At 42.6% G+C, this 72089-nt stretch overlaps 1 pseudogene; it reads right to left on the bottom strand.

Annotated features, from left to right (window-relative positions):
- Nucleotides 1-17946: 17946 nt before the first annotated feature.
- Nucleotides 17947-33674, bottom strand: LOC142433276 (mitochondrial glutathione transporter SLC25A39 pseudogene; annotated as a pseudogene).
- Between the last annotated feature and the right edge of the window lie 38415 nt (nucleotides 33675-72089).

Raw genomic sequence — 72089 nt, 5'->3', positions numbered from 1 at the left:
ATATATATATATATATATATATATATATATATATATATATTGCATGATGCCTTATACCTGGTCCTTTTGGCACCTCGTGATCGCACAGGCTGGTGTGCTTCTTCCATGTGGGCTTTGTTGCTTCTGTGCTAGATGGCCGCTTGTTCACCTTCAAGCCTTTAAGACCCCAGACACTATCTCTTTTGATAGTTGGGCACCATCAGTTTTCTTCACCACATTTTCTTATGCACCCGTTTGTCTTTGGCGATCGTATCATGGAGCTGTGCAGCCAATGATATGATGTTTTGTTCTTTGATGCCTGATAACTGATCCCTTCGGGACCACTCGATCACACAGCCTGGTGTGTTCTTCCATGTGGGCTTTGTTGCTTCTGAGCTAGATGGCCGCGTGTTTCTTAATTCCTAAAGCCAACAGTTTTCTTTAATTAATTTCCACATTCTTTGTCATTAGTGCAGTCAATTCTCTTTTGTGTATTTACTGTACCTTATAGAGAAAAGAGAAGTTGTTAATTATGGCAAACATTTTTCTACTTTGCTCACAGTTCCGGCATCCTTCATAACCTCTCTCTCTCTCTTTATATCCAGACAACAGATATGTACTTGTTGCATGATAACAAGGGGCTACCTCAACCATGTGCATGCCAAAATTGATACAACTCACCAAATGTCTAAGGGAAGGCCACTCATAGGCACAATTTTATTTGTAAAAATGCTAAACTCACAAGGGAAGGGACGTCTCCTGACATCAGGGATGCTTACCTGATGTTGAATTAAAAACATACCTCCCCCAATTTGTCTTGGTCCTAAGAAGAATAAAAATGGTCTAAAATAGAATAAAAATATTGTCATAATTGTTCAATCTTTGTCAATGATTTTAAGAAATATTATTTTTCATTTTTATTGAACTATAATTAATATCATACAATTCAATAGAGTTCAATCGTATGAAGAAGGGTTATGAAATCATCACCATAACCAGTGTTGGAACCTTTTCTTCCTTCTTGTACTTGTTGACATTGACTCCCTCTTTCCCTCCCCCTACCCTTCCATGCTCCCAGGAAGTCATCAATGCAACTATGAGAGATGCCAATTTCATTGTAATAAGTCTTCTATGCTTTCTTGTCTTTTTGAACCATGGACTATAATTAAATCTATGCATTCTCAGAATAGACCATAGCTAATTTCTCAGTTATGTGTATGTTTTAACATGAATTTTGGTTGCACATATCAGGGTTTGTTCATTTTTAAAATAGAGAAGTAAATGTGTAGAAAATTAAAAATTGATTTGAATATTATTTCCCATAACAGTGTTTTAAATAAAGCTCAACTTCTCACAATGCCGTTGCTTGTGAAAATTTAAAAATATGAATGATTAAATCAGGTATCAGGCATCATCAGAACAAAAAAATCTTACCATGTGAATGAGGGGGGCAGTTCAGAGTGGAGACCCAAAGCCCATTTGTAGGCCACTGGAGATCCCCTTATAGAAGGGTCTCGGGGAGGAGACAAGCCAGTCAGGGTGCGATGTATTAATGATGAAAAATACTGCTTTCCTCTAGTTCCTAAATGCTCCCCCACCCCCACCCACTATCTTGATCCCTATTCTACCTTGCAAGTCTGGCTAAACCAGAGAATGTACACTGGTGCAGATAGGAACTGGAAACACAGGGAATCCAGGTTAGATGATCTCTTCAGGACCAGTGGTAAGAGTGGCAATATTGGGAGGGTAGAGGGAGGGTGTGTTGGAAAGGGGGAACCAATTACAAGGATCTACATGTGACCTCCTCCCTGGGGAATGGACAGCAGAAAAGTGGGTGAAGGGAGACGTCAGACTGGGCAAGGTATGACAAAATAATAATTTATAAATTATCAAGGGTTCCTGAGGGAGCAGGTGAGCAGGGAGGGAGGGAAAAAATGAGGAGCTGATGTCAGGGGCTTAAGTGGAGAACAAATGTATTGAGAATGATGTAGGCAATGAATGTACAAATGTGCTTTACATAATTTATGTATGTATGGATAGTGATAAGAGTTGTATGAGGCCCTAATAGAATGATTAAAAATAATAAAATAAAATGTGAAGCCCTTTCAAAAAAAAGACTGAATGTTTCATCATTTCCTAAATCTAGTACTTGGAATATTGTGTGGTATGTGATAAGTGAGTCAGATCCATGCACAATGTGTACGTTGCAGTATACTCCTTTGCGGATATCTTTCAATGATATAGCTATATGTAGACATGATCCGAGGGAAAGTTCATTTTGCTGGTTATCTGATCCTTGGGGAGTAAGTCATTAACAGAAGAAAAGGAAAGCATATTCCTTGGGATAAGTCACAGAGGTGAAAAATAGTAATCAGCTCTCAAGCAGCTTTAAGGCATTTTGACACATAACAACTGGCTCTACTACAAATCATTTTTGTGGTCTGGAGCAGGTAGCTTAACCTTTGTGTGTCCTGTTTGCTCCTGTGCAAAATGAAGGCGCTGTGCACCAGGGCAAAGGTTGGCAAGCTATGGCCCAGAGAACAAATTTAACACTTTTAAATGATTTAAAAATTCTAAAGTAAAATATTACTGTGTGACACATTAACATTACATAAAGTTCTGATTTCAGTGTCCATAAATAGAGGCTCAGAGGAATACAGTCATTCACGTATTTCTTGTTTATGTTTACATTCATGAGAAGCCTTGGTGGTAGAAAGTGTTAGGCATTGAGCTGATAAGAACAGGGTGGTGGTTCAGACCCACCAGCTGCTCTGCAGGAGAAAGATGAGATTACCTCATCCCATAAAGATTTACAGTTTCAGACACCCTATATAGGATTACTGTGAGTCGGAATCTATTGATGACTGTAATTTTGTGCGAAGGGGAGGTGGGGTGGGGACTAGCCCTGGTGGGGCAGTGGTTACTGGGAATATTGGTGGTTAAACACACCAGTCACTCTTCTGGAGAAAGGTGTGGCAGTCTGCTTCTATAAAGATATTGTAGTCTTAGAACTCCTTGGGATCAATTCTGTTATCCTACGGGGTCACTAGGCATTAGAATCAACTCAGTGGCAGTAGCTTTTCGTACTAGATCTTTAGGATGCACTGTGGATGGATGGTAACTTATTGACATGGGGTAAAGCAGAATCACGGGAAAACATCTGTGGGGGCTAAATAGCAATTTTGAACTTGATTAAGGTGGAGGAAAATGGAGGCCCACATGCCTCCAATTTGCGTTCTGTGGACTGGACAAGAGCTCACATTGTGTCACTGTCAACAAGCCCTTCTTGTTCTCTGGATTCCTGTAAAGGGTTCTTCAGTAACAGCGAAATAGCATTATCGGTTTGTCCTGTCTTCTACTGCCTTGTGTATGAATGTGAATAGGAAATAAGAAATGAATTACATAACTGAGCATATTCCTCATAATGCTTTCATATTCATAAAACTTCTCAAATTCCTTAAGGCAATAAAATCACCCATTGCCATAAATATACTAAGGGATCTAATTGCTTTTAGATTTGGGTGTTTATGGTAATGCATACTAATTAAATAATGTCAAACCTTTTTAGAGTCTACTGAGAATCACAATGGAGATTGTTCAATAATTTAAAATAAAGTGTCCAGAATGGAATGCACTTGGATTTGGAATTTTGGTCATAAAAGAGAGTAATATAAAAATCATGGAGTGGAGGTGTGCTATTAACTCAAATTGCAAAGTGTGAATATTTTAAAAATTCATAAATGTGTGATGATAGATTGCCATGTTTACAAATTCAGCTGGAGCATTACATTCTTAGGAAGGGGTATTTGTAATTTGAAATGCCAGTGTGAACTTATTTTTACCCAAAGGAAAGCAGAGAAAGGGAGACAGTTGAGGTAGACAAAACTCGTTAAAGAATAAAATCCTGTGCCCATGAAAGAATAATAAAACATTGCTTAAATCTGATTCAGAGTCACAGGAAGTCACCCTGCCCATTTCCCGTGGTTGCTATGCTTCCCAAATGGAAGCAGGGATATAATCCTCATGGATTGGATTTTATAGTTACCTGGGAAATTTTTCTTAAATATTGATACCCAGGTCTCACTTTTAACTATTCTGATTTCATTGTTCTGGGTCAAGTCCAGTCATAGGGATTGAGAAAGTTCTCTGGGAAAACCTCTTTGTTAACCCCACTAAAGCTGTAAGGGTTGATGGGAAATCAATCAGGATTTGGACTGACACTGCAATGGGCTAAAGAGAAGTTAGACTAAGAACTTGGGTGGGAAAAAAGGACTAAGGACTCGGAGAAGTATTGGATGGAAGAGTGGGAGCACAGGAAGTTAAGGTGACTTATATCACAGACAAAGAGCCCTTAAGGTTCCTCTCATTCTTAAATCAGGGACTACTTGGAGTTAAAGAGCGAAGAAGATTGGTTCAAATTTACCTCCAGTATCTTTAGGTGACTGTAGGCTGGTTACATGCAAATGATCAGTTAGGAGGTAGATATATTTATCTGCACCTCAGAATATGGGTTTGATTTTGAGATACATTTTGTGACTCATTGGAGAAATGTTTTCAGAAAAAACAAAGCTATGAGTGAGAATGCAGAGAGAAAGTTTACCAAAGTAGAGGCTCGCAAACTCTACTTTATCTGAGGTGATTACTAAAAATGCAAATGTATAGGCTCACTCTCCTTCATTCTGATTCTGTACATTTGAGGCTAGGTACATGAATCAACACCTGAACTGCAGATGATTCCAAGAATCCCTTTTCAGACTGAGCAACCCGGGGGGCATTGATATAATTCTCAACTCAAATATTAGAAGAGTATAGAACAGAGAAAATAAGAGGCAGTGGTGTAAGCTGAGAAGAAACTGGTTAGTAAAGAAAACCTAAGCTAGATCCTACTGCTGAAATTAGGTACTAGTCAGGGCCCTGTCTCCAATGACCGTATAAAACAGGGTAGAACTGTCCCAGTGGTTTCTGGGACTAAATCTTTATGGGAGGAGAAAGCCTCATCTTTCTCCCTCAGAACACCTGCTGCTTTCAAGTTCCTTACCTTGTGATTAGCCATTCAATGCATAGCACATTATGCCACTAGAGTGCTCACATTAGCTATTAGAGAGTGATACAAAGAAAAACTGCAATTAGATGACATTCACCCCCACAAAAAATACCATGATTTTTTAAAACAATGGAAGACAACTACTGCTGGTGAAATGGGGGAGGGGAGCGGTTGGAATTATTTTTACATGGCTGGTGATAATGAAAAAATATTACAACCCTTATGCAAAACAGTATGATGCTTCTTCAAAAAGTTAGACATAGAAATACCCTAGGGCCCAGCAGTTTTACTCATGAGTGCATACCCTGGAGACATAATAGCAGTGGCATGGATAAACATGCATGCCTAAGCTCATTGCACCATTGCTCACGTATGAAAAAGATGAACACCCTTGAAATGGCCATCAACTGAGTAATGCACACACAAAGTATGAAGTACTGTGCAAGTACAAAGAATAACGAGGAGTCTGTGAAACATTTTACAACATGGATGAGTCTCAATGACATTGTGATCTGTGAAATAAGACAATCACATATGGGAACATATTGTATGGCCTTACTTTTAGGTGAAGTCAAGAATACTTATACATAGAAAGTAAAAAGCTCTGCTGGCTACCGGAAATGCGAGGGAGAAGGTGGGGTCCCACTTCCTAGAGAGCAGATAGCTGTTAGAGCTGTCGTAGGAAAGCGATCCTCAATCTGGATTCGATCTGTAAAGTCGATTCAAGGTCAATGAAAGCTAAAAAGTACTCACTCAGAATAAAGGGTAATCTTATTATATACTATGACCCATGATTTTTAAAAAATAACGAAACCAATAAAATACTTTTTTTAATAACATAGGTAGACAGAAATGCATACATGTCTGGAGTGTATTAGAACTTCTATTCTGAGCACTCGAATTGGAGAAAACTACTATTTGCACTGAGTTCCCTAAATTCATCTTGAGTGGGCCCATAAACTCAGCCTTCATTGAGTTCTTTTTGACCACGGATTAGCCTGCAGCAAGCTTGTCCACAGGCACAGTACATGTGAAAGTAGATTGTTGTGACGTCCATCGTCAGCCCAGGGAGGGGAAGTCTTGCCCTTAGGGACTCATCTTGGCATGGCTTCGATGGAAATTGGGGTACCTTAGCCTCATGGTCATGAATCATTCCACAACCAATAAGGTCAGAAGGTCTCAGAACCAACCTTTTACACTTTTCTAATCTGCAGCATTGTACATATCTCAATCATATTCCCTTTCCCACTTCATTTGTTCTGCCCTAGATTATGATGATGAATTAGGAGATCACAGCTGGTGGATACAGAGACAGATGAATTCAAGATTAGCAGGTCAGATGACAGTATCTCATAGTTCCCATGGTGGGCAGGCCATATGGTAGGCCATTGGCTGAAGTCCAAAGAGCAGGAAGTCAATGATCCAGATGGAAGATCCAGAGAAACAAGAAGTTATGATAGCACCGTTCAAAATAGGAAGAATCTGGAAGTAGTTCCAAAACTCACAGTGGAAGAATGGATAAAGAAACTATAGTACATACATGAAAAACAGTGATGAAAACATGAAATAACATGTGGCATGGAAGGACCTGGAAACCACTATGCTGAGTGATTTCATCAATTTCAAATGGACAAATGATGCATGAGTCCACTACTGTAAGGAGAAACACCAATTACACAAATCTTAAGGACCAACTCCTGAACAAAAAGGTAGAAGGCTATCTACTAGCCATGAACCTTAGATCACTCCCTTATGATCACTTCACAAAAATAACCTTGAAGGAGGAACCCTCATATTGACTGGGGTCACCCCTTCAAGAAAGGGGGCAAATGGAGAAGACCATCTGCTTGGTGCTATACAATTATGAGGCAAGGCTGTGAAAAATCAATGGGACCTCCACAGAAATGTTAGGAGAACTTTTCTGGAAAATCAAATGGAGACCAGAGGAGGGGAGCACCTACATTTTGGAGAAGACACTGATATTTCTATTGGTGAGTATACTGGCTGAATGGGGAGGAGCAACTTCACACTGGGAAAGGATGTTAAACAATGGTGGTAGTGAACCTAGAGGGACAATAGACCAGAATTTATGTTTCTGGGTAGACAGTACTAATATGTTACCACCCAGCCCTTGGTGAGCCATGCCACGGACTAAGCACCATGATGACCTTGGATACTGGCCTTGCAGGCATCGTGGGATGCCCCAGGTGATTCACCAGAAGGACTCATCATAAAGGTTGACTGAATGAATTGAGCCTGCCTCGAGCTGCCTGCACCCTTGGACTGAGGACTTGGATATTCTGATGGGAGAGAAAGCAGAGAGTGGCTGCTCCAGGATTATGGAAATGGCATTGTGGAAATTTGGGTGGGACACTTGGCTTGGTGGGTATCCAATGGAAAGAGACCTAGAATCACCATGTATTTAATACCTCAATAGTCTCCTTGGATTGATATGACAGGTTTTGATCTGGTGTGCTTGAGACCTGCACTTTTAAGAACTGATGCAGGAAATTTACAGCTGGCACCAATCCCCATGCTCGGTGTAAACAGCTCAAACCTTTGGGAGATTGATATGTTCAGGGCAACAACTCATGGGTTTGGCTTGTGGGTAAACTGTGCTTGCATAGACTCCTCATATTAGCAGTATCTTGAATTCTGTGTCATTGGAAAATTGTTGCTGTTATCAATGCAATTGCCTGATTGACAGTGTTTTCCCTTTTTGTTTCTATGAGTTTTTGTCTGCTTTTACTTTGTTTGGGTTTTGTTGGTAGTGCTGGTGGTCTTGTGAGTTTTTGCTTTTGTCATAATACAACCACCAAAGTAAACCAGAGCTGTTCATAACCTTAACTCCAACCCCAATCCAAGAAGAGTTAAATTTGCTAACATGGCCCTGCTCATACTTGCCTTCATGAAATGATCACTGAAGATAAGGGCACTACAGCAAAGTATGGCGAAGAAAGCAGATGGTGCCCTGCTATCAATTGGCATACTGTTTGTGGTCTTAAAGGGTGATATTCAAACAATCGGTCATCCAATTGAGAAATCAAATAAGTCCACACAGAAGAAGCACTCCAGCCTGTGCGATCCAAAAATGACAATAACAAAATCCAAAATTGACAAAGGGAAAGATATTAGAGCTTAAATTTAAAACACCCAATTTGTAGAAGGCTATGGAGAACAGTTGGAGACCAAAATCCATCTGCACACTATCTAGTCATATTAAGCCTTTGGCAGACACCTTCTAGCCACAGGCAAGGGCCTCAAACAGCTTTACTATCTTGATTATGATGGAACAAACATGATATAATTTGGTATGTGGACAGTTGACCTCCTCCTTGACCCAACCTGAATTTGTTCTAGGAGCAAGTATTTCCTGCTTGTTCCACGACAAAAATTTCTTCCTTGGCTTTTTAAATATCGATGAAGGTCTTTTCTTTCTTACTCTTTATTTGTATTTTTAACTTTATATTATTATTATTATTTTCTTCTTGCCATTTTATTGTTTTTATTGTTCCTGTTGGGTTTCCCAGTGTGTGAAGCATAGAAGGAGAAGATGCATAGAGATAATACCTGATGCAATGGTTTATTGGGGTTGCAAAGGGGAGGTCGAAGGTGGGCAAGGTCAGGGGATTTGGGGAGTAAACAATGAATGGAGCAGGGGACAGAAAGCACTGGAATTGATTGTGCTGGTGTATAGACAACTCTTTTTAAAAGTGATTTAGCCATGGAAGTGTATGATATGTGAATACTATATCAAGGAAACTACTATAAGAAGGGGAAAAGGAAAGAATGAAAGAAACCAAATTGGACCTATGGTTACCATGGGAGAAGGGGAAAGAGTTGTTGCTTAGAGTACAATGACTCTATGTAAATTGTGTTAGAATAACTTGGAAAAGGATATCAATAATGATTGTACAACATGAAGAGCATAATCAATGCCACTGAATTATACAAGTAGAAGTTGTGGAATTGGAGAGTGTTTTGTTGTGTATATTTTTGTAACAATGAAAAAAATATAATAACCAGAATAATAATGAGTACAAGGAAGAAGAAAATATTCTAGAATTGAATATGGTGACAATTATACACCTATTCATTTTTTTAATGTAATAGTTGCTACATTTTATTGTCTTTGTGTCCTCTTGACTCAGTTAAAATCATTTATAAAAATTGGGTGGTAAATTGGAAAAAAATGCAACCCTACATTTGCAATATATAATGTAGAATGAAACTTTAAATTTTTTGGTAACTACAAGCAGGTTTGAAAAGTTTATGAAAAAATGTAAATAAAAGATAATTGAACTTTTCAACAGAGTTTTTAAAATCATTTTATTAGGGGCTCATATAACTCTTCTCACAATCCATACATACATCAATTGTATAAAGCACATCTGCACATTCATTGCCCGCATCATTCTCAAAACATTTGCTCTCCACCTAAGCCCCTGGCATCAGTTCCTCATTTTCCCCCTCCCTGCCCGCTCCCCCCTCCATCATGAACCCTTGATAATTCATAAATTATTATTTTGTCATATTTTTCCCTGTCTGATGTCTCCCTTAACCCACTTTTCTGTTGTCCGTCCCTCAGAGAGGAGGTCACATGTAGACCTTGTAATCGGTTGCCCCTTTCCAACCCACCCTCCCTCTACATTCCCAGTATCACCACTCACACCACTGGTCCCAAGGGTTCATCTGCCCTGGATTCCCTGTGTTTTCAGTTCCTATCTGTACCAGTGTACATCCTCTGGTCTAGCTATATTTGTAAGGTTAGAATTGGGGTCATGATAGTGGGGGAGGAGGAAGCATTTAGGACCTAGAGGAAAGTTGTATGTTTCATCATTGCTACATCGCACCCTGACTGGCTCATCTCCTCCCTAAAACCCTTCTGTAAGGGGATGTTCAGTAACCTACAAATGGGCTTTTCGTCTCCACTCCGCATTTCCCACCTCATTCACTATGATATGATTTTTTGTTCTGATGATGCCTGATACCTGATTCCTTTGATACCTTGTGATCGCACAGGCTGGTGTGCTTCTTCCATGTGGGCTTTATTGCTCCTGTGCTAGATGGCCACTTGTTTAGCGTCAAGCTTTTGAGACCCCAGAAGTTATATCTTTTGATAGCCGGGCACCATCAGCTTTCTTCACCACATTTACTTATTCACTCGTTTTGTCTTCAGCGGTTGTGTCGGGAAGGTGAGCATCATAGAATGCCAATTTAATAGAAGAAAGTATTCTTGCATTGAGGGAATACTTGAGTGAACGCCCAATAGGTTTACTATGACATAAACCTATAAATATATGCACATAGATCTATGTCCCCAACCTCATATATAAATATATTTGCATATGTACATGCATTTATCTAGACCTCTATAAATTCCCGTTGCCTCCTAGCTCTTTCCTCTATTTCCTTTGGCTTTCCTCTTGTCCCACTATCATGCTCAGCCTTCATTTGGGTTTCCGTAATTCCTCTTGGTTACATTAACCTTGACCATGCCCTACCAGGCCACTACACCCACCTTACCACCAATTTGGATCATTTTTTGTTCCCTTGTCCCTGGGTTTGTTAACACCACTAACTTAACCCCCACCTCCTCCTTTCCCATGTCCCCCTGGAACTGTCGGCCCTGTTGTTTTCTCCTCCAGATTGTTCATCCAGCCTATCTTATTTAGACAAACCTGTAGAGATAATAACATGCACAAAAACAAGACAGAACAAAACCAAGCAACAATATAAAACAAAACAACAAACCATTGACAAAACAAAACACAACAAGAAAGAAAAGCTTGCAGTTAGTTCAGGGACTGTTTGTTGGCCTTTAGGAGTATTTTCCAGTCCAGTCTATTGGGGCACCATGCCATGGCCCCCAAATCCACCTTGGGCATTCCCTGGGGACCTCGCCGCTCTGTTCCCTTGCTGTTCTGTTGCACCCTCTTAGTGTTTTGCCTCAGTGTGGCGGGATCAGATCAGGCTAAATTCCCACACTGTCTCAGGTGCTGTCCTATGTATGGCCATGGGTCAGTGAAGAATGTCGTGTCTCATACTGGGGCTGGCCATGTAGTCCTCACTGTGGGCTGGCTGCTTTAATCGGGAATATTGTCCTCAAGGTCTGGTGGGCCAGGATGTTCTCCACTCTCTTCTCCTCCCCCTTCATCTGCTCCCGTGTGCTCCAGTCAGATATTTCCCTCTCCCGGAGTTGCAGATTCAGTGCTGTCCTTTGAAATAAATTCTTATGAGGGGAAGGGCAGGTGTGCACGTAGTAGTTGGGATTGGGACCGGCCCCTTAGATCTCTCCACTGGTTCCCTACTCCACGCCAGGATGTTGCATTCACATCTTGGAGCACTGAGTTGAAGTCTGCTCCCTCTTTCTCTGTGGAGACATAAACAATACACACCATTTGCGTGGGTTAGTGCCCTGTGGCCCCGCTACTCATTTCTTTTTTAGAACACATGAATTACCATTGAAGAGTGTGTTAGTCTGGGTAAACCAGGGAAACAAATCCATATAAACTCATATGTATAAGAGAGAGTTTTAGAAAAAGAGTGAGAGTACATTAAGAAAGCATCCCAACCCAGTGCTCTCCAAGCCCATAAGTCCAACATTAGCCTATATGTCCAACACCAATCTACAAAATCCTCCTCAATCAAACAAAGCACAAGCAATGATGCCAACTGCAGGAGGAAAGTCAAATCAGTGAGCGTGTAAGCATCTCAGCGCTGGCAGGAGTCTCCACATGGCTGCACACAGGGCTGCATCAGGGTAGGTTCAGGTGGCTTCTCCTCAGGGATGTCTTGCAGGAAGTGAGCCTTGCCAGCTGAAGCAGGGCAGGGGCTAAGTTAGCTAGCTGCACCCTGGTCCGACCATCAGAATTTAAGAGACCTGAGGATCACCGAGCCATTTCTCTTTCTGTCCTTCAATTAACCTTCAATTGAAATGTGTTTATCAGCCCGGTTGGCACATTAAACCTTAACTATCTCAAAGAGATAACTACTGAAGTTGGGATCTCACATGATTTAACATTTTCAATTTTAAGGGGCTATCTTGCCATGAACAAACTTTCTGCTCAATGCGTAACAAAAGTGTTGAACCAGCCATCCTTCTATCAGTCTTTTAAACAATACTGAAGCCAAAGAAAATGTTATGGAACAAATTGTAAGCAGAGTATAGTCTTAGATTTACCAATAGTATCGAGAAAGTGAGACATAATCAAAACAATGTCTTCCAAAGGAATCATCTAGATCAGTTTAATTCAAAGCAGAGAGGTCAGCTCAGAAGGTTATGGTGACTGTTTGGGGGTACGCTGAAGGTTTAATCTTATAGATTTTCTTAAAGGACACAGGATGATTAGGGGGACTTACAAAAAAATAAGTTAAATTGAGCAAAAGGCCAGGGAAGTTCCAATGAGGAATATTTCTCCACCATGTAATGTGTTTGCTCTTTCTTCCAGGGTGGCAAGGGCTGTACTATGATAATTTCATTGTGCAACCTTATCTCATTCAACATACAACCCTGATTTTGCCACTGTAGACTTCCTTTAGTTCCTAAAACTCAGCTAACATTGAAAAGGAACACGATTTGAGTCCCTTCCAAAACTGCCATTTTTGACATAGTGTCAATCAAACCAAGCAAAACTCACTGCCATTGAGTCCATGACAACACACAGCAACCCTACAGGACAGGATCTAACTGTCCCTGTGAAATTCCAAGATAGTAACTCTTTATAGAGAGGCTGACAAGACACATAGCGTTATGCCCTGGGAGATGGAGAAGCCTCACAGAGACCCCTGTCAGTGCTGAGATGCTTACAACGCCATGGGATCCACAGACTTTCTAGCCATTGGCCTGTGCTCATATTGTATTCAGCATCATTGCATGTGTTTCATGAGTCTGAAGAGGACTTTATTGATTGGTATCAAACATATGGGCTAATATCGGACTTATGGGCTTGGACTGAACTGAGTTGGGATGCTTTCTTAAATGAACAATTACCTTTTATATAAAACTCTCTTATACCCAAATGAATTCCTATGAATTTGTTTCTCTAATCTAGCCCAACTAACATATTTATAGAACATGTTCAGTGTGGGGAGGAGGGTTAAGAGAAGTGTCATACTATGTTTTGTGCAAGAAAGGGGAGGTAGAATTGGATGATGCATATCAATTTGCATACATAAATTGCCTGTAGACGGATGAAGGATAAAGCACAATGACAAGATGGAGGCAAGATTTTAGACTCTCTTCTGCTACATAGCAATTTATATTGAAAATGTGGAAGCATTTTACTTATTGCAAATTAACCAAACAAAGAGATAAAACTTATCTCTAAACTTTAGGGAGACAATGAAACAAAGAAATCAAATCAATGAGGCAACATAACTGACCCCACAGGAAAAGAAATTACTTCAGGTCCCTTTAAAACACAGCACTTTGATGACCTCACTAGCAGAAATTATTCAAGCTGCAAAAAGAAGAGGAAATCTTAAATTGAATTCAGTAGTCTGAAGAATCAAGTTGTTAGGTACCACTGAGTCAGTTCCAACTCATAGCAACCCTATGTCAATCTTCAGCACACTTTGCACTACCAACCATATTTTCAGTGATCTCATGAGACCCCCTCTTCCCTGGAAATCTGAATTTGGAATATCAGCTTGAACTCGTAAATTTTCTTCCTTCAAAATAAATGTTGATTTCCTAAATCTTCCACTACAAAGAATACCCATGACAACTTAATAAAACTGAGCACAGCCAGAGGAATTGGAATTCCTTACAGAGAGGGTTTATTCTACATTTGGGTTTGGAATTGTAGGTGATGAGTCTGAAACATCTGGTTAAGTGAGAAATCAAGGGAGATGTCATGACAAATAGGTTTCTGAAAAGAGGATGCTCCTTAGAAGCAAAGATGGCCAGATCACCTCACAAACCTTGGTTGTAGATCACCTCACACACTTTGGTTATCAGGAGAGACGAGTCCCTAGAGAAAAGTATCAAACTTCAAAGATCCTCACCAAGATAAACCGACACAGTGTTTGCAACCAGAATTTCAAGCAGAAATTAGATTGTGACAATGGTGCAGGGCTGGGTAGTGTTTTGTTCTGTTGCACACAGCACCCTATGATCAGAACGGACTCAACAGCACCTAACAACAACACCATGATAGGGTCAATCCTAGGTGATACAAAGGATCAATGTCATCCGTTGCTAATTGAAAGGTTGGAGGTCTGAGTCCATCCAGGTGTGCCTCAGGAGAAAGGACAGGGATTCAAGTTCCAAAAAACAACCACGTAAAACTCTATGGAGCAGAGCTCTACTCTGACATAGGGACTCATGAGTCAGAGCCCACCCAATGGGAACTCATAACAATCACTGAACGCTTACTGTTCCTTACACGAGGTCTGCTCACCCTCACAACCCACTTGGGAGACAAGTTCTCAGATTGAGTTCTTCATTTCACAGAGATCACAGAGCTTCTTATTGTCAGAGCTTGAATTTGCAGTCAGGCAGCCTGACCCTCAGGCACAGGCGATCACCCACTCAGCTCTACTGGGTGTCACGGCCTGAAGTGGACTAAGATTGCCCCCTACATGCACCTCACATGCAGGAGGCAGAGGCCCCCCGCTGACTGCTACACAGTGGACTAGAGAGCATTGCAGACCTGCCCCAGAGCAGTTTGTCTCATTTCAGAGAGACAGGGCTGGGGCAGTAAAGGACAATGATTCAAGTCAGCTTCAGGTCTCCTCTGGAACTCCAGGGTCTGCCAATCCCCACTCCAGAGTAACGGAGATGCAAGCAAGCCCATGCCTAGGACTACCTTCACCAGACTGCTTGCAAGGCTTACAGTTTATTTCTGGATTCTCATGTCATTTTTCTCAGAGAAAAAATCCTTCCCAACCAAGATAGCTCTGAATCGGGACATTTTCCCCCAGAAGATTAAGTATTTTCCTCCAATTCAAGTCACATATGTTTCCCAGATAGCCTCTGGTGTTTATGCCATTCTCACTTTTTCAGTTATCCAAACAAGAATGCTAAAACATCACATTTTCTGCATACATATTGAGCCTGATCCCCTTGTCCCACGTTTTTCCCCTTCCCACCACAGCCAAGCCAAAGTTCCTAAAGCAATTATTGAAGGGGAACCAGGATGTACAGGAGCTTATTGTGATTTGGTGTCATCGAATGGCTTATGACCACTGTGACCTTATGCACAACAGAACAAAATATTGCCCTGTCCTATGTCATACTCAAAATGTATCATCCCTATGCTTGAGCATGATGTTGCAGCTCCTGTATCAATTCAGCTCCTTGGGAGCCTGCCTCTTTTTTGTTGCCTCTCTCCTTTAACAAATATGATGTCCTTCTCCAGGGACTCGTCTCTCCTCACATGTCCAAAGTATGTCGGACAGAGTCTCGACATCTTTGTCTCTCAGAAACACTTTGGATGTACTTTTCCCAAGACACATCAGTTTGTCCTCATAGCAGTAGATCTGCTGTAATTTTTGCCAGATTTACCCCTCAGGGTCTCACATTTTCTGATGCTTTTTGAAATTGTAGTGCTTTTACTTTCAATTTTCCATTTTTATTGCTAAAACATGAATGTACAATTGGTTTTTGCATATTGATTGTGTATCATACAGCCTTGCTAAATCCAATGATTACTTTTAGACACTATTTTCAACATAGACTTTAATGTAGTCTATAAATAAAGATAGTTTCACTTAATCTTTCCAATATAAATGTTTGCTTGTGTGTTTGGTTCCACAGATTACAATTGAGAGAACGAACTTTAGATGCATTCCTTTCATTGGTAGTAGTTCTTTTCATGTAAACAGTGAGCACAACATCTGGAAAGTACATGTGCACTACTTTTGTCCTACTCTGGTAAAATCCACCCCAGAATACTTCTTCTACATTATACCTAACAGATTAAAAATGACACTTGAATAAATGCATCAAATGCATTCACTGAACTCCTGGGAGCTTTGTCAGCCTGGGTTACTGAAAAGAGTTGGACATGGGGAAAAGGCAGTAGTAGGAAGGGAATGTGAATTGTCTTTCAGGAATGTGAAGGAAAAATTTCAGAGGGGATGGTAATGATTCATATTTCCACAGAAACTTAAAGAAGGCCATATCCACTTGGGAATATTTTAAGTATGTACACCTCAGTATTGTTTCCTAGCAAAAAAATATGTGGTAGTATTTAGGAGACATCCAAAACACTGGCCAATAGTGGAGGCTGAAAGAAAACAGAATGGACCATTGAATGGGGGGGCCTGTGGGACCCAGACACAGGAAACACCCTAGCCCTATCATGACCAGTAGTAGAATTGAAATAGGAAGATGAGGAAGGGTGACAGATCAAGTTGGGAAGGCTCTGGAAGAGGTGTTAAGGAAGGATCCCTTTCTCAAACTAGAATATGTTGGTCTTCTTGCATTCTTGAGGTAGATAATTTATTGTGCCAATCTGGCCGATAAACATTTGTGGGGTTAATTGAAGGGTACAAGGATAAATGGTTCCCTGAGCCTCTCCTTTCTAGTTCTCAGGTCTCTTGCATTGTGATGATGGGACCAGGGTGCAGCTTGCCTTAGCCAGTTCCCTGCTTCAGCCGGCATGGCTCACTTCCTGGAAGACACCCCCAAGGAGAAGCTATCTGGCCCTACCTTGATGCAGTCCTGGGTGCTGGAGCAGCCATGTGTAGACCCCTGCCAGACTGAGATGCTTACACCTTCACCGATTCAGCTTTCCTCCTGCATTCGTCAGTATTGTGTGTGTGTTGAGAGATGGAGGAGGACTGTGCAGATTGGTGTCAGGCATATGGGCTAACGCTGGACTTGAGGGCTTGGGCAGCACTGGATTGGGATGTTTTCTTGATGTGCACTTAACCTTTATGTAAAACTCTCTCTTATACATGAGTTTCTGTGGATTTGTTTCTCTAAAGTACCCAGAATAACACAATTCTCTCCTGACAGAGGTGTCCATTAACTGCTCTCTAATGTCAAAACCCTTATAGACACTATTGGCTGAGGGAAAATGTCATGTTGAAAATGCAACAAAATGTCATGTTGACCAAACAAACCTGAGGGGTGTGGCTCTCCATTGTTCAAGGGCGGGGCTTAGGTATAAAGCTCTAGAGCCCTGGGGAGACCCCTCAGAGGCTTAAGGGTAGCTGAGGAGACCGGCTCAGCTATGGAGCAGACAAGCACAAGTTCTCATCCATCAGAACACTCCACCGCACAAAAGATGAACGAGAAGAGGGACTGTTGTCAACAGAAGTGCAGGAAGAGGGAGCAGGTAAGACGGTAGATCCAGTATCCTTCACTCTTCCCACCAAGACTCCCTCTGTTCTTTTCTGGCCCATCTCTCCCTCTCACCGAACACCCCTCCTCCTGAAACCTCCCTTGCTCATCCACCCTATCACTTCTTTTCTCTAAATTAATGTCCTTCGGGGTCACTGTGTTTGCCAAACAGGTGCGGAGTTTAGAGAGGGAGGTGAGAGGTAACATTAGAAAGACCTCAAGAAAAAAGTCCTCTCAAAGGGATGGATCGAAGAAGGGAAGAAAGCGGCCCATCCGTGTGACTGGTTACAAGAGACAGAAGAGGATTCCAATCAAGACAGGAAAAGACACTAAGCTGGAAGTAAACTCTTCCGCATCTGGCAATGGCCAGGGCGGGAAGTAATTCCAGAATAAATCAGAGCTCAGCTTTGGCCACTGAAAAATGGTCACGTTTATGTCTGTGTGGGTATGTGTGTATTTTCTGATGGTGTGTGGGGAGGGAAGAAATGAGGAAGGGGGCGTGTGGAGACAGGGAGGTGGGATCCCTGCAGGGCTTCCTTCTTCTTCCCTCAGTGCTGAGGAAAAGGCACTTGGCTCAGTCTCCTCCAGCACACAGCCCATCCATGGAGATGGAGCCCCCCTTTGCCTTTCAAGGGCCTGGCAGCTGTTGCTGGTTGAGCTGCTCTAGAGAGGTTTTTGCCAAACTCATATAAGTGCTGATAGATAATAATGGCACAGGTGGAGCCCCCTTCATGATCCCAGTCGGGACTCCTGCAAAGAGCCCCTTGGTGCCAGACTCCTCCAGGATTCTCCTCCTCCTCTTCTTCTGCAGCAGCTGCCAGGTGGTGTCCACCCGTGGTGGCTTCATTCCCAGAGCCTCCATTATGCCCAGGGTGACAGACCAGCCCCTGAATCTTCACCACATTGAAGGGCAGGGCCTACGTTGCTGCCATCATTCCAGAGAGGCCACCAGCCACAAAGCCTATGTCCACAGGTGGATGTCTGTTCCTTTGGCCTGGGCCCACTCAACTACATCTTTATCACCTCATAGTTGAACCAATACAGGTTCTGAGAAGGGCAGGTACAGCAGGGCCACGGGCCCCAAGTCCAGCCACAGAGGGAGTGCCAGCCACTACGAACCACTGGGGCCTGCACAGAAGTGCCCAACCTGCTGCACCTGTAATTCGTCCTCACCAGCTCCAAGATGTTGCACACTGTCAGCGTGCCCAAGCATGCCAGAGTGTCAGCCTCCATGGAGGCATCGAGGTCAGAGCTCAGGGCTCAGCCACAGAGGGAGGTTTTGAGTTGGTCATAATTGGTGAAGTCAATGTCAGTGGTTGGCACCATCATCACCAGGGTGGCTGGAAGGCCCATCACAGGGTACTGGTGACTTTGGGCATCCATGGTGTCCCTCAAAATCACGTGGGATCCTGAAACTAGGGGACACACCACACACCATGTGGGCACCGGGCCTGGGCTCCCAGGGTACCATTGAAGTACAGGAGACACATGGGAAATTTGGTGTAGAAGACGCTCCAGAGTCTAAAGGGTGTTTTTAGTTCAGTGACTACTGAGGGGCCCTGGGATTGCAAACACACCTTCACAATGTCCAGGGGCATCTTGAAGGGAGAGTTGACCACTGCTCCAGCGCCCGAGACCACCATTTGTTGAAGAGGGCTAATGTCCCCCAGGTTCTGGATAGCAATCCTATAGTCTCCATCCTGACTCTAGGCTGGTGCTTGTGGTGCTCGCCATCCAGAATAGGGCAGGCCAATAAGGTCTCCAAAGCTGGCTGGTGCAGGCAGATCCATGTGCTCAATGTTCTATTGTTTGTTTGATCCTCTGTCCCAAACCCAACTCACTGCCATTGATTTGATGCCAGCTCAGAGCAACTAACACAGGACAGGGTAGACCATTCCTTGTGAATGTAGCTCTTTAGAGGCGTAGACAGCCTGGTCTCTCTCCTGATAGAGAGAGATCTTCACAAAGCAAAATTCACAAGGCAGATGATCTTTTCAAGTTAAGGAAAGCTATTGCTTGGTTTTAAAACTTCATGGCATATTTTGTTTAAATATTTAAATATTATATTGAGGAAATCATTTCAGAGGTTCATTCAGGCTCCATGGCTTCAGAAATTGTGAATTTCATGAGATTTTGAAACTTCATTCTTTAATTTCCTTCTTTTGATCAGAATATTCAGTAAAGGCAGGCAAGCCCTGTGCAACTGTTCTGGTTTCATGGTCAAGAAGGCAGCTGCTCACGAGGCAATTAGGCACACATTCAAACTTCCTGGCCTTTGTTGTCTTATTTAACAAACAACATTGATCATTGAACAATTTTTGTATATTTTTCTTATATACCCTTAATTGTGCATGTTGTTTGTGGATAATTTCCTCCTTGGGTACCCAATCTTTTCATTCTCTCTGCAGAGTTCTTTCCAATACAAAATTTTTCATCTTTATCCAATTAAATTAATCAATTTTGCATGTGTGTGAATTAGGCTTTGTTGTCAAGTCTAGAAACTGTTTGCCAACAATTTTACTCCTTGTCATTTTCTAAGAGTTATGTAGAAATTCATTGTGATCTGATTTCAATTAATTTACCCATTGACTTAGTTGAGGTTGATGTTAATTTTTTTCCCTATGGATGTCCAATTATTACATTACCATTTGTTGAAAAGGATGTTCTTCCCATGGACTGCTATGTCTCCCATGTTGAAAAAAGGTGAACATATTTGCATTGGTCAAATTATGAGACCTTTATTCTGTTCTATATTGGTATATGTACATAGCCAACGTAAACATTGGCCAGAGAGATTCCTCCATGTTTTTCTATTGCAAAATTGTGCCAGCCATTGTAAACCTTGTCAGTTTTCACATACATTTCAGTATAAGCGTGTCCATATCTATAAAAATTACTTGCTGAGATTTTGACAAACATTGCTTTAAAGCATTAGATTTTTTTTTAAGGGGCGGTGACTTGACATCTTTGCTATGCTGAGTGAGATAGTTAGTTTAGTGTGCCAACCTGGCAAATAAACACAGGTGGGGTTAATTGAAGGGCATGGCAATAAATGGCTCGGTGAGCCTTGTCTTTCTAGTTCTCAGTCTATTGCGTTCTGATTGTTGGACCAGCGTGCAGCTGCCTTAGCCAGTTCCCTGCTTCAGCCAGCAAGGGTCACTTCCTGCAGTACATTCCTGAGGAGAAGCCACCTGGACCTACCCTGATGTAGCCCTGGGTGCTGGAGCAGCCATATGGCAACCCCTGCCAGCCCTGAGATGCTTACATGTTCTCTGATTCCGCTTTCCTCTTGTAGTCGGCAGTATTGTGTGAGTGTTGTGAGAGGGAGGAGGATTGTGTAGATTGATGTCAGACATAGAGGCTAATGTTGGACTTGTGGTCTTGGGCAGCACTGCTTTGGGATGTTTCCTTGATGTGCACTTAACCTTTACATACAGCTCTCTCTTATACATGAGTTTCTGTGGGTTTGTTTCTCTAAAGTATCCAGACTAACACACTGAGTGTTTTAATCCATTAGAATGGCATGTTTCTCCATTCATTTAGGACATAAACTTCTTCATGTAGGATTCTTTTTTTACATTAGCATATAATAATATATATCCTATTCATGTTTTGCCAAGTTTATAGCTGATTCATTTTCTTTGGAACAATTGGAAATTATATTGTGCTTTCAATTTCCACATATTTGTTGTTTTTTGAATCCTGCAGCTTGGCCAAAACCACTTATTAATTCTAGCTTTATTTTCAGATCTCTTGGAATTTTCTATGTAGACAATCATTTTGCTCATGAATAGGGGTAGTTTAATAAGAGGACTTAAAAATGTTCATGGAAAATAGAATTAAAATGTCAGGAATTTTCCCACCACCTTGTATTGTATTTATTTTTAGTAATCTGTTTATAGGAATCTCTTACATATCGCATAACATTCTATAGTTCAATCACATAAATCAATATTGTACAGCTGCTGTCACAATCATTTTCAAAACATTTGCTTTCTTCTTGAGCTCCTTGATATCAGCTCTCCTTTATTCCCTCCCTCCCACACCCTACTCCTCAGGACACATTATAGATATAATATATTTGTGGTATCTTACCTTATCCAGTACATCCTTTCACATAAATTCTGTTGTTTTCTCCCCTTGAGTGGGTTTATACAGTCACCACTGCTATCAGCTCCCCCTCCCTCCCTTCCTCCACCTCCTCATCCCTACCCTCAGGGAATCACTACTCCTGTTACTGTTTCTGGTGGGTTATCTGTGTTGCCTTTCATGCACTAAATAATCTTAATTACACAAATAAACATATGCAGATCTAACAAGATTAATGGGGTAAAACAAAGACCACAATAGTAAGAGGTGGAAATAGTAAAGATCTAGACATTAGTTATGTATTTCATCAGTGGTGCACATCACCTGGGATGTATCATCACTTCCATTTTGCTCTTCTGTGAGGGACTGTCCAATGATCTTACAGGTGGGTTTTTTCCATGCTCCTACATGTTAATTTGACTGCTTATTTGTGAACTTCTGATACCTATTCCTGTTGACACCCCAGGATCACACAGGCTGGTGATTTTCATCCATGTGGGCTTTATTGAATCCTTGCTAGATGTTCACTTGCTTAACTTCAAGTCTTTATGGCTCCAGACAATATAATTTTTAATAGCTGATCACCATCAGCTTTCTTCATCACATTTGTTTTTACACCCATTTTGTCTCCACCAATTGCGTTGGGAAGGTAAATATACAATGCCACATTATTAGAAGAAACTGTTGTTGAACTTGGGTAAGTCTTAAGTAGAGGGGCAAAGATTATCTGATTCCTTGTTGTATTTTCATATATATATTTATATTTATATATACATATAAACGAGTACACTATATTTATATATTTAAATATATACTACCTACATATATCTCTATTTTTCTTCCTTTTCTTTTTTCTTTCCTCCTGTCCTACTATTATGTTTAGCCTTCATTCAACTCTCAGTAATTCCTTACATATAAATCGATAGATCAAAGACAACCAAAAAAAGCTACACACCCTTTACCATCATTTTTAGAACCCTTATTATTCCCTTGTCATAATTATTGGCTAACCATTCACCTACCCTCATCTCCTCCACTCCAATGTCCCCCCATTACCATTGGTCCTGTCACTGTCTCTTTGGAATTGCCTATCTTGCCTATTTTCTATAGATAAACACCAAAGCAAAGAAATTGGAAAGACCATCCAATAGTCTCAAGTCTAAGAAGGAACCTGACTTAGAATTGATGGATATATCTCTGTTAATTAGTTTGAAGGCCATGCTACAATCCACAGCATGCATTTTTAGTCCAGTCCTTGTTACTTTCAGCTTTCAGGGTTATATATCCCAGGACCCACTTACATAACAACACACATACCCTTTCAGTTTTCAACATCTGCGTCTGAAATCTGCACATCCTAAAGTTCCCGATCGGTAATCCTGTATTCAGAGGTTCAGTGGTCTAGGGCACTGGGTCTCAACCTTACCAATAATGCCTCGACCCTTTAATACAGTTCCTTATGTTGTGGTGACCTCCAACCATAAAATTAGTATTGTTTCTACTTTATAAGTGTAATTTTGCTACTGTTATGATTGGGTTACCCTTGTGAAAGGGTCATTTGACCCCCAATAGGGTGGTGTCCCACAGGTTGAGAACCGCTGGTCTAGAGCCTCATTCCATCACTCCTTGTGAGTAACCCCAACCCGTCCAAATGAGCTGTCAAGTGCTGCCCACAAGTCAAAAGACTACAACCGGGATTCCTTAGATACTTGTGGACCACCTCCAAGGAGAAAGAGAAAAGGATCCCAGACCCTCATGAGTAGGCCTTGACCACAAGGAGGCAAACTCAGGTTGTGACCTGACTGACAGGTTAAACTCCACCCCCTCACTTGTAATACCCTCAAGTTGGCATGAGATGATATAAATGACACAATATATAAGTTATGTATCATACAATTCATTGGTTTAAATATATTAATAAGTATTGTGCAATCATCACCACAATCAAATTTAGAACATGTTCCTTATCTTTGTCCACATTATTAGCTCCCCGTTTTCCCCAAAGCTCCCTAGACAAAGCGCAAAAAAACTGACAGGCAGGGTCTAGAGGAATTGTAAAGTAAGCATCTTTTAGGTCAAGTACGGTAAAGTGGGTGGTATTAGGAGGAACATGGGACAGAAGAGTTTAAGGGTTAGGGACTATGGGGTGGATGGGAACTAAGGCTTCATTGATGAGGCCCTAAGTTCTGCACTAGGTGGTAGGACCCTTCTGCCTTCTTGATGGGCAAGGTAGGGGTTGTTGCATGGGGAGTGTGCAAGCGTAATGAGTTGGTTGGTTAGGAGGCACTGGATGATAGGTTTCAGGCCTGTGCAGTGAGTGGGGGCGATTGGAAACTGGGGACATGAAGGGAAGGTTTTAAAGGCAGATAGAAACAGGCTGGCGATGTTCTGGGACAACCGGTCAGGAAGTGTTCCACACTTCTGGGTTTATGTAGTGGAGGAGGGTGCGGGTGGAAATTTAGTGGCCGAAAGCGTTAGCAAAACAGATATGGGGAGGAAGAAGTGAGCAGCTAGGGGATCCACTGAAGACTAACTCCTAGTTTGGAAATGAGATCCCTACCGAATATGGGCGCAGGACAGAAAGCATTATTAAGAAGGAGTGAGAAAGAGGGGAGTGCTCTATATCTAGGAACAAAGGAGGGGTCGCTAATGTCTTTGAGGGCTTGCCATCTCTACCACGACTGTGACGGGGAAGGGGAAGTAGGTCCCAAGAAGGAAGGAAGCACGAAGAAGGCAGCTCCCACGTCCACTAAAAAAGGAGACTGCTTCGCCCGCTACCGCGATTGTCACCCGTGGCTCAGCGAGGGTTCTTGGGATCGTTGAGCCTGGGTGTCCAATCATCGTCGGAGGTCAGGTTCTGAGGGACAGTCCCCCCACGGCTAGGCGCCGAGGGCCAGTCACTTCTCCAGTGACCCTGCTGACCACAAGGCTTGCTGGGTGGTTGCTGCTGCAGGCAGTGTTTAGCTCAGTGCCCTTCCTGGCCACATTTAAAGCATGGTCCAGGTGGTGGACGGTTAAAGGCACAGTCGTTGTTGTTGCTTCCTGCTGCCTTTGGAACCCTCCCTCCAGCTGCCTTTCAAGCGGCAACCAAAGCATGAGTGTGCCAGTTAGCCTGTTGGCGGGCTTGGGACTTACATGCCTCCTCAGCCTGTTCCTCTCAGGCGTTAAAAACCTTAAATGTCATATTTACCAGGTCACGAATGGGAGTCTGAGGGCCCTCCTCAGCTTTCTTAATTTCCTTTTAGCATCAGTGGCTTACTGTGTTTTGAAGTGAGTGGCTCCCGCTGGCGAGGTGGGGTTTAGTGTACTGGGTTGAGGCTTCCATCCAGTGGGAGAGGAAAGCTGCAGGGTTTATACTCAGCTGTTGAGTAATTTCTCGCAGCTTGTCAAAATTAACTGCCTTGTGGGAGGTGGCTTGCAAGCCAGCCAGCAAACATCTTATCACGTGTTTTCGGCTAGCTCTGCCTTCCCGTCCAGCTTGGGTATCTGTCTGATAAATCCAATCCAGCTCTGCCCTGGGAACTGCCTAGGGGCCTACGGGCATGGGGGTATCCGTGAGATGGCCCTGGTCTGCGTGCTGTTGGGCGGCTGTGAAAACCCGCTCCCGCTCATCAGGGGTGAGGGGAGAAGAGAGGACTATATGGAGATATTGCCAAGTTACGTCATAGGCTTGGGTGAGGCATCAGAACTCTTTGATATAAGTCGTGGGATCATTAGAAAAGGTCCCCAAACGTTTTTCTATTTGGGGGGATCTGTGAGGGAGAAGGGCTCATGGACCCTGATGGGGCCTTCCACCTCAGCCATTTCATGGAGTGAGCAAACGTGGTGCAACCTGCTGTGGAAAGCAACAGGGGAGAATAGGGGGACATGAGAGGGTTGAGAAAGCTGATGTTGAGGGAGCTGAGGTCAAGGTTGATGAGTTGGGGTAGTGAGCGGGCTGGGGCCAAGGGAGTTGTGAAGACTGTGCAGGGGCTGGAGTAGGCTCTGGGTTTACAGGAGACTGTAGGGAGTAGGGTGAAGGACTGGTAGGAGGGAACCACAACACCTCCAGGGAGTCAGAAGGGGCCAGGTTGGTTTGTGCAGCGGCGGCAGAGCTAACAGGAGTCTGGAAGAGGTGACTGAGCCAGAAGGACTTGGGCTGGGTGGCAGGAGGCACACAAAGAAGGACTAGAGCGGAGGAAGAACACCTGAACGTACGAACCTCAGACCATTTTTGGGTTTTTTGACAGAAGTTGTCAAAGTCGCAGAGAATATTGAAATCGAAAGTACTGTTTTCTGGCCAGCGCGACCCATTGTCCAATTTGTATTGTGGCTACACTTGGTTACAGAAAAAGTGCAGACACTTGGGGCGAATGTCTGGAGCCAGGGCCAGTGTAGGGAGATTGGCTAGCAGGCATCTGAGGGGGCTGTCCCTGGGAGACCTAAAAAGGGTGCTTCCCATGGGGTCTTAAACTGCATGGGGTATGGGCAAAGGAGAAGGATGTCTCCCGTCAGTCAGGAGGTGGCCAGGTAACCCTGAGAGGCATCCAGGTCAGACCTAGGGGCCCAGGGGGAGAGTCCTGGACTCTTGTACAGGAAGGTTTCCTGGGGCAGGCCTGAGGCTTTAACTGGCAGACAGGGACCTCAGATCAGTGAAGACACCATGGGGAGCTGAGGAGGGGAGGCACCTGGCTTTGCGGCTGATGAATTTAGGGCAGTCTGAGGCCTTTTGTTCAGGGTCAGGAAAGGAGAGTGGAATATTTTAGGGAAAACACTGAAGACCTGCAAATACCAGTCGTACAAACAAGTAAGCGAAGCTCAAACTCACCCGCTGCACTCTGGTCCAGTTGAAAGGTGCGGTGACCGCCAGGCCCAGTGCCAACAGTCCAGACAAGTGCTTGCATAGACAGGCCTTAGAGGTCTGTGGAGTCGTAGGTCGGGTCTGTGCACCGGCCAGAGAGAGGTCCGGGGCAGCACAGAGGCCTCTCCTGCAGGTCCCGGGTCTTTCTGCACCAAGATGAGAGACTGGAGACGGAGGCACAGAAGGAGATGAGGCTTAGGAATAAGAAGTATAGCGAGGCTTTATTAATGCGAGGGAAACTCCACAACCTAATCAGTTAGGTCAGGGAAGCCACAGTTGGTTGGTGAGGCGGTGAGAGTTATATAGGGTCTGAGCTAAGGAAGTATATGTTAACAGAAGGGAGAATCTTTATTACTTTATTGTTTGCAGATGCAGGAACTTAAGGGAGGTCATCTTGTTGTTTGCAGATCTGCTCTTCGAAGTGTTGGGGGAAGGAGCTATGCAGAACTTCCTGGGAAGGTAAATAGCTTGCTGGGGCAGGAGTTGCATAGTTCAATAGATCATCCATCTTCCCGAGAGGCTGAGAATTGGGGCTGTGAAGTTTCATCTTCCTCAGGAGCCAGAGAGGAGGTGGGGGCTGCCCGACTGAGACCCGGCCCAAACAATATATAATTTCTAGACATTAATGGAATCACACTTACACCTAACATCATATGTCTATCATACATATAAATGAAAACACAAAGAATCTAATTTTTCTGGTACATCATACATGAACAAAGGACAGATATTCAATAAGCACATATAAAGAAGATAAACTATCACAAACGCCGCTTTTGCAACTGATCATGTGGTTGTAACTGATAAGTAGAACTACCCTCTTCTACTACCCATTCTGTATTACCTTAGGCCTTGGCCAGCACTTCAGCTGGCCATGGTTGTTTTCCTGGTTGAGTGACCCAGACTTTCATTCCTGAGGGGTGTGGGTCATTAGCTATCCTGTCGGGATTGGGTGGCTGTAGTTTACCATTTGCTTTAATCACAGGGCATGGTATTACTAAGAGATGGCCTACGGGATCTCCTAGATTCCAGACATACTCCTCTTTACCTCCAGTATGTAGCACCAGTGCAATTTCTCCTTGGGAAACAGGATAAATCACACCACATAATACAGTGAAATGCTTTCTGATGTGTTGATCTACAGGTATAAGAAGACCAAAGTGCCCAGGGGGCATTCTCAGCTGCCAGTTCAGTGGAATCAGTGCTGTGTTTCCAGGTGGGGGAGTTCCTTCCTTTGGGACAAGGACCTCCAAACATGAAGAGCATAGATAGGGTTACTGGGACAGGAAGAAGAAATGCTGCCAGTGGGTCACTAGGAGTAATAGTGAGTGGTACCATGCCAGCTTCCATGCTTTGGTTCCTGGACCCATGAATCCTGGCTATGGGAGACACAGCACCATATAATGGCCACCGGTTTAGAGGGTATAAAAACTCCTGGAGAACATTGCCCCATCCCCGTGAGTTGTTGCCACCTAGGGGGCAACTCCATCGTTATATCAAGCCAGATGCTTCAGGATGATGAAAAATATGATATGACCAGTGGATTCTATTGGCATGAGCTCATTGCTACATTCATTTGCTGTGAAGTGGCCTCCTTGATATGAAGCAATGCTTTGTGGGATGCAATGCTTGTAGATAAGGTATTCTCTAAATCAATGAATGGTAGTTTTGGCAGAAGAATTGCGTGCAGAGAAGGGAAATCCATGTCCAGAGTAGGTGCCTATTCCAGGAGGAACAAAATGCGGCCCCCTCCATGATGGAAGTGGTCCTATGCAATCAACATGTGACCAAGTTGCCAGTTGTACTCCTCGAAGAATGGTCGAATATCTTGGACAAAATATTGGCTTCTGCTGCTGGCTAATGGGACACTCAGCAGTGGCAGTGGCCAAACAGCCTTGGTGAGTGGGAGTCCATGTTGCTACACCCATGTATAAGCTCCATCCCTGCTACCATGTCCACTTTGTTTATGTCCTCATTGGGCAATGACAGGAGTGGTGGAGGAAGAGGAGGATTAGTCTCCACAGTGTGTGTCATCTTCCCTACTTGATTGTTAAAGTTCTCCTCTCCAGAGGTAACACTTTGGTAAGCAAACACATGAGACACAATTGTCTTTACTTCCTTAGCACATTCAGAGAGGTTTACTCACTTACCTATTTTCTATTCCTCCTTGTCACCAATTTTCCAATTATGTTACTTGCAATTTCCTGACCATCCAGCCAAGCCATTCACCTAAGCAATGCCCCTTTCTCCTTCCAGGGAATCCAAACGGCCAGGTGCCCAGCTCGAGCTTCTGCCCATTGGGAGAACTTCCCTTCACCACTGTCCTTGAGGGAGATCACAGAAAGGGGCCGTTGTGATGCTGCTATCCTCTTATGAGTAGCACCAACATATCGTGCATTGCTATCAGTAAACCAAGCATGAATTTTCTGTTCTTCAGTGAACATACCATCAGGAACTCCCAGGGTGCAGTATAGTACCAATGATACATACAATACTCCTCTGGTTCCTTGAGGCTTCCTCACCAGCCACCCATCACAACCACCACCACTATCAAAACTCCAGTCCTGCCTTCAACTTTGCAGTAGGCCAGAGCATGGACACTAATACAGAAAAGAGCTCATGACACATGGAATCCAGGTCACATAAACCTCTCAAGAACAGAAATAGGAGGAGCGTTACCAGGAGGGTAACGGGAAGGTGGGGAGACAAGGGGAGGGAGGGGGAACCGAGTGCAATGAATGAAATATAACTGTGTTATTCCAGGTAGACTAGAGAAACAAATTCACGCAGACACTTATAGTTCTATAAGAAAGAGGTTTATGTACAAGAACAGTTGAATATTAAGAAAACATCACAGCACACTCCAGATCAAGTCCATAGTCTGCTGTTAGCACATAAGACTAATATCAATCTATAATACCTCTACAGACTCAGGAAACACATGTAATGACACCAAGTGCAGGAAAATCACAGGCCAGTGGGTAGAGTCTTGTGGATCCAGTGGCAGGAGAAGCTTTTTGGTGCTGGCAGGTGTGTTCACGTGACTGATCCAGTTCCCAGAGCACAGGGTCTGTCAGCATAGTGCCCTCTGTCTTGTCATTAGAGTGTCTCTCAGGAAGTGAGCAGAGAGAGTGATTCCCCCATCTGCAAGGAAGAAATACTGGAATTCCCAAAATTCTCCGGAGAAGGCACTGTCCACACAGAGGCATCATTTGCTATGACCAATTGACAGACTAGACTTCACCCCTTAAATCTTAAATCTCTCAAACCCCATTTTGACACAGGATACTTAATTACCCCAAACACCACCACCCCTGGGAATAAGCAAGAGAAATTGTGAGGGAAGGGAGAGAGAGAGCTGTTGATGGTGTTAAGATACGAAAACAGTATTTGACAATTTATCAAGATATCATGAATGTCAGGGTGTTTTGGAAGGGGAGCAAATGCTAAGGAATCAAATTGAAAGTAAATGTTTATAAAATTACATTGACAACAAATGTACAAATATGCTTCATACAATTGATGTATGGATTGTTATAAGAGCTATAAATGCCCACAGTATAAAGATCTTAACAAAATAAAAAAAGAAAGAAAGCATCCCACTGCAGTCCACACGCAGAAAAAGAGGTTGCTGTGTCCATGGCATCCTATTGTATCTTTCAGGATTTGGAGGGCAGCTGGAGTATGTAGGAGTAGCTGTCTTTATAAAATTATGCTCTAAAGGAATACTAGAAATCACAAGATAGAAGAAAGAAGAGGAAGGAAGGTGCAAAAGGGTGATGGCTAAAGAGAGAGAGGGGAAATTTTAAAGAAAGAGAGCAGAAACGGGGAAATTAGAATTTTTACAAAAGATGGGAAGAGAAGACGATCATTTTAAAAAGCGACGAAAAACAGAAAAAACAAGGGAAAGGATTTGTTTAGATAGAGTCTTCTGTGGTCTCAGGAGCACAGACCTGGGCAGGGTCTGGCTGTGGTATTGAACCAATGAGGCCTGGGTCTAGTGCTAAGATGTGTGCGCACTCTCTTGGGCCTGGTTGGGGCATGACTCTAGACAGGATGGGCTGACAGTGTTGAATAAGTTCTGAGTGCCCTTCAAGTGGGCATGCTCCATTCTTCTGTTTCCTTCCTTGCTCTTGCACTCTCTCGGGTATGGAGGGTTCAATTCAATTAGTTTCCAAGCCAATTTCTGAGATCAGAAGTCACCTGGTCTTTTCTCAGACCAATTTTATCCTGATTATTGCAGAGGAGTGAGATAATTGGCAGCCATATCTGACTTCACTTGACTTCCTTATATGCTATGAGGTAGGAATCTGACATGCCTCCATGCTCCATCCTTCTTACCAATTCTGTCACCAACTTTTCCTCCCACAGCACTCGTGGGTCTATGCTGGGCTCAATATTTCTGTGTGATGTCCACAGAGAACTCACAGATATTATATACAATGGAGGGGTTTTTTAATTATGTTACCAATGAACTACAAGCAGGCATCAGCAAACAGTATGGACAGCCATTGGTCCACAGCAACACGTCTTCTCAGCCAGAAGCCAAGTCTCTCTCTGGTCCTCAGCCTGTCAGCTACATGGTCCCTTGGCTTTTGCCTCTATGGATCATTAGCCAGCCCACCTGACACTCCATGTCACAGTCCCTTAGCCTCTCACCAGATGAGGAGAAGGTAAGTCAGTCTCAGCTTGCTCCTCTGAGTCTCAGTGCTACTTAGTGCACCCAGTCTCAGTGGCCTCCTCCATTTAAGACAGACAGACAGACAGACATCATGGGCTTTCTCTTTCAACGGTCCTCAGATTTCTATGTTTCCCACATGGTTCTTATGCACTGAGGATGAAGGAATGCTTTTTGTCTTTTTCCTGACTGTACTTCCAAGGGAAATGGAAGACTGGATCTCAAGTCAGACCCTCTAGTAAAGTGGTCTTAAAGATGTCCCCAAGGAAACAAATGGTGTAACTTGATTCATATCCTCTACTAAAATCAGGATTTCCTTATTCCTGAAACAGAGAACTCCTTCCAACATGTGATCATAATCACAGGAACACAGTTCAGCATTATAATACATCATATAAGAATTATGGCTAAACTGGTCATATTAATTGACTACAGCATACAGAGACTTGCCTGTGTATTTTTAAAATTTATATAATTTTATTGAGGGCTTGCCGAACTCTAATCACTATCCATATATACATCCATTGTGTCAGCACATTTGTACATTTGTTGCCATCATCATTCTCAAAACATTTGTGTTCTACTTGAGCCCTTGGTATCAGCTCCAAATTTGTTTACCTCCCTCCCCGTCACCCCTTCCTCATGATTCCTTGATGATTTATAAATTAGTATTATTATTATATCACATCTTACACTACCACTACCTGATATCTCCCTTCACCCACTTTTCTTTAGTCCATCCCCCAGGGAAGATGTTATATGTAGAAATATAGAGAGCACCTCACCTGGTAACAACAAAGTATACATTTTTTCCACAACACTTAATACATAGCCTAAAAAACATTGCAAGCAAGGCAACAAAGTAAGCCTTACCCAATGCTATCACATGTAGATACTATCATTCATTTTCCCAGACCACAATTTTATAAAACTGAAAATCAACAATAGAAAGAAGGAACAAGAACATAAAGACAAACACATAGAGCCAGAATAACACACTATTTAAAAAAAAATGAGTAATAGACCAAATAAGGGATGAAATTAAGAAAGTCTGTGAAACAAACAAGGGTAATAGCACAATGTGCCCAAAGCTTTAGGAAACAGAAAAAGAAGTTATTAAAGGGCAATTTAGAGCAATCAGTGGATGATACAATTTTGCAAGAGCAAAGACTTCTCCATCGCAAATCCCTTTTTTCAACAACATAAACTCAGTTTCACAAGCAATGCTCTTGGAAGCAGTAGTTAAAAGATCAAAAGATCCTTCATTCGCATTGGGTACATCTGCTACAGCAAGACCTCTGTAGAGTATTGAAAAGCAAGGAGGTTATTTTGAAGACTAATGTGTGCCTGACGTAAGCCATGGTATTTTAAATCGCCTCACAGGCACGTGAAAGTGGATCATTGAATAATGAACAGCAAAGAAGAATCGCTTTAGTGGTGAAGAAGAACGCAGCAAGTTCCATGGATTGCTGAAAGAACAACCAAATCTGTCTTGGAAGATCCTTCCAGAGTGCTCCTTAGAGGCAAGGGCAGTGAACCTGCATCTCACATGCTTTGGCCATGTTATCAGGCAAGTCCCTGGAGAAGGACATCATTCTTGGAAAATTGGAGGGGCAGTGAAAGAGAGGAAGGCTCTCAACAAGATGGATTGACACAGTGGCTGCAACAATGGTCTCAAGCATAAAAAGAGTTGTGAAGATGGCACAAGACTGGGTAGAGCGTCGCTCTGTTGTAAATACAGCAGCTTCTCCTTGGAATCAATATGATGGCACCCAACAAGATCAATAGCAGCTGCTTTTGAAATAGAGGGTGTAAATAAATAAACTGGGAGAATTAGGAAGATGGTGGACCAGGTGAGCCGCACACTCTGAGGGCTCTTTTGAACAAGGTGGGTTCAGTGTCCAGGTAGGCGAGCAGAAGGAGTCTGGTGAGTGAAAGACCTCCCTGGGACAGCACTCCATCCCACCCCACACATTTGTCCTGATCCACACCACCTATTTTCCAGATGCAGTGATCCAGAATCTGATTCTTGGGAATTCTTGGCTCATCAGGTGGAGCGACCCCAGCACATGCTGCCAGTGCTGCCGCAATCAGTGATACCGCACTCCACTCCCAGATCAGGCCCCGCACGTGGCGTTGCTTGGCTGCTCTGCGGAGACATGCGCAGCTATGGCGCGACTCCCTACAGCAGCTGCCCCAACTCGTGGGATCCGACTAGGAGAGAAGATGCCCTTTGACGCAGTTCTCCTCTCCCCTCGTGACAGCAATCCGCCCTTGAGCTCTGGTCCCTCCCTGCATTCACACAGAGCCCCCATAACTGACCTGCAATCTACTGGTGGCTGGCTGGGCGACCTGCATGGTGGACGCTATACCCTCTTTGTTGCCACCAACTCTCCACTGTCAACCCTTTTGCTGCCCACTCCTGGCAGCTTCGCAATCTTGGGGCTGGGTCCCATCCTGCTTTACCCTCCACCCTGAGTTTCACCTGGGACCACTTCGGGCTGTACGCGCAGCCAAGACCAGTAAGGCAGCCTGCCCCTGGGGCGTTCCTCCCAGTGCAGTGTGTGCTGACACAACCTAGGCCCTGAGTCACTGACAGCGCAGGTGGCCCTAAGAGTGAGCCGTCCTGCCTACTAAGAAGGCGAATGACACGGCTTTCTGTTTCCAGCTGGAGCCGGCTTTGTCCACTCTGGTGCATTGCTGGGTATCCAGGGCCAGCAGCTCTGAGCACTAAGGCTGCCTGCCCCATCGGCATTCCTCCCGGTGCGGAGGGCTGGAGCTTTTGCCCTCTCTTTGCCGCTAGACCTGCTGCTGTTCATTTCAGACTTGAGCCCAAGTCATTTCAGAGCCCTGCAACATTCACAGGGCCAGTGGCTCAAAAGATAAGCGTCCTCGCTGATAAGGGATACTGTGAAGGTAGTTATCAGAGGAGCTTGCTATCATTAAATGCATACATGAAAAAAGGAGAGAGGCTTTTGACAGCCACATTAACACAAAAACTCCAACAACCGAACAGAGCAGAACAACAACCCCTCCAGAAGCAAGCGAAAAGAAATAATAACAATTAGGTGAGAGTTAAACTGGGAAAGCAAGAGAATGATGCAAAAGATAAATGCAGCTAAAAGCTGGTTCTATGAAAGGATCTACAAAATAGACAGACAACTGGTGAATCTAAACAAGGACAGAAAGGAGCAAACATCAATAGCCAGGATGAAGGAAGAAACGGGGGCAATTACAAGAGACCCCAATGAGACTAAAAGGATACTAACAAAGTACTATGAAAGTCTGTATTCTAATGAATTCAGAAACATGGAAGACATGAATAAATACTTGGAAAAATAGTCCCTCCCTAGATGATCTCAGAAAGATGTCAAGAACCTCAACAAACCCACAATGAAAGAAGAAATAGAGAGGGTCATCAAGAATCTATCAAGGAAAAAAGCCCCTGGGCCAGATGGCTTCACAGTAGGATTCTACCAAGCATTCATGTAAGCGCTAACACCGATCCTCCACAAAGTATTCCATAGCACAGAAAAGGATGGCAAACACTCATACTCATTCTATGTAGCCAGCACACCTTTGATACCCAAACAGTGCAAAAACCCACATGCATAGAGAATGACAAAAGGATATCTCTAATGAACATAGACGCAAAAATCCTTAACAAAATATTGTCCAATAGAATACAAATATATATAAAACATATCATTCACCATGACCAGGTAGGATTGATTCATACCAGGGATGCAGGAATGTTTTAACATCCGAAAGTCCATCAACATTATACACCAAATTGAGAAGAAAAAGGATAAAAACCATATGATAATATACATAGATGCAGAAAAAGCATTTGACAACATTCAAAAACCATTCCTAATTAAGACACTCATGAATATAAGATTGGAACGTAAATTCCTCAAGCTGATACAAGCTATCTATTAAAGGCCAACGGCCAACATCATAGTTAATAGAGAAAAGACAAAAAACAATCCCACTGAAAAAGGATACCAGACAAGGAAACCCTCTCTCCTCACTTCTATTCAATATCGTTCTGGAGGTTCTGGTTTACAACACAAGACAGCGGAAGGACATCAAAGGGATCCAAATAGGACAGGAGGAGGTGAAACTATCGTTATTTGCAGATGATATGATCCTGTACATTGAAAACCCCAAAAATTCCACAACAGCAGTGCTTACAGTGATAAAGGAATATGAAGGAGTGGCAGGATACAAGATCAACAAACCGAAGTCGGTAGCTTTTCTATACACATCGGAGAGGACCATGGAAAAGGAGATCAAGAAAGAAGTACTCTTCACAGTAGCTAAGAACAAACTGAAATACCTAGGAATATATTTAACAAAAAAAATAAAGGCCTATACAAGGAAAACTATAAGCCCCACTACAGGAAACCAAAAGCAACCTCCACAAATGGAAGAGCTTCCCTTGCTCCTGGAATGGAAGGCTTAACATAGTAAAGATGACAATATTACCTAAAGCGCTTTACAAGTTAGTTCAATGCTATTCTGATTCAAATGCCAAGAACCCTCTTCAAAGAATTGCAAAAACTGATCACCAATTTCAGATGGAGAGGGAAGTAACCTAGAAGAAGCAGAATCTCATGAAGAATAAGGACAAAGTTGGAGGATCTGCCTTTCCTGATGTTAATGCCCACAATGGCCAAAGCAGCATTGTATTGGCACACTGACAGACAGCAGAAAAGAATAGAAAGCCCAGGAATAAAACCATTAGCATATAGACAACTGATGTTCGACAAGGGTCCCAAAACCATCAAGTGGGAAGCAGATGCCATTTTTAACAAGTGGTGCTGGAAACAATGGATATCCACATGTAGAAAAATGAAACAAGATGTTTACCTCACCCCATGCACCAGAATAAACTCAAACTGCTTCACAGAACTAGAAGTTCAATCCCAAACCATCAGGACCATCAAGGGGAAAATCAGGACAAACCGAAGAGCACTGGCCCACGGAATTCATAGACTCACTTCAATAGAGAAGGGTACACACACAGGTGAACTGGAAAGTGAACAAAGGGATTTAATAAGAATAGAACACCTGTGCACCTCAGAAGACTTCACCCAGAGGGTGACAAAACAACCCACAGACTGGGAGACGATTTTTAGTAAAGACACATGAGACAGGACTCATTACTAAAATCTACAACATCCTCATGACCTGCAAAAAAGTGGAAAATAGTTAACCCCCTAAGGAAATGGACAAAAGTCTAAAAAGAAATTTCACTAGGGAGGAGACCGATATGGCCAACAAGCATATGAGAAAGTGTTCCCGGTCATTAGCCATAAAAGAAATGCAAATCAAAATAACCATGAGATACCACCTAACACCCCCGAGGCTAGCCCAAATCAGCAAATCAGAGAGCAACAAGTGTTGGAGGGGCTGTGGTAAAGTAGGAACCCTCCTCCACTGCTGGTGGTCATGTAGATTTGTACAGTCACTGTGGAAACAATCTGGAGATATTTAAAGAAAATGGAAATTGATCTACCCTATGACCCAGTCATCCTTCTACTGGGCATATACCCAGAGGAGGTAACAAATAAAACACGACAAGTCTTCTGAGCTTCAATGTTTATTGCAGCACAATTCACAATCGCAAAGACTTAGAAACAGCCTAAGTTTCCATTGAAAGATGAGTGGATTAGTAAACTGTAGCACATATATGCAATGGAGTACTATGCAGCACTGAAAATCATGGATGATCACATGAAACATGTTGTTTTGTGGGACGAATTGGAAGGAATCATGAAAAGTGAGATAAGCCAGACTCAAAAGAACAGGTATAACATGAGTCCACTGAGGCAAGTACAATCAGCACGGCAGGAAAAGAAGAATAGATACGTATCTTGCAATAAGTGGGTGGAAGCATAGGTAGTTGGGAGAGCAAACCACACAGAGGGAGGTACATGGGAGGACACCATAAAGAAGGGGAAAGATGAGGGAGAATCAGGGGCAGGGCTGAAACTGAGATGTTGATATTGGGAAATGGGCACTAATCCACCTATGGGGAGTGTATTGGTTGTGTCCCCAAAGAAGTGGAATGTGCGTACAGACCCCGCCATGATCCGCCAAACCAGGAGGGCAACGTAACCGGTGGAGGACTCCATAAAAAGACTGGAGTATATCCCCAGTCCCCCCCAGAATCAACCTGAGCCTGACCATGGAAGGGAGTGCCACAGAAAATGAAAATAGACCACTTGGTGAGGGAAAGGAACTGACCTACCATACCCAGAAGGAAGCTGAAGCAAGTGAAGGGGGAGGAAGGGACTGGAGCACACCATGGCCCACCAAGTTCAGAGGACAATAGCCCTGCCTCGGAGCGGCCAATGCACAGAGTGGACCATAAGGCCGGCCTCACTGTGAGAGGTGTCATCCTGCACTGACCCATGACCCTACATGGGACAGCACTGAAGACTTAGTGTGGGGTGTGTGACCGAGCTGACCCCACCACACTGAGGCCAAACACTAAAGGCAGGGGGGGGGGGTGCAGAGCAAGGAAGTCCTGAGGGAGTATCAAAATAGACCCTTGGGCCAGGCTGTGGCACCCGATCAGACTTCTCAGGAAAACACTCCTAAAGGTCAACAAACAGGCATGGAACTATTAAGAGACTTTTCTTTCTTCTTTTTCTTCCTCACTCTGCCTATTTTTTCTTCTTTTAGATTTTGCATGTCACTGGCTTTTTTGTTTGTTATTTTGATGCTGTTGCTGCAGTCATCCCCTTGTTTTTACATGTCACATTGTTTGGCCCTGTCCAGATGTTATGTGCATATTATTATCTCTTCAGGTCTATCTTGATAAGAAAGGCTGGATAGACAATGTGGAGAAGTAAGCAATGGGACCAATGGTTCTGGGGGACATGGTAGAATGGGAGGTGGGGGAAGGGAAGAGATGTTAACCAAACCAGGGACATGGGAAAAACAAGTGATTCAAATCCAAGGGCAAGGAGTGAGTGAGAGGAGTGGTAGGCAGTGATCAAGGTCAATGTAACTGAGAGGAATTACTGAAACCCAAATGAAGGCTGAGCATGGTAGTGGGACAAGAGGAAAGCAAAAGGAAAGAGAGGAAAGAAGTAGGAGGCAAAGGGCATACATACAGGCATATATGTATGTAAATATATTTATGATTATGGGGGAATTGGATCTATGTGCATATATTCATAGGTTTAGTAGTAGGGCAGCAGATGGACATTGGGCCTCCACTCATGTACTCCCTCAATACAAGAACACTTTGCTCAACTATATGGTCTTTCCATGATTCCAACCTTCCCAACAGGATGGCTGAAGAAAACATTGTGCATAAGCAAATGTAGTGAAGAAAGCTGATGATGCCCATGTATTAAAAGATAAAGTATCTGGGGTCTTAATGGTCTGAAGGTAAACAAGCGGCCATCTAGCTCAGAAGCAACAAAGCCTACAGGGAAGAAGCACACCAGCCTGTGTGATCACAAAATTTTGAAAGTATCAAACAGCAAACACCAAAAATCAAAGACCATCATTGTGTGCTCACCTTCCCATATAAACGCTGAAGACAATTGTGTGCATAAGTAAGTATGGTGAAAAAGGTAGATGGTTTCTGGCTATCGAGAGATATAGAGTCTGGGGTCTTAAAGGCTTGAAGGTATACAAGTGGCCATCTAACCCAGAAGCAACAATGCTCACATGGATAAAGCATACCAGCCTGTGTGATCATGAGATGTTGAAGGGACCAGATATCAAGCACCAAGGAACAAAACATCAGATCATCGGGAATGAGGGGGAGTGCTGGTTGGGGAGCCAATGCCCATCTGTAGACAAATGGACATCCCTTGCAGAGGGGTAGTGGGGAGGAGATGAGTCACTAAGCATGCAGTGTGACATCGATGAAAGACACAACTTTCCGTTAGTTCTTAAATGTTTCCTACCCCCACCTCCACTATCATGATCCTAATTCTACCCTACAAACCTGGTTAGACGAGAGGATGTTCAATGGTGCAGATAGGAACTGGAAACAGGGAATCCAAGACAAATGAATGCCTCAGGACCAGTGGACAGAGTGGTGATACCTGGAGGGAGGAGGGAAGTGTTCATAGAAAGGGGGAACCGATGACAATGATCTGCATATAAACTCCTCCCTGGGGGATGGACAACAGAACAGTGGGTGAAGGGAGACTTCAGACAGCATACAATATGACAAAATAATAATTTCTGAATTATGGAGGATTCATAAAGGAGGATAGAATGGGGCGAGAGGAGGGAAAATGAGGAGGTGATATTAGGGGCTCCAGTGGAAAGCAAATGTTTTGAGAATGATGATGGCAACAAATGTGCACATGGGTTTGACACAATGGATGGATTGTGATAAGAATTGCACAAGCCCCCTATAAAATGATTTTTGAAAATAAATAAATATACTGAAGATAAGTGAATAAATAAAACAAATTTTTAAAATTTTAAGCATATTAAGAAAATAAAATCCATGCAAACAGAAGTGCAGATGGGATCATTTCTGAAATGCAGGACTCTATAAAGTGTGATTGCCCAAGCTCCCTGCTCCATGGTTGGGTGCCAAGACAACATCAGGCTTGTATGGTTACTCAGGCCCTCACCAAACATAATGCATGCCTTATTCAGGTAGAGAAAGGTGGGAAAACAGTGCTGTCCAAGGATTTGTCACCTTTGACTCCTATCAGTTGGACAATTCCTTCTACTAGAAAACCATCCAATTCCTTTTCCATAAACTGGAGAAGAGTGTTGACACACATTCTACCACTCTGGTCGTTAGTCAGGGAACGTCTTCCAAATTGCACCTCCAAGGAGATAGACACCCATGTCTTTCTTGGTCACTATTAGAAAGAACTTCAAGCATTCTGTAGACAATGCTTTGGTGTCCAGTTAATGTTTGATTAATATATGTATGCGTTGCTCAGATCTCAGAGTAGTGACCAAGTGTGCTGAGAAAAATCTTTCAATTTATAAGGAAAAAAGTTCAAGCTGAATTTTGGCTGCATATTACACGCAGTAAGTATTCAGGGGAGAGAGACAGCTTGGACTTTGGTTTGTGCACTTTTGATTGATTCTAGAAATCTAAACTTTGAATGAAGCCTTAATGAAAAGATAAGACCTAAAGATGATGATTAACTGGAAGTTTGGGAAATCACATGTGAAAAGCAATACATCTATAGATCAAAGCTGGGGAAATAAATATTGGGAAAAGATATTTGGGTCAGTAATAAAAGCCTTTGAATGCTGAACTAAGAAATTTGAATCTTATGCAGGTTTTGAAGTCTAATTCACCTCTCAACTTCAGTTTTTTCAACTTTTGTGCTTTGCATATTACTGTGATGCTGGAAGCTATTCCAGTGATATTTCAAATACCAACATGGTCTCCCAAAGCAGACAGGTTTCAATAGAACTGAAGACTATTGAGTAGGGTAGGAAGAAAGAGAGAGTTTGGGGCAAATGCAGTACTTTGTTCATCTGGCCATCATGTGAATGGATCAGGAGAAGATGAGCTGAGACCCCACTGATATTTTTGTAATCTAAGCAAAGACACTTGGTGTTTGAACCTGCCTGATAGCAGTTGGCTAGAAAGGTAGAAAAAGGAGAGGACAGAGAAAGAATCAACAGGGTTCATGAATGATTAGGTATGTAAATAGAAACAGATGGGAAAGCTAAGAATGCCATGCAGGCTTGTGGTTAGAACCATAAGGGGGATATTGGAACTAGCCCAAATGATTGCTAACAGAGGTCCAGTTCAGCAAACCACAGTTCCTCCTTTCCCTATTTTGTAGCTAGCAATAAGGAAGGAGTGAGGGAAATCTGTGTACATGGTGTAATTTACTGTGGTAGGTACATAATCTGTTGTCAATTTGAGAGGATTAGGAGTGAAGGGGTGGAGTTTGTCTCGTCAATCAAGATATAACCAATGAGGATTTGGTGTGGGCATGGCCTTCTTCTGAGAATTCTGAAAAATTCTGTACTTCCTCCTTGGAGATGGAGACATCTCTCTCTCTCTGCTCGCTCCCTGGGAGATATTACAGATGACAAGACACAAGGAACCATACTAGTGCCCTGAGCTGGAGAAGCCACATGGCCCTAGCCTGATGCAACCAGACCTCTGAGGGCAAAAGAAGCCATATAGACAACCTGCCAGTGCTGACATGCTTAAAACGCCATTGAATCCAAAGTCTTTCTACTCACTGGTCTGTGATCATCCTGAATTGGACATCATTGCTTATGTTCATGATTATGAAGAGGACTTTATAGATTGTTATCAGACATACGGGCTAATATCAGACTTATGAGCTTGGAGTGGACTGGGTTGGGATGCTGTCATAATGTACAATTACCCTTTATATAAAACTCTCTCTTATGCACATATGAGTCTCTATGAAATTTTCTCTTGTCTACACGGACTAACACATTGATATAACATGTGGAGGGAAAATAAACCCCACAAAACAAGGTTAAGAGAAGTTACTATAGAATATACTATATTTTGTTTAAAAAAAAGGTGGGTTAGATTTGGACTAGTATATCAGTTTGCATACATAAATTCCCTGTAGAGGGACAAGACTGGAGTCAAAAGTTTAGATTCTCTTCTGCTACATAGCTATTGATGTTGAAAATATGTATGCTGTAAAGTATCGAAACAAGGAGACAAAACTAATCTCTGAACTTTAGGGATACAATGAAAGAAACAAATCATATCATGTATCAACTGGGTAACATAACTAACCCCACAGGAAAAAGAAATTACATCAGGCGACTTTAAAATAGAACAGTTTGACTACCTCCCTAGCAGATCTTATTCTAATTGGAAACAGAATGGGAAATCTTAAATTGAATTCAGTGGTCTCAAGAGTCAAGTTGTTAGGTACCACTGAGTCAGTTCCAACTCATATCGACTCTATATCCATCTTCACCACACTTTGCACTAGCAACCATATTTTCAGTGATCTCCTCATGAGAAACCCTCTTCCCTTAAAAACTGAATTTGAAATATCAGCTTGAACTCATAAATTTTCTTCCTTCAAAATAAATATCGATTTCCTAAATCTTCCACTACAAAGAATATCGATGAGAAATTAATAAATATGAGCAGCAGCAGAGGAACTAGAATTCCATGGAGATGTGGGTTTGGAATTGTTGGAGATGAGTCTGAACCATCTGGTTAAGTGAGAAATCAAGGAAGCTGTCATGACAAATATGTTTCTGAAAAGAGAATGCTCCCTAGAAGCAAAGATGGCCAGATCACCTCACATACTTTGGTTGTAGATCACCTCACATACATTGGGTATCAGGAGAGGCGAGTCCCTAGAGAAAAGTATCCAACTTTGAAGATCCCCACCAAGATAAACGGACACAGTGTTTGCAACCACGGCTTCAAGCATAAAAATTGTGAGGATGGTGCAGGGCTGGGTAGTGTTTTTTGTGGAAAAAGTTCTCTATGAGTCTGAATGGACTCAACAGCACCTAACAACAACACGATGATACGGTCAATCCTAGGTGATACAAAGGGTCAATGTCATCCATTGCTAATTGAAAGGTTGGAGGTCTGAGTCCATCCAGGTGCGCCTCAGGAGGAAGGACAGGCATTCGAGTTCCAAAAAACAACCACGTAAAACTCTATGGAGCAGAACTCTACTCTGACATAGGGATTCGTGAGTCAGAGCCCAACCAATGGCAACTCATAACAATCACTGAACTCTTACTGTGCCTTACACGAGGTCTGCTCACTCTCACAACCCACTTGGGAGGCAAGTTCTCAGATTGAGTTCTTCATTTCACAGATATTGCAGAGCTTCTAAGTGTCAGAGCTTGAATTTGCAGTCAGGCAGCCTGACCCTCAGGCACAGGCGGTCACCCACTCAGCTCTCCTGGGTGTCATGGCCTGAAGTGGACTAAGATTTCCCCCTACATGCACCTCATGTGCAGGAGGCAAAGGCCCACTGCTGACTGCTCTACAGTGGACTACAGAGCACAGCAGACAGCTTAGAACCTGCCCCAGAGCAGTTTGTCTCATTTCAGAGAGACAGGGCTGGGGCAGGAAAGGACAATGATTCAAGTCAGCTTCATGTCTCCTCCTGAACTCCAGGGTCTGCCAATCCTCACTCCAGAGTAAAGGAGATGCAAGCAATGCCCTGCCTAGGACTAGCTCCATGACACTGCTTGTAAGGCTTTCACTTTATTTCTGGATTCTCATGTCATTTTTTTCAGAGAAAAAAAAATTCCTTCACAAAGACAGCTCTGGATCAGGAGCGTTTCCCCAAGATTAACTATTTCCCTCCAGTTCAGGCCATTTATTTCCCAGATGTCTTCTGGTGTTTTTGCCATTTCCACTAAGAATTTCAGTTATCCAAACAAGAATGTTAAAAAAAAATTACAGTTTCTGCTGACATATAGAGCCCAATCCCCTGGTCCCTAGTTTATTACCTTTCCCGCCACAGACAGGCCAGAGTTCCCAAATCAATGATTGAAGGTAAGCAGGCTGTACAGGAGGGTTTTGTGATTTGGTGCCATCAAATGGATTCTGACCATTGTGACCTTCTGCACAACAGAACAAAACCTTGCTCCGTCCTATGTCATCCTCACAATGGATCATTCCTATGCTTGAGCATGTTATTGCAGCTCCTGTATCTATTCATCTCCCTGGGGACCTGTCTCTATTCTGCTGCCCCCTACTTTAGCAAATATGATGTCCTTCTCCAGGGACTGGTCTCTTCTGACAACATGTCCAAAGTATGTAGGACAATGTCTTGACACCTTTGTTTCTCAGAAACACTCTGGACATACTTTTTCCAAGACACATCGGTTGTCCTCAGAGCAGTAGATCTGTTGTAATTTTTGCCAGATTTACATGACAGCAATTAATATTTTCTCTTTTTAAAAAAATACAGTGCTTTTATTTTCAGTTTCCCATTTTTGTGCTATGTTATGAATGTAAAATTGTTTTTTGCTTATTTATATTGTATCATACAGCCTTGCTAAATTCAATAATTAGATTTAGACCCTATTTTAGATTAATGGAATTTTTGACACAGACTTTAATGTAGTCTATCAATAAAGAGAGTTTCATTTAATCTTTCCAATATAAATGTCATTTTTGCTTGTGTGTTTGTTTCCACTGATTACAATGGAGAGACCGAGCTTTGCATGCATTCCTGTCATAGGCAGTAGTTCTTTTCATGCAAACAGTGAGCACAACATCTGCAAAGGACATATACGCTGCTTCTGCCCTACCCTGGAAAAATCCACCCCAGAGTACTTCTTCTACATCATACCCATCAGAGTAAAATGACACTACATTACTCAATGCATCCAATGCATTCACTGAACTCCTGGGAGCTGTGTCAGTCTGGGTAACTGAAAAGCATTGGACATGGGGAAAGGCAGTAGGATGGAAAAGGGAATTGCCTTCCAGGAACATAAAGGAAATTTTTCAGAGGGGACAGTGATGATTCATACTTCCACAGAAACTTAAACAAGGCCATATCCACTTGGAAAGATGTTAGGTATATATACGTCAACATTTTGTACTAGGGAAAAAAATCTGTCATAGTATTTAGGAGACATCCAAAACACTGGCCAATTATGGAGGCTGAAAGAAAACAGAATGGACCATTGAATATGGGGCCTGTGGGACCCAGACACAGGAAACACACTAGCCCTACCATGGGCAGTAGTAGAATTGAAACAGGAAAACCGGGAAAGATGACAGATCAAGTTGGGAATGGTCTGGAAGGAGTGTTAAGGATGGATCCCTTTCTCAAACTAGAATATATTGGTATTCTGGCATTATTGAGGTAGTTCATTTATTGTTCCAGCCTGGCCGATGAACACCTGTGGGTTTAATTGAAGGGTGGAGGATGAATGGCTCGGTGAGCCTCGCCTTTCTAGTTCTCGGTTCTCTTGTGTTGTGATGGTGGGACCAGGGTGGAGCTTGCCTTCACCAATTTCCTGCTTCAGCAGGCATGGTTGACTCACTTCCTGCAGGACATCCCAGAGGAGACATGCAAGGCAAGCCCCATGCAGCTACCTTGCTGGAGTCCTGGGTGCTGGAGCAGCCTCATGGAGACCCCTGCCAGCACTGAGATGCTTACACCTTCACTGATTTGGCTTTCCTCCTGCAGTCGGCAGCATTGTGGGTGTGTGTTGTCAGATGGAGGAGGACTCTGTGGATTGGTGATGGACACATAGGCTAATGTTGGACTTGAGGCTTGGGCAGCACTGCTTTGGGACATTTTCTTGAGGTGTACTTATGCTTTATATAACAGTCTCTATTATATATGAGTTTCTGTAAAGTACCTAGACTAACACAACCCTCCCCTGACAGAGGTGTCTGATAACTGCTTTCTTAGGTCAAAACACTTGTAGCCACTATTGACTGAGGGAAAATGTCATGTTGAAAATGAAAGCAGTTATTTGCTGTAGGAAAAAAAAGATGTCATGTTGACCAAACAAACCTGTGGGGTGTGGCTCTCCATTGTTCAAGGGCGGGGCTTAGGCATAAAGCTCTAGCGCCCTGGGGAGACCCCCAGAAGCTTAAGGATAGCTGAGGAGACCGGCTCAGCTATGGAGCAGGCAAGCACAAGTTCTCGCCCATCAGAACACACCACCGCACATAAGAAGAACGAGAAGAGGGACAGCTGTCAACACAAGTGCAGGAAGAGGGAGCAGGTATGACGGTAGATCCTGGATCCTCCACTCTTCCCCACCAAGACCCCCTCTGTTCTTTTCTGACCCATCTCTCTCTCACCGCACACCCCTCCTCCCGAAAAACCCCTTGCTCATCCACCCTAACACCTTTTGTCTCTAAACCAATGTCCTTCGGGGTCACTGTGTTTGCCAAACAGGTGCTGAGTTTAGTGAAGGAGGTGAGAGGTGGCATTAGAAAGATCTCAAGAAAAAAGTCCTCTCAAAGGGATGGATCGGTGAAGGGAAGAAAGCGGCCCATCCGTGTGTCTGGTTCCAAGACACAGAAGAAGATTCCAATCAAGAGAGGAAAAGACATTAAGCCAGAAGTAAACTCTACTTCATCTGGTAATGGTCAGAGCGGGAAGTAAATCCAGAATAAATCAAACAGCTCAGCTTTGGCCACTGAAATATGGTCACGTTCGTGTTTGTGTGGTTATGTGTGTATTTTCTGATGGTGTGTGGGGAGGGAAGAAATGGGGGAGGGGGAGTGTGGAGAGAGGGAGGTGGGATCCCTGCAGGGCTTCTCCTTCCCTCAGTGCTGATGAAAAGGCACTTGGCTCAGTCTCCTCCAGCACACAGCCCATCCATGGAGATGGAGTCCCCTTTTGCCTTTCAAGGCGTGGCAGCTGTTGCTGGTTGAGGTTCTGGAAGAAGCTTTTTTCCAAACTTATGTAAGTGCTGATAATCATGGCACAGGAGGGGGCGGCCTTGATGAACCCAGTCAGGAAGCCTGCAAAGAATCCATTGGTGCCAGACCCCTCCAGGATTCTCCTCCTCCTCTTCAGCAGCAGCAGCAGCAGCTGCCAGGTGGAGTCCACCCATGGTGGCTTCATTCCCAGAGCCTCCATTGTGCCCAGTGTGACAGACCAGTCCCTGAGTGTTCACCACGTTGAAGGGCAGGGCCTGCGTTGTTGCCATCATCCCAGAGAGGCCACCAGCCACAAAGTCTATGCCCATGGGTGGATGTCTGTTCCTTTCGCCTGGGCCCACTAAGGCAGATTTTAATCACCTCATAGTTGAACCAATACGGGTTCTGAGAAAGGCAGTTCCAGCAGGGCCACGGGCCCCAAATCTACCCACAGAGGGAGTTCCAGTCGCTATGAAACACTGGGGCCTGCGTAGAAGCGCCGAACTCGTGATAGGATATCTGTTGCACCTGGAGTTTCGTCATCACCAGCTCCAAGGTGTTGAACACTGTCAGCATGCCCAAGCGTGCCAGGGTGGCAGCCACCATGGAGACATGGAGCTCAGAGCCCAAGGCTCAGACACAGAGGGAGGTTTTGAGTTGGTCGTAGTTGGTGAAGTAGGTGGCAGTGGTTGGCACCATCATCAACAGTGTGACTGGAAGGCTGCTCCACATGGAACTAGTGACCTTGTCCATCCATGGTGCCCCTCAAAATCACGTGGGATCCTGAAACTAGGGGAGGCAGTGCTCACAATGTGGGCACCAGCACTGGGCTCCCAGGGCACCATTGAAGCACGGAAGACACATGGGAAATTTGGTGTAGGAGATGCTCCAGGGTCTAGAGGGTGGCTTTAGTTCAGTGCCACCGAGGGGACCTGGGCCTGCAAGCACACCTTCACTATGAGCAGGGGCATGCTGAAGAGAGGGTTGACCACTGCTGCAGTGCCCAAGGCCAACATTTGTTGGAGAAGGCTAAGGACTTCGATTCCTGGTCAGCCTTCCTATAGTCTCCATCCTGACTCTAGGGTGGTGCTTGTGGTGCTCGCCGTCCAGAACAGGGCAGGCCAACAAGGGCTCCAAAGCTGGCTGGTGCAGGGTCCATGAGCTCAATGTTCTATTGTTTGTTTGATTCTCTGTCCCAAACCCAACTCACCGCTATCGATTTGATGCCGACTCAGAGCAGCTAACACAGCACAGGGTAGACCTGCCCTTGTGACTGTAGCTCTTTAGAGTAGTAGACAGCCTGGTCTTTCTCCTATAGAGAGAGATCTTCACAAAGCAAAATTCACAAGGCAGATGATCTTTTCTAGTTAAAGTAAGCTACTGTTTGATTTTAAGACTTCACGGGATATTTTGTTTTAAGGTTCAAATATTATATCGAGGAAATCATTTCAGGGGTTCATATAGCCTCCATGGCTTCAGAAATTGTGAATATCATGAGAATTTCAAATTCCATTGTTTAATTTCGATCTTTTGATTAGAATGTTCAGTAAAGTCAGGCAAGCCCTGGGAAACTTTTCTGGTTTCCTGGATAAGAATGCAGCTGCTAACGAGGCAATTAGCCACACTTTCAGACTGCATGGTTCTTTATTGTGTTATTTTAACAAAGAACATTGACCTGTGAGAAATTTAGATCTATAAAAAATATACTTGCTGAGATTTTAATAGACATGGCTTTAAAGTATTAGATAATTTGGTGGGAGGGAGGTTGTGTCTGGACATCTTTGCTATGTTGACTGAAATAGTTAATGTTTAGTGTGCCAATCTGGCCAATAAACACATGTACAGTTAATTGAAGGGTGTGGTGATATATGCCTCCATGAGGCATGCATTTCTAGCCCTCAGTCTCTTGGATTCTGATTGTGGGACCAGGGTGCAGCTGCCTTAGCCAGTTCCCTGCTTCAGCTGGCAAGTGTCACTTCCTGCAAGACATTCCTGAGGAGAAGCCACCTGGACATACTCTGATGTAGCCCTGGGTGCTGGAGCATCTTTGTGGAGACCCCTGACAGCGCTCAGATACATATAGGTTCACTGATTTGGCTTTCTTCCTGCAGTCGGAACATTGTGTGTGTGTGTGTGTGTGTGTGTGTTGTGAATGTAGGAGGACTGTGTGGATTAGTGACGGACATGTGCGCTAATTTGGACTTGTAGACTTGGACAGCACTGCGTTTCGATATTTTCTTGATGTGCACTTAAACTTTATATAAAACTCTCTCTTATACTTGAGTTTCTGTGGATTTGATTCTCTAAAATACCCAGACAAACACACTAAGTCTTCTAATCAATAAGCCTGGCATGTCTCTCCATTCAACTGGTGACAATAATTTCTTCATTTAGAATTCTGAGTTTTTACATTGGCATATAATAATATACATAGTATTCATGTTTTACTAGGTTTATGGCGGTTTCATTTTCTCTGGAGCAATTGGAAATTATATTATGCTTTAATTTCAATTTCCACGTATTTATTGCTGTTATATAGATATGATAGATTTTTGTAAGTTTAATTTTTGTATTTTGTATCCTGTAACTTGACTGAATCCACTTATTAATTCTAGCTTTATTTTTAGATCTCTTGGAATTTTCTATGTAGACAATCAGGTCGCCCATAAATAGGGGCAGTTCTATAAAAGGACTTAAAAATGTTCGTGGAAATAGAAATAAAATGCCAGAAAATTTCCCAGCAACTTGTATTGTGTTTATTTAGTTTTTACTCATCATTTCATAGGAACCTCTTATGTATTGCATAACATTCTTTAGTTCAATCACATCAATCAATATTGTACAAGTGCTACCAAAATCATTTTCAAAACACTTTCTTTCTTCTTGAGCTCCTTGATATCAACTCTCATTCATCCCCTCCCTCCTCCCACACCCTACTCCTCAGGACCCATTATATATATAATATATATTTGTGATATCTTACATTATCCAGTAAATCCTTTCACATAAATTCTGTTGTTTTCTCCCCTCGAATGGGTTTATACAGTCACCACTATCAGCTTCCCCTTCCTCCCTGCCTCCACCTCCTCATCCCTACCCTCAGGGAATCATTACTCCTGTTACTGTTTCTGGAGGGTTATCTATGTTGCCTTTCATACACTGAATAATCTTAATTATACAAGTCAACATATGCAGGTCTAACAAGACTAATGAGGTAAAACAAGGACCATAATAGTAAGGGAGGAAATAGTAAAGAACTAGACGTTAGTTATGTGTTACATCAGTGCTATACTACACCCTGGATATATCATTGCTTCCATGTTGCCCTTCTGTGAGGGACTGCCCAATGATCTTAAAGGTAGGTTTTGTCCATGCTCCTGCACTTTAATTTGAGTGCTTATTTCTGAAATTCTGAAACGTATTCCCCTAGACACCTCAGTATCACACAGGCTGGTGAGCTTCATCCATGTGGGCTTTGTTGCATCCTTGCTAGATGTACACTTGCTCAACTTCAAGGCTTTAAGTCTCAGTACACTATATATATTTTAAAATCGTTTTATTATTGGTTCATACAACTCTTATCACAATCCTTACATACATCAATTGTGTAAAGGACATTTGTACTTCCATTGCCCTCGTCATTCTCAAAACAATTGTTCTCCACCTAAGCCCCTGGCATTAGCTCCTCATATTCCCCTCCCTCCCTCCTCCTGCCACCATAGTGAACACTTAATAATTTATCAATGATTATTTTGTCATATCTTGCCCTGTCCAATGTCTCTAGACACTATAATTTTTAATAGCTGGGTACCATCAGCTTTCTTCACCATATTTTTTGTTACATCCATTTTTTCTCCAGCAGTTGTTTTGGGAACCTAAATATCATACAAAGCCACATTATTAGAATGAACCATTGTTGAAGTCAGGTACGTCTTAAGTAAAGGGCCAAAGTTTATCTGATTCCTTTGTGTGTATATATACATGTATATTTATATATATATATATATATACAGATACACATATATTTGTATATTTACATATATACTTCCTACAACTACCTCTATATATTTTTCATCTTTTTCTTTTTTGATTTCCTCTGCCCTACTATCATGGTTACCCTTCATTCATTTCTCAGTAATTCCTCTTAGATACAAACCGATAGGTCAGAGACAACCAAAAAAGCTACACACATCACACCATCATTTATAGAACACTTATTATTCCCCTGTCCCCATAATAATTGGATAAACACTCACCTACCTTCTACACCTCCACTCCAATGTCCCCCAATAATTATTGGTCCTATCACTGCCTCTTTGGAATTGCCTACCCTGTCTATCTTGTATAGATAAACACCAAAAAAAAAATCATGGAAAAGACGATCCAATAATTCCAAGTCTAAGAAGGAACTTGACTCAGAATAGATGGATATATCTCTGTTCAGTAGTTAGAAGGTCATGCTAGAATCTGTAACATGCATTTTTAGTCAATTCCCTGTTATTTTCAGGGTTACATAAACTGGGACCCACTTACATAATGACACATGTACCCTTTCAGTCTTCAGCATCTGTGTCTGAAACCTGCACATCCTAATGTTCTACACCGTTATTCTTGTAGTCAGAGATTCAGTGGTCTAGGGCAGTGGTTATCAACCTTCCTAATATCTCGACCCTTTAATAGTTTCTCATATTGTGGTGACTTCCAATCAAAATTATTTTTGTTGCTTCTTTATAACTGTAGTTTTGCTACAGTTATGAATTAGGTGACCCCTGTGAAAGTGTTGTTCGACCGCCAAAGGGGTGGTGACCCACAGGTTGAGAACCACTGATCTAGAGCCTCATCCCTTCACATCTTTAGTCTTTCAGGGTGACCTGTTTGTGAGTAAGCCCAACCAGTACAAATGTGGTACCAAGTGCTGCCCCCAAGCCAAATGTCCACAACTGAGATTCCTCAGGTACTTTATGGACCACCTCCAAGGAGAAAGAGAAAAGGTTCCCAAAATTCTCATCAGTTGGCCATGACTACAAGGAGGGAAACTCAGGTTGTGACCTGACTGACAGGTAATCTCTAACCCTTCACTTGTAATACTCTCAAGTTGACAAGAGATTATATAAATACCACAATATATAAGTTATGTATCATACAATTCAGTGGTTTAAATATATTGAAAAGTATTGTACAATCATCATCACACATTTAAAACATGTTCCTCATTTTTGTCCACATTATTAGCTCTCCATTTCCTCCAAACCTCCCTAGACATAACCCTAGAAACGCTGAATGTAGTTGCTGTGTCCATAGATTTAACTATTCCGGATTACATATAAATAAAAACATGCCCCAAATAAAGTTTAAAAACCAAGAAAAATGTGGGGCCGGCCCCAATCCCATCTATGTGAACACCTGCCCCTTGGCCTGCCCCCCCCCCACCGCCAGAAGAATTTATTTCAAAGAACAGCACTAAAGCTGCAGCTCCAGGAGAGAGACATGTCTGATCAGAGCACACAGGAGAAAATGAAGGGAGAGGAAGAGAGAGTGGAGCACATCCTAGCCCACCAAGCCTTGAGGACAATATTCCCCCTCAGAACAGCCAATCCACAGAGAAGACCATATGGCAGGCCCCACAATGAGACAAGACATCTCTCACTGACTTAATGCCCTACAGAGGAAAACACTGGAGACACAGTGTGGGAACTCCACCCAATCCCATCGCACCACACCGAGGGAAAACACTAAGGTTGTGGAACAGAACAGCAAGGGGAACAGAACAACGAAGTACCCAGGGAATACCAAAAATAGACTTTGGGGACAAGGCTTGGCACCCCATCAGACTCAACTGAAAGAACACTTCTAAAGGCCAACAAACAGTCCTTCAACTAACTGCAACCTTTTCATTCTTGTTGATGTGTTTTGTTTTGTTTTGTGTTTTGTCATTGGCTTGCTGTTGTTATTGCTTTGTTTTCTTTTGTTGCTTGGGGATTCTCTCTCTTGTTTTTGTGCATGTTATTATCTCCACAGGTCTGTCTAAATAAGATAGACTGAATGAACAATATGGAGGAGAAAACAATGGTACCCACAGTTCTGGGGAGACATGGGAGAGGGGAAGGTGGGAGGAAAGGAAGGGGTGTTAACAAACCCAGGGACAAGGGAACAAGTGATCCAAATTGGTGGTGAGGTGGGTGTAACCAAGAGGAATTACTGAAACCCAAATGAAGGCTGAACATGACATTGGGACGAGAGGAAAGTCAAAAGATATAGAGGAAAGATCTAGGCGGCAATGGGGATTTATAGAGGTATAAATAAAGGCCTGTACATACGTAAATATATTTATATATTATGATGTGGAAATAGATTTTTGTGCATATATATATAGGTTTAGTATTAAGCTAGCAGATGGACATTGGGCCTCCACTCAAGTACTCCCTCAATGCAAGAATGCTTTGTTCTATGAAACTGGCCTTTCATGATGCTCATCTTCCTGACACAATCGCTGAAGACAAAGTACGTGCATAAGCTTTTGTCGTGAAGAAAGCTAATGAGTCCCGGCTATCAAAAGATATGGCATCTGGGGTTTTAAAGGCTTGAAGGTAAACAAGTGACCATGTAGCTCAGAAGCAACAAAGCCCACATGGAAGAAGCAAACTAGCCTGTGTGATCACTAGGTATTGAAGGGATCAGGTATCAGGCATCATCAGAACAAAAAAATCAAATCATGATAAATAAGGGGGAGTGCGGAGTGGAGACCCAAAGCCCATAGTAAGACAATTAGACATCCCCTTACAGAGGGTCTCGGGGAAGAGATGAGCCAGTCAGAATGCCATGTAACAACGATGAAACATACAACTTTCATCTAGTTCCTAAATGCTTCCTTCCCCTTCCCCACTCATGATCCCAATTCTACATTACAAATCTTTCTAGATCAGGTGATGTACACTGGTACAGATAGTAACTGGAAGCACAGGAAATCCAGGACAGATAATCCCCTCAGGACCAGTGGTGAGAATGGCGATACAGGGAGTGTGAGGGAGAGTGGCGTAGAAAGGGAGAACCCATTATATGGATCAATATATAACCTTCTCCCTGTGGGATGGACAACAGAGAAGTGGGTGAAGGGAGATGTCAGACACTGTAAGATATGACAAAATAATAATTTAAATTATCAAAGTTTCTTGAGGGATGAGGGAGCAAGGAGGGATGGGGAAAATTGAGGAGCTGATGCCAGGGTCTTATAAGAATAGCAAGTATTTTGAGAATGATGAGGTTAACAAATGCCCAAATGTGCTTTCAACAATTGATGTATGTATGAATTGTGATGAGTTGGATGAGCCCCCAATAAAATGATTTTTAAAAAAAGAGAGGAAAAAAAGAATGATGAGGGCAACAAATGCACTAATATGCTTGATATGCAGTGGATATATGTATGGATTGTGATAAAATTTAAAGAGCCCCTAAAATTATTCTTAAAAATAAATGAATAAAATGACGGTTCCAATAAATACAAAAAAAATCCAAAAATAGCAAAATAAAACACCCAAAAATAAATGGATAAGAAGGCAGAAAATAGTAAAACTAGAACAAATTATAATGTGTCAAATGGAGAACACAAAATTTGTTAAATTTTGACGTAACTACATCTACATTAGTCACTTTCCAATGCACTCTGATAGCAAGGCTGATTTGAATCACTGATCCATGGCCAAAAAGCACTCACCAGAGGCTAAATCCACATGGGGACACTGCAAATGGATTTGGGCTTTCACTGTCATCCACAGTTTGCTGCAAAACAAGTGGTCAGGATTTAAGCTCTAAAACAGTTCCCTCCTACAGATATGGATTTTATTATTTACAGTCCTTGGATCACAAAGGCTGGTGGGCTGCTTCCGTGTGGATTTCACTAACACTCACTTAGATGGCTGCTCATTTTCAGAAAAGCCTTTAAGCCGGGCCCCACCTGATTTCTTATGCGTTAGAATGGCGATCATATATGCAGGGAGATGAGAATTTTTAAAATTAAACTTATATTGGGGGCTCTTAAATTTCTTATCACAATCTATACATTCATCCATTGTGTCAACCATAATTCTACATATGTTGCCATCATCATTTTCAAAGCATTTTCTTTCTACTGGAGACCTTGATATCAGTTTCTAATGTTTCTCTCTCTCCCCCACTCTCCCTCCCTCATGAACCCTTGATAAATTATAGATAATTCTTTTCATAGCTTATATCATCCTCAGTTTCTTTTCACCCACTTTTTCAGCTCTTATATGTAGCATTGTACATGTTTGGTCTAGTAAAATTTGTAAGGCAGAATTGAGGTCATGGCAGTTGTGGGGGGGGCATTAAAAACAAAAGGAAAGTTGTATGTTTTATCAGTGCTATACTGAACTCTGACTGGCCCATTTCTGCCCCGTGACTCCTTTGTAAGGGGATTCCCAACTGTCTACAAATGGGCCCTGGGTCTCCTCTCTGTGCCCTCTCCAATTCACATGTATTGATTTTGTTCTTGGTCTTAGATTGCTGATCCCTGATCCCATTGACACCCCATGATCACACAGGCTGGTGTGCTTCTTCCATAGTGACTCTGCTGCTTTTCAGCTAGATGGTCACCTGTTTATCTTCAACCCATTAATGTGCCAGATGCTATATCTCTTGATAGCTGGGAACCACCAGCCTTCCCCACCACAGCTGTCCATGAACCAACTTTGTCCCTACCGATCATGTCAGGAAGGTGATTATCACAGTAAGCTGGATTATTAGAACAACGTGTTCTTGTGTTGAGGGAGTCCTTGAGTTGAGCCTCAATGTTAATATGAGAAGTTTTAACTTAATGGGATGTAGTTTTTTTCACATATCTTTTTGGCATTACCCAAATGATTATATCATTTTTAACAACCTGTTGTTAAGGTTTCAGCAACATCGAACCAGGCTTTTCTACCTGGAGAAATTCTAATTGCTTCCACATTGAAGCAAAGAGATTAACAGCAATATAAGCCATCTATATTCTCAGTGGAGGTGGAGGAGGGCATGGCATGGCGTTAGTGGCACATCTGGGTTGGGTGCACTAACCAGCAGGGTTTAACAGAAGTGGCAGCATGAGGAGAGTGGAGTGCACTTGGATCCTGTGGAAGGATGTGATAGACTTGGTCCAATACTTCCAGGTGACTTTAAAACAGAACAGTTTGACTACCTCACTAGCAGATCTTACTCTAATGACAAAATGGAATGGGAAATCGTACAAAGAATTCAGTAGTCTCAAGAGTCAAGTTGTTTGGTACCACTGAATCAGTTCCAACTCATAGCAACCCTATATCCATCTTGCCACACTTTGCACTAGCAACCATATCTTCAGCGATCTCCTCATGAGAAACCCTCTTCCCTGGAAATCTGAATTTGAAATATCAGCTTGAACTCATAAATTTTCCTACTTCAAAATAAATATTGATTTTATAAATCTTCCACTACAAAGAATACTGATGACAACTTAATAAATATGAGCAGCAGCAGAGAAACAAGAATTCCATGGAGATGTGGGTTTGGAATTGTTGGAGATGAGTCTGAACCATCTGGTTAAGTGAGAAATCAATGAAGCTATCATGACAAATATGTTTCTGAAAAGAGAATGTTCCTTAGAAGCAAAGAAGGCGAGATCACCTCACATACTTTGGTTGTAGATCACCTCACATACTTGGTTATCAGGAGAGACGAGTCCCTAGATAAAATATCAAACTTCGAAGATCCTCACCAAGTAAACTGACATAGTATTTGCAACCACGGCTTCAAGAGTAACAACTGGGAAGATGGTGCAGGGCTGCTCAGTGTTTTGTTCTGTTGAACATAGGGCCTATGAGTCAGAACGGACCCAACAGCACCTAACAACAACACCATGATAGGGTCAATCCTAGGTGATACAAAGGGTCAATGTCATCAGTTGATAATTAAAAGGTTGGAGGTCTGAGTCCATCCAGGTGTGCCTCAGGAGAAAGGACAGGCATTCGAGTTCCAAAAAACAACCATGTAAAACTCTATGGAGCAGAGGTCTACTCTGACATAAGGACTCATGAGTCAGAGCCCACCCAATGGGAACTCATATCAATTACTGAACGCTTAATGTGCATTACACGAGGTCTACTCACCCTCACAACCAACATGGAGGCACGTTCTCAGATTGAGTTCTTCATTTCACAGAGATCACAGAGCTTCTAAGTGTCAGGGCTTGAATTTGCAGTCAGGCAGCCTAACCCTCAGGCACAGGCGATCACCCACTCAGCTCTCCTGGGTGTCATGGCCTGAAGTGGACTAAGATTGCCCCTACATGCACCTCACGTGCAGGAGGCAGAGGCGCCCCGCTGACTGCTCCACAGTGGACTAGAGGGCACAGCAGACAGCTTAGAACCTGCCCCAGAGCAGTTTGTCTCATTTCAGAGAGACAGGGCTGGGGCAGGAAAGGACAATGATTCAAGTCAGCTTCAGGTCTCCTCTGGAACTCCAGGGTCTGCCAATCCCCACTCCAGAGTAACGGAGATGCAAGCAAGGCCATGCCTAGGACTAGCTTCACCACACTGCTTGCAAGGCTTTCACTTTATTTCTAGATTCACATGTCATTTTTTCAGAGAACAAATCCCTCCTCAAATACAACTCTGAATCCAGATAGTTTCCCCCAGATTAAGTATATTCCTCCACTTCAGGCCAGTTATGTCCCAGATGTCTTCTGGACTTTTTGCCCTTTTCATTAAAAATTTCAGTTATCCAAACAAGAATGTTAAAAATCACAGTTTCTGCTGACATATGGAGCCCAATCCCCTGGTCCCAAGTTTATTACCTTTCCCACCACGGCCAGGCCAGAGTTCCTAAAGCAATGATTTAGGGGGAACCAGGCTGTACAGGAGCTTATTGTGATTTAGTATCACCGAATGTATTCTGACCATTGTGCACAGCAGAACAAAACCTTGCTCCATCCTATGTCATCCTCACAATGGATCGTTCCTATGCTTGAGCACGTTGTCGCAGCTCCTGTATCTATTCATCTCCCGGGGGACCTGTCTCTATTCTGCTGCCCTCCTACTTTAACAAATATGATGTCCTTCTCCAGGGACTGTTCTCTCCTGACAACATGTCGAAAGTATGTCAGACAGAGTCTTGACACGTTTGTCTCTCAGAAACTCTCTGAACATATGTTTTCCAAGACAGATCAGTTTGTTTTCAGAGCAGTAGATCTGTTGTAATTTTTGCCAGATTTACACTTCAGGATTTCATATTTTGTGATGCTTTTTAAAAATGCAGTGGTTTTACTTTAAGTTTCCCATTTTTGTTGCTATGATATGAATGTACAATTGGTTTTTGCGTATTGACCTTGTATCATACAGCCTTGTTAAATTCAATAATTAGATTTAGACCCTATTTTAGATTAATGGAATTTTCAACATAGACTTTAATGTAGTCTATCAATAAAGATGGTTTCATTTAATCTTTGCAATATAAATGTCATTTTTTGCCTGTCTGTTTTTTTCACTGATCACAATGGAGAGACTGAGCTTTGCATGCATTCCTGTCAAAGGCAGTAGTTCTTTTCATGCAAACAGTGAGCACAACATCTGCAAAGGACATATACGCTGCTTCTGCCTTACCCTGGAAAAATCCACCCCAGAGTACTTCTTCTACATCATACCCATCAGAGTAAAATGACACTACATTACTCAATGCATCCAATGCATTCACTGAACTCCTGGGAGCTTTGTCAGTCTGGGTAACTGAAAAGAGTTGGATATGGGGAAGAGGCAGTACAATGGGAAAGTGAATTGTCTTCCAGGAAGATGAAGGAAATTATTTCAGAGGGGACAGTGAAGATTCATATTTCCACAGAAACTTAAACAAAGCCATATCCACTTGGACGGATGTTAGGTATATATACCTCATTATTTTTTACTAGGAAAAAATAGGTCACAGTATTTAGGAGACAATCAAAACACTGCCCAATAGTGGAGGCTGAAAGAAAAAGAATGGACCATTTACTGGGGGTGCCTGTGGGACCCAGATATAGGAAACACCCTAGCCCTACCATGAGCAGTAGTAGAATTGAAACAGGAAGACGAAGAAGGGTGACAGATCAAGTTGGGAAGGCTCTCGAAGGGGTGTTCAGGAAGGATCCCTTTCTCCAACTAGAACATCTTGGTCTTCTTGCATTCTCGAGGTATTTAATTTATTGTTCCAACCTAGCCAATAAACACATGTGGGGTTAATTGACGAGCAGAGGGATAAAAGGCTCAGTGAGCCTCGCCTTTCTGGTTCTCAGGTCTCTTGCATTGTGATGATGGGACCAGGGTGCAGCTTGCCTTAGCCAGTTCCCTGCTTCAGTCGCCACAGCTCACTCATTTCCTGCAGGACATCCCAGAGGAGACATGCAAGACAAGCCCCATGCAGCTACCTTGATGCAGTCCTGGGTGCTGGAGTAGCCTCATGGAGACCCCTGCCAGCACTGAGATGCTTACACCTTCATTGGTTTGGCTTTCTTCCTGCAGTCGGTAGCATTCTGTGTGTGTGTGTTGTCAGATGGAGGAAGACTCTGCGGAATGGTGATGGACTCATGGGCTAATGTTGGACTTGAGGGCTTGGGCAGCACTGCTTTGGGATATTTTCGTGATGTGCACTTAACGTTTATGAAATACCCTCTCTTATACATGAGTTTCTGTGGTTTTGCTTCTCTAAAGAACCCAGACTAACACAATCCTCCCCTGTTAGAGGTGTCTGATATCTGCTTTCTGAGGTCAAACAATTGTAGCCTATTGGCTGAAGGAAAATGTTATGTAACATATGAAAGCTGTTATTTGTTGAGGGAAAAAAATTAATGTTGACCAAACAAAACTGAGGGGTGGGGCTCTCCATTGTTCAAGGGCGGGGCTTAGGTATAATGCTCTAGCACCTTGGTGAGACGACCCAGAGACTTAAGGATAGCTGAGGAGACCGGCTCAGCTATGGAGCAGGCAAGCACAAGTTCTCACCCATCAGAACACACCACCGCACACAAGAAGAATGAGAAGAGGGACTGTTGTCAACAGAAGTTCAGGAAGAGGGAGCAGGTAAGATAGTAGATCCGGATCCTCCACCCTCCCCACCAAGACTCCCTCTGTTTTTTTCTGGCCCATCTCTCTCTCTCTCACCGCACAAACCCTCCTCCCGAAAACCCCCTTGCTCATCCACCCTAACACTCCCAGTCTCTAAACTAATGTCCTTCGGGGTCACTGTGTTTGCCAAACAGGTGCTGAGTTTAGTGAAGGAGATGAGAGGTGGCATTAGAAAGACCTCAAGAAAAAAGTCCTCTCAAAGGGATGGAGCGACGAAGGGAAGAAAGCGGCCCATCCGTGTGTCTGGTTCCAAGAGACATAAGAGAATTCCCATCAAGAGAGAAAAGGACACTAAACCAGAAGTAAACTCTACCGCATCTGGTAATGGCCAGGGCAGCAAGTAATTCCAGAATAAATCGAACAGTTCATCTTTGGCCACTGAAAAATGGTCACGTGTGTGTGTGTGTGTGTGTGTGTGTGTGTATTGGTGTATTTTCTGATGGTGTGTGGGGAGGGAAGAAATGGGGGAGGGGGAGTTTGGAGAGTGGGAGGTGGGATCCCTGCAGGGACTCTCCTTCACTCAGTGCTGATGAAAAGGAACTTGGGTCAGTCTCCTCCAGCACACAGCCCATCCATGGAGATGGAGTCCCCTTTTGCCTTTCAAGGGCCTGGCAGCTGTTGCTGCTTGAGCTCTGGAAAGTTTTTTTTTGTGTGTGTGTCAAACTCACATAAGTGCTGATGTTAATGGCACAGGAGGGGCCGGCCTTGATGATCCCAGTCAGGAAGACTGCAAAGACTGCCTTGGTGCCAGACCCCTCCAGGATTCTCCTCCTCCTCTTCAGCAGCAGCACCCAGGTGGAGTCCACCCGTGGTGGCTTCATTCCCAGAGCCTCCATTGTGCCCATGGTGACAGACTAGTCCCTAAGTGTTCACCACGTTGAAGGGCAGGGCCTGGGTTGCTGCCATCATCCCAGAGAGGCCGCCAGTCACAAAGCCAATGCTCATAGATGAATGTATGGTCCTTTGACCTGGGCCTACTCAACAACATCTTAATCACCTCATAGTTGAACCAATACAGTGTCTGATATGGGCAGGTCCAGCAGGGCCTCAAGCTCCAAGTCTAGCCACAGAGGGAGTTCCAGGGGCTATTAAACACTGGGGCCTGCATAGAAGCGCCCAACTCCTGATAGGACACCAGCTGCACCTGTAGCTTCATCCTCACCAGTTCCAAGGTGTTGAACACTGTCCGGGTGGCCAAGTGTGTCAGAGTGCCAGCCATCATGGAGACATGGAGATCAGAACTCAAGGCTAAAACACAGAAGGAGGTTTTGAGTTGGTCATAGTTGGTGAAGTCGATGGCAGTGGTTGGCAGCATCATCAACAGTGTGACTGGAAGGACGCTCCACATGGTACTAATGATCTTGTCCACTTATAGTGTCCCTCAAAATCACATGGGATCCTGAAACTAGGTGATGCAGCATGCACAATGTGGGCACCGTGACTGGGCTTCCATGGCACCACTGAAGTACAGGAGACACATGGGAAATTTGATGTAGGAGACGCTCCAGGGTCTAGAGGGTGGCTTTGGTTCAGTGGCCACTGAGAGAACCTGGGACTGCAAATATAGTTTCACCATGTCCAGGCACATGCTGAAGGGAGTGTTGACCACTGCTACAGTGCCAGAGGCCGCCATTTGTTGAAGAAGGCTAAGGCTCTTGGGTCTCCATCCTGACTCTAGGCCGGTGCTTGTGGTGCTCGCCGTCCAGAACAGGGCAGGCCAACAAGGGCTCCAAAGCTGGCTGGTACAGGGTCCATGAGCTCAATGTTCTATTGTTTGTTTGATCCTCTGTCCCAAACCCAACTCACCGCTATCGATTTGATGCCGACTCAGAGCAGCTAACACAGCACAGGGTAGACCTGCCCTTGTGACTGTAGCTCTTTAGAGGAGTAGACAGCCTGGTTTTTCTCCTATAGAGAGAGATCTTCACAAAGCAATATTCACAGATGATCTTTTCAAGTTCAGTTAAGCTACTGTTTGCTTTTAAGACTTCATGGGATATTTTGTTTTAAGGTTTATATATTAATCGGGGAAATCATTTCAGGGGTTCAGATAGGCTCCATGGCTTCAGAAATTGTGGATTTCATTAGAATTTGAAATTTGCTTCTTCAATTTCGCTCTTTTGATCAGAATGTTCAGTAAAGTCAGGCAAGCCCTGGACACCTGTTCTAGTTTCCTGGATAAGAAGGCAGCTGTTCACGAGGCAATTAGCCACACATTCCTGATTCTTTATTGTCTTATTTTAACAAACAACATTGACCTTGAGAAATTTATGTATATTTTTCATATATACTTTATTGCATATGTGGTTTGTGAATATTTTCTTCCCTGTGTACCCAATCTTTTAATTCTCTCTTCAGAGTTCTTTCCAATAAATTTTTTTCGTATTTATCCAATTAAATTAATCAATTTTGCATGTGTGTGAATCATGTGTTGGTGTCAAGTCTAGGAACTCTTTGCCACCAATTTTATTCCTTGTAGAGATATTCATTGTGACCTGATTTGAATTCATTTTCCCATAGGCTGAGTTTAAGTTGATGTTTATTTTTTTCCCTATGGTTTTCCAATTACTATAGTACCATAGATTGAAAAGGATATTCTTCCTTTGGACTGTTAAGGCTCCCACGTCAAAAATATGTTGGACATATTTGCACTGGTCAACTTGTGAGAACTTTATTCTGCACTTTATTTGTATATGTACATCTCCAAATTTAACAATGGCCAGAGTAGTTCCTCCTTTTTTTTTCCTTTGCAAAAGTGTGCCAGCCATTGTAAACCTTGTCAGTTTTCATAGACATTTCAGAATAAACGTGTTTCTATCTATAAAAAAATATACTTGTTGAAATTTTTATAGAGATTGCTTTAAAGCATTAAATATTTGGGAGGGGGTGTCTTGACTTCTTTGCTATGCTGAGTGAGACACTTAATGTTTAGTGTAGAACCTGGCAATAAACACATGTGGGCTAATTGAAGGGTGTGGAGATAAATGGCTCTGTGAGCATCGCCTTTCTAGCCCTTGCTCTCTTGCATTCTGATGGTCTGATCAGGGTGCAGCTGCCTTATCCAGTTCCCTGCTTCAGCTGTCAAGGCTCACTTCCTGCAAAACATTCCTAAGGAGAAGCCACATGGAACTACTCTGATGCAGCCCTGGGTGCTGGAGCAGCTGTCTGGAGATCACTGCCAGCACATAGATGCTTCCATGTTCACTGCTTTGGCTTTCTTTCTGCAGTTGGCAGCATTGTTGTGTGTGTTGTGAGATGGAAGAGGGCTGGGTGGATTGGTGATGGCCATATGGTCTATTTGGACTTGTGGGCTTGGACAGCACAGGGTTTGAATGTTTTCTTGATGTTCACTTAACTTTTATACTTGAGTTTCTGTGGATTTGTTTCTCTAAAGTACCCAGACAAACACAATAAGTCTTCTAATCAATAAGCATGGCATTTCTCTCCATTCATTTAGGACATTAATTTTTCATTTAGGATTCAAATTTTTTACATTAGCATATAATGATATATATTATTCAAGTTTTACTAGTTTTATGTCTGTTTCATTTTCTCTAGGGCAATTGGAAATTATATTAAGTTTTAATTTCAATTTCCACATATTTATTGCTGCTACATAGATATGATAGATTTTTGTTAGTTTATTTTCTATATTTTGTTTCCTGCAGCTTGATCAAATCCACTTATTGATTCTAGCTTTCTTTTTAGATCTCTTGGAATTTTCTATGTAGACATGAATAGGGGAAGTTCTATAAGAAGGCTTAAAATGTTCATGGAAATGAGAATTAAAATTTAAGTAATTTTCCCAGTATTTAGGTATTTTTTACTAGTGATTTTATAGGAAGCTCTTACAGATCTCATAACATTATATAGTTCAATAACATCAATTAATATTGTACAATAGCTACCACAATCATTTTCAAAATATTTCCTTTCTCCCTGACCTCCTTGATATCAGCTCTCCTTTATTCCCTCTCTCCCACACCCTACTCCTCAAGACCAATTAAAGATATAATACATATTTGTGGTTTCTTACCTTATCCAGTGCATCCTTTCACATAGATTCTGTTGTTTTCTCTCCTAGAGTGACTTAATACAGTCACCACTGCTATCAGCTCCCCCTTCCTCCCTTCCTCCACCTCCTCATCCCTACCCTCAGCGAATCACTACTCATGTTATTGTTTCTGGAGGGTTATCTGTGTTGCCTTTCATGCACTGAACAATCTTAATTATACAAGTCAACATATACAGGTCTAACAAGACTAATGAGGTAAAACAAACACCATAATAATAAGGGGAGGAAGTAGTAAAGAACTAGAAATTAGTTATGTGTTTAATCAGTGCTATATTACACCCTGGATATATCAGTGCTTCCATGTTGCCCTTCTGTAAGGGAGTGTCCAATGATCTTACAGGTGGATTTTGTCCATGCTCCTGCACTTTAATTTGACTGTTTATTTCTGAACTTCTGATATTTATTCCCGTCGACACCTCAGGATCACACAGGCAGGAGTGCTTCATCCATATGGGCATTGTTGCATCCTTGCCAGATGTACGCTTGCTCAACTTCAAGCCTTTAAGTCTCCATACACTATAATAGTTTTAATCATTTTATTAGGGTGTCATACAACTCTTATCACAATCCATACATACATCAATTGTGTAAAGCACATTTGTACATTCATTGCCCTCATCATTCTCAAAACATTTGCTCTCCACCTAAGCTCCTGGTATCAGCTCCTCATTTTCCCCTCCCACCCAGCTCCCCTCTCCCTAGTGAACCCTTGATAATTTATAAATTATTATTTTGTCATATGTTGCCCTGTCTGACATCTCCAGGCACTATAATTTTTAATAGCTGGAGACCATCAACTTTTTTCACCATATTTGTTTTCACATCAGTTTGCCTCCAGCGATTTTGTTGGGAACCTAAATATCATACAATGTCACATTATTAGAACAAACCATTGTTGAACTTACGTAAGTCTTAAGTAGAGGGCCCAAGTTTATCTGATTCCTTTTTGTATTTTATATATATATATATATATATATATATATATATACAAATACACCTACATTTATATATTAACATATATACTACCTACACATATCTCTCTACATTTTTTCTTCTTTTTCTTTTTTGATTTCCTCTGCCCTACTATCATGTTTACCCTTCATTTATCTTTCAGTAATTCCTCTTAGATACAAACCGATGGATCAAAGACAACCAAAAAAGCTACACACCTCTCACCATCATTTTTAGAACCTTATTATTCCCCTGTCCCCATAATTATTGGCTAAACATTTACCTTCCCTCTACACCTCCACTCCCATGCCCCCCCCCCTAACCATTGGTCCTATCACTGCCTCTTTGGAATTGCCTATCCTGCCTATCTTGTATAGATAAACAGCAACAACAACAAAAAATGGGAAAGACCATCCAATAGTCCCAAGCCTAAGAAGGAACTTGAGTCAGAATAGACGGATACATCTCTGTTCATTAATTAGAAGGACATACTACAATCTATAACAAGCATTTTTAGTCCAGTCCCTGTTACTTTCAGCTTTCAGGGTTACATAACCCAGGACCCACTTACATAAAAACACATACAGCCTTTCAGTCTTCAACATCTCTGTCCAAAATCTGCACATCCTAAAGTCCCACATCGCTATTCCTGTAGTCAGAGACTCAGTAGTCTAGGGCAGTGGTTCTCAACCTTTGTAATACATTGACCCTTTAATACAGTTTCTTATGTTCTGGTGACTTCCAACTATAAAATTATTTTTGTTGCTTCTTTATAACTGTAATTTTGCTACTGTTATGAACTTGGTGACACCTGTGAAAAGGTTGCTCAACCCCCAAAGGGGTGGTGACCTACAGGTTGAGAACCACTGGTCTAGAGCCTCATCCCTTCACATCTTTTGATTTTCAGGGTGGCCTGCTTATAAGTAACCCCAACCAATACAAATGTAGTGCCAATTGCTGCCCCAAAATCAGACTTCTATAACCGGGATTATAGAAGTACTTTGTACTTTGTGGACCACCTTCAAGGAGAATGAGAAAAGGTTCCCAGACACTCATGAGTAGGCTAAGGCTACAAGGGGCAAACTCAAGTTGTGACCTGATTGACAGGTTAAACTCCACCCCTTCACTTATAATGCCCTCAAGTTGACATGAGATTATATAAATACCACAATATATATTATGGATCATACAATTTGGTGGTTTAAACATATTAAAAAGTATTGTCCAATCATCACCACAATCAAATTTAAAACATGTTCATCATTTTTGTCCTCATTATTAGCTTCCCATTTCCCACAAACCTCCCTAGACTTTACCCTAGAAAAGCTTAATGCAGTTAAAGTGTCCATAGATTTAACTATTCTGGATTGCATATAAATAAAACCATACACCCAAAATAAAGCTTAAAAACTAAGAAAAATGAGGGGACGGCCCCAATCCCAACTACATAAACAACTGCCCCTCTCCCCAGATGAATTTATTCAGAGAACAGCACTAAAGCAGTAGCTCCAGGAGAGGGACATGTCTGATCAGAGCACACAGGATCAAATGAAGGGGAACGAAGACAGCGTGGAACACAATCTAGCCCACAAAGCCTTGAGGACGAGATTCTCTCTCAGAGAAGCCAATTCAAAGAGAAGACCATACGGCAGGCCCAACAATGAGACACATCTCTCACTGACCCATACCCCAAAAGGGGACAACACCGGAGACACAGTGTGGGAATTCCAACTGATCTGATCCCCCCACACCAAGGCAAAACACTAAGGGTGTGGAACAGAAGAGCCATGGGAACAGCAACGAAGTCCTTAGGGAATACCGAAAAATAGACTTTGGGGTCAAGACTTGGCGCCCCATCAGACTCTACCAGAAATCACTCTTAAAGCCCAAAACACAGCCCTTCAACTAACTACAATCATTTCTTTCTTGTTGATGTGGTTTGTTTTGTTTGTGATGGGCTTGTTTTTTGTTTTCTTTTGTTGTTTGGGGTTGCTTTGTCTTGTTTTGTGCATGCTATTATTTCCGCTGGTCTGCCTAAATAAGATAGGATGGATGAACAATCTTGAGGAGAAAACAATGGTACCCACAGTTCTGGGGAGACTTGGGAGAGGGTAAGGTGGGAGGAAAGGAAGCGGTGTTAACAAACCCAGAGACAAGGGAACAACAACTGATCCAAATTGGTGGTATGGAGGGTGTAACCAACAGGAATTACTGAAACCCAAATGAAGGCTGAACATGACAGTGGGACAAGAGGAAAGTCAAAGGAAAGAGAGGAAAGAGCTAGGAGGCAAAAGGGATTTATAGAGGTCTAAATAAAGGCATGTATATATGTAAATATATGTATATATTAGGATGTGGAAACAGATCTATGTGCATATATGTGTAGGTTTAGTATTAAAGTAGCAGATGGACATTGGGCCTCCACTCAAGAATGCAAGAATATTTTGTTCTACTAAACTTTCATTTCATGATGCTCACCTTCCCTACAAAATTGCTGGAGACAAAGTGCTTGCATAAGAAAATGTGGTGAAGAATGCTTATAGTTCTCGGCTATCAAAAGTTATAGCTTCTTGTGTCTTAAAGGCTTGAAGGTAAAAAAGCAACCATCTAGCTCAGAAACAACAAAGCCTACATGGAAGAAGCACACCAGCCTGTGTGATCACTAGGTGTTGAAGGGAGCTGGTATCAGGCATCATCAGAACAAAATATCAAATCATTGTAAATAAGGGGGAATGCGGAGTGGAGACCCAAAGCCCATCTGCTGGCATTTGGACATCCCCTTATGGAAGCTTCTCAAGGGAGGAGATGAGCCAGTCAGGGTGCCATGTAGCAATGAAGAAACATACAACTTTCCTCTATTCCTAAATGCTTCCTCCCTGTCATCCACTTTCTTTTTTTTTTAAATGTTTTATTAGGGGCTCATACAACTCTTATCACAATCCATACATATACGTACATCCATTGTATAAAGTACATCTGTACATTCTTTGCCCTAATCATTTTCTTTTCTTTTTTTTCCTTTTCTTTTTTTACATTTTATTAGGGACTCATACAACTCTTATCACAATCAATACATATACATACATCAATTGTATAAAGCACATCTATACATTCCCTGCCCCAATAATTCTCAAAGCATTTGCTCTCCACTTAAGCCCTTTGCATCAGGTCCTCTTTCTTTTTCTCCCCTCCCTCCCCACTTCCCCCTCCCTCATGTGCCCTTGGTAATTTATACATAGTTATTTTGTCATATCTTGCCCTATCCGGAGTCTCCCTTCCCCCCCTTCTCTGCCTTCTCTCTCCCAGGGAGGAGGTCACATGTAGATCATTGTAATCAGTTCCCCCTTTCCAACCCACTCACCTTACACTCTCCCAGCATCGCCCATCACACCCTTGGTCCTGAAGGTATCATCCACCCTGGATTCCCTGTGCCTCTAGCCCTCTTATGTACCAGTGTACAACCTCTGCCCTATCCAGCCCTGCAAGGTAGAATTCGGATCATGGTAGTTGGGGGGAGGAAGCATCCAGGATCTGGGGGAAAGCTGTGTTCTTCATCGGTACTACCTCGCACCCTGACTGACCCATCGCCTCACCTAAACCCCTCTGTGAGGGGATCTCCAGTGGCCTACACTTGGGCCCTGGGTCTCCACTCTGCACTTCCCCCTTCATTCAATATGGTATATATATATATATATATATATATATATATATATATATATATATATATATATATACACACACACACACACACATATATATATATATATATATATATATATATTCTTTTTTTTTTTGCATGATGCCTTATACCTGGTCCCTTGGGCACCTCGTGATCGCACTGGCTGGTGTGCTTCTACCATGTGGGCTTTTTTGCTTCTGAGCTAGATGGCTGCTTGTTCACTCTCATCCACTTTCATGATGCCAATTCTAGCTTACAAATGAGGCTGGACCAGGGGATGTACACTGATACCAAGAGTAACTGGAAACAAAGAAAGTCCAGGACAGATGAACCCCTCACGACCAGTGGTTAGAGTGGCCATTCCTGGAGGGTGGAGGGAGGGTGGGTTACAAAGGGGGAACCAATTACAGGGATCTACATATAACCTCCTCCCTGAGGCGTGGACAACAGAAAAGTGGATGAAGGGAGATGCTGGACAGTGTAAGGTATGACAAAAAATAATTTATAAATTATCAAGGGTTCATGAAAGAGGGGAGAACGGGGAGGAATAGGCAAAAATGAGGAGCTGATATCAGAGGCTTATGGGAAGAGCAAATGTATTGAGAATTATGAGAGTAACAAATATACAAATGTGCTTTCCACAATTGACGTATGAATGGATTGTGGGAAGACTTGTAATAGCCCCCAATAAAATGATTTTGAAAGAGAGAGAGACAAAAAAAAGAGAGAGGGAGAGAGAATGATGAGGGCAAATAAAGTAGAAATGTGCTTGACATACAGTGGATATATGTATGGATTGTGAAAAGATTTGTATGAGCCCCAAATAAAATTATTTTTAAAAATAAATAAATCAAATGTTGGTTCCAGTAAAAACAAAAAATAACAAAATAAAACACTTATAAACTAAATAGAAAAGAAGGCAGAAAATAGTAAAGCTGGAACAAATTATAATGTGTCAAAAAAAGTTGTTAAATTTTGAAGTAACTACATCTGCATTAGTCATTTTCCATTGCACTCTGATAGCAAGGCTGATTTGAATCACTGATCCATGGCCAAAAAGCACTCACCAGAGGCTAAATCCACATGGGGACACTGCAAATGGATTTGGGCATTCACTGTCCTCCAGAGTTTTCTGCAAACAAGTGTTCAGGATTTAAGCTCTAAAACAGTTCCCACCTACAGATATGGATTTTATTATTTACAATCCTTGGATCACAGAGACTGGTGGGCTTCTTCTGTGTCTCCTTGTTTTTAGAAAAGCCTTTAAGCCGGGCCCCATCTGATTTCTTATGCTTTAGAATAGCGCTCATACCTGTAGGGGGATGAGAAATTTTTTTAATTAAACTTACATTGGTGGCTCTTAAATTTCTTATCTCAATCCATGCATTCATCCATTGTGTCAACCACATTTGTACATATGTTGCCATAATTTTCAAAGCAGTTTCTTTCTACTTGAGTCCTTGATATCAGCTTCCCATGTTTCCCTCTCTCCCCAACACTCCCCCCCTCATGAACCCTTCATAAATTACAGATAATTATTTTCATATTTATATCATTCCCTGTCTCTCTTCACCCAATTTTCTATTGTTTGTCCCTCTTGGAGGGGGTTATACATCCATCTTTGTGATAGAATCCCCCTTTCGGTCCCTATCTTCCCCTTATCCTCGTGGTATCTCTACTCTCATTATTGATCCTGAGGAGTTTATCTGTCCTGAATTCCCTGTGTTGCGGGCTCTTACATGTAGAAGTGTACATGTTCTGGTCTAGTCAGATTTGTAAGGCAGACTTGAGGTCATGACAGTTGGGGAGGGCTGGGAAGCATTAAAAATAAAAGGAAAGTTGTATGTTTTGTCAGTGATATACTGAACCCTGATTGTCCCATTCCTCCCTGTTACCTCTCTGTAAGGGGAACCCCAAATGTCTACAGATGAGTACTGTGTCTCCACTCCGTGCCCTCTCCAATTAACATGCATTGATTTTGTTGATAGTCTTAGATTGCTTTAACCTGATCCCATTGTCACCCCATGATCACGATCACACAGGCTGTTGGGCTTCTTCCATGTGGACTCTGCTGCTTCTCAGCTAGATGGTCACTTGTTTATCTTCAAGCATTTAAGACGTCAGATGTTATATCCTTAGGTAGCTGTGAACCATCAGCCTTCCCATAACACCTGCCCATGAACCAACTTTGTCCCTAGCGATCATGTCAGGAAGGTGATTATCACAGAAAGCTGGATCATTAGAACAACATGTTCTTGTGTTGAGGGAGTCCTTGAGTTGAGCCTCAATGTCGAGATGAGAGGTTTTAACTTAATGGGATGTGGTTATTTTCACATATCTTTTTGGCATTAACCAAATGATTATATCATTTTTAACAACCTGTTGTTAAGGTTTCAGCAACATCGAACCAGGCTTTTCTACCTGGAGAAATTCTAATTGCTTCCTCAGTGAAGCAAAGAGATTAACAGCAATATAAGCCATCTATATTCTCAGTGGAGGTGGAGGAGGGCATGGCATGGCGTTAGTGGCACATCTGGGTTGGGTGCACTAACCAGCAGGGTTTAACAGAAGTGGCAGCATGAGGAGAGTTGAGTATACTTAGATCCTGTGGAAAGATGTGATAGACTTGGTCCAATACTTCCAGGCATTGAGTTGGGTGTGAAACCCATTAAGTTTCAAGCTTGGTCAGGAAATATTCCCTTTAGGGAGGGACCATGTCTTCTGAAAGAAGGGGAAAGCACAGTTCAGACATTAAACCCAGTGAGACTCAGATGTCAAGTAGTACTTGAAATTGTACATTTCATAACGTCAAACCTAAAAAACAAACCCACTCTCATCGAGTCAATGCTGACTCATACCAATTCTATAAGGCCTGGTAGAACTGTCCCTGTGGGTTTGAAAGACTAATTCTTTGCTGAATTAGAAAACCCCCTTTTCTCCCAAGCAGTGGCTGGTGCTTTCAAACTGCTGACATTGCAGTGAGTCGCTCCACCCATTATCACTACACCATCAGGGCTCACTAAACTTAAACTGCTTGTATTTCACCTATTCCACTATTTTCTATCTCATAGCAACCACAGACTCTCTACTCTTTCTATGTTGTTTTTTTTTAGGTGCAATGGAGTCAGTTCTAACAAATAGTGTAACCCTATATACAACAGTATGAACACTGCCCAGTCCTGCCTCATCCTCACAATTTTTGTTTTATCTGAGCCCATTGTTGCAACCACTGTGCCAATCCATCTCATGGAAGGTCTTCCTCTAGTTAACTGCCCTTGGAATTTACCAAGCATGATGTCCTTCTCCAGGCACTGGTCTCCCTGACAACATGTCTCAAAGTCATGAGATGAAGTCTCGCTGTCCTTGCCTTTAAGGAGCATGCTGACTGTACTGCTTCCAAGACAGATCTCTATGTTCTTCCTTCAGTCCATGGTACTTTCAACATTCTTCTCCAGTCCCACAATCCACGTGCAGAGATTCTTCTTTGGTCTTTCTTATCCAATGTCCAACTTTGACATGCTTTTGAGGCAATTGGAAATATTATGGCTTTGGTCAGGCACAGTTTAGTCCTCAAATCAACATCCTTGCTTTTTGATATTTTAAAGAGTTCTTGTGCAAGACACGTACCAATGAAACTACTCTATCTCTGCCCTTTTGCTTCCACGAACATGGGTTGTGTATCTCAACAAGACAAAAGTCTTGACAACTTCAATCTTTCCTACATACACCAAGATGTTACCTAGTGGCCCAGTTGGGAGGATTTTGGTTATCTTTACATTGAAAATCCATACTGAAATTTGAAATCCTTGATCTTCATCAGCAAGTACTTTAAGTCCTCCTTGACTTAAGCAAACAAGGTTGGTTCATCTGCATATCCCAGGTTGTTAAGAAGCCTTTCTCCAATAATGATGTCACATTCTTTTTCACATAAGACAGGCTACCGTCAATGTAGTAGCGCAAACATGTTGGATTATCTTCAGCAAAATGTTGCTTGCATG

The sequence above is a fragment of the Tenrec ecaudatus genome, chromosome X (assembly GCF_050624435.1).
Source record: "Tenrec ecaudatus isolate mTenEca1 chromosome X, mTenEca1.hap1, whole genome shotgun sequence".
NCBI lineage: Eukaryota > Metazoa > Chordata > Mammalia > Afrosoricida > Tenrecidae > Tenrec > Tenrec ecaudatus.
The sequence above is the reverse complement of the archived record's forward strand: the minus strand, read 5'-3'. Positions and strand labels throughout refer to the sequence as shown.